Source organism: Hibiscus syriacus, unplaced genomic scaffold (assembly GCF_006381635.1).
Source record: "Hibiscus syriacus cultivar Baekdansim isolate YM2019G1 unplaced genomic scaffold, ASM638163v2 tig00112215_pilon, whole genome shotgun sequence".
In the NCBI taxonomy this organism is placed as follows: Eukaryota; Viridiplantae; Streptophyta; class Magnoliopsida; order Malvales; family Malvaceae; genus Hibiscus; species Hibiscus syriacus.
In genome coordinates, this window is record NW_024063268.1 from 3640793 (window position 1) to 3712881 (window position 72089).

Below are 72089 nucleotides of genomic sequence, written 5' to 3' on the forward strand. Positions count from 1 at the left end.
CTAAATCAACTTAAGAGATAAGTTTTAAGTTTCCTAAGTGATTCCCCACCATTCATTCCCATATAAGCTTCCCATGTGAGGATTATCAAGTTATTTCATTTATTCTGCGTATTTACCATTTTGTATTGCCTTGATATTTTCACTTATTCAGACTATAAACATTTCCTTTGCCACTATAAACATTTCCTTTGCCACGACATTTCCATTTGCTACCCATCGTACCACCATTTTGATTCCACTCTTAAATATTTCATTTGCTAGGCATAATCATTTGTATATATCATCATCTTAACTATACTTAGATAAAGTATTTCTTTGCTTTGACTAAACTTATAAATTCCCACCAATCTCTGTGGATACAATACTCACTCATCACTGTACTACTTATGTGATTGTGTATACTTGCACATCATTTGCGTTCAATATTAAGCACACACAACACACAACAACTCATATTCACCATTGTCGCCATACAATATGCAGTCAAGTTACCCGTCCGAGGCACATGACAAATCTGAACAACCCAGTCTCTTCGTAACACGGTCACAACATGTCACAAAATCAATAATCGGTAATTAGTAGCTTTCCATCCTTGAATGCAATTGACCGTTTCAAGGTTGTTAGTCTCTAGGTTTATTTGCCAACTTTCGATGTCCCAAGCACATGAAAATCCCATGTAAACGCCCTATAGCTTCGTTTCTAGAACAGAGCAGCAACCGATAAACTTAGCAAAACCCATTCTTCACGCGCAAGCACTATCATGAACCACTCGCCACAAGTTGCCAGCCTGATTTCCCTCTGTCAAGCTCCATTAGTGTTCACTTTAAACCAACCAGTCGGAGGTGGTCACCAACTTAAAACTTCAGAGTTTCCCCGACTCATGAAGATAGGGCGAGTCGCCCCTCTATCCATCGCATGACCAATGATCTCCATTCACTGTTTACTTCACTCAAGAACAAATGTTTATCCTCCAAAGGTTTGTCAAAGGCCACTGCATTACACAAAATTTATAGGTTCCAAACAATCGCGCTAAAGAGAATATCCCAACTCTCAACATTCTCGACGAACACACGATGGTCGCTAATAGTCATTCTAATCTAATCTTTCAGATCCATCGTTAAGAAATCTTACAACCTCTTCGTTTTCACAATTGAACGCCAAACAAACAATGTCGTTAAACACTGACGTAACAGATGGCTAGTATCTTCCATAGGGTCAGCACAAGAAGGACAACGACTATCCATAGTTAGGTGACGTCACTTACTCTTCATACTGGTTAAAACCCTATCACACTACACTAGCCATAAGAACATCTTCAACTTCTGGAGACCCTTAAACTTAGCAAGAACGCTCCATACATCACACTGAATGCCACCATTACTCCTCTCCCGAACCTCGTAGGTTGTTTTCATCGAGAAGCTACAATCATCACGAGGACTCCAACCTATAGTTGCCGGACCAAGAGGAAGCTGAGGTCCCTTAATCGTAGCAATGCACAGCAGAACGTTCAAGGGAAGATATTGTTCAAACTGGTGCCACTTCCACTCTCCCATATCATCCGCCATGTCAACAACCGTGACCCATTGCATGTCCGCTCCAGCAACCGTAACATGATTAATTATAGGACCGCAATAGGTGAACCAATTATCGAAATAAAAATAAAAGTCCCAAACATGGCCAAATCACCAAGTGATCTGGCGTTTTACATCCTCCCAAACGCACGCCAAATCCTTTCATAGCTTTGAACAATTCGAGTTACGATGCACCTCCGACACCTCCGTGCATTTTATACTTGGCTCTTAAAAATCTCACCCACTAATAATCCTTCCTTGCTAAAATATTAAACACAATTTTTACTAAAAACGCAACATTCTGGAGTTCCAATCTCCGAAATATTTATTTTAGTTTTAATAATAAAATAATTTATTTACAATAATATTTTAATTAAATAATTTATTTATTATTAAATTTATAATTAAGTGATTGTGTAATTTACCTATACGAGTCCAAGAAGATAAAATAAAATAGGGTAAACTACACATTTAGTATCTAAATTATCTATTTTATTTCATTTTAGTACCTAAATTTTCATTTGTTTCAAAATTATACTTAACATTTATTTTTTTATTTCGTTTTTGGTATCTCGCCGTAAAAAAAATTAACGGAACCGTTGTACATGGCACTTTTTATGGGTAGATTATAAAATTCATCACTCAACTATCTTCTCACTCTTATTTTGTTCATTGAAGTTTAAATGTTTTAAATTTAATTACTTAACTTTCAAATTACTCTTAATTTAATCACTCTAACTTTCAAATTTAATTTTTTTATTTTAAATATATATTAATAAAAATAATAATAATAAACTTCATGTCATAAAATTATTGATAAAATAAATTAGAGTGATTAAAATAAGAGCAATTTGAAAGTTGAGTAGTTAAACTGAAAACTTTTAAACTTTAATGACTAAAATAGGAATAAAAAAAATAGTTGAGTGATGAAGGATGTAATTTACGCATAAAAAATACAGCCGGTACTAAAATAAAACAAAAAGTAAACATTAGGTATGGTTTGAAAATAAATGAAAGTTTAGATACTAAAATAAAATAAAATTAATAGTTTACAACTAAAAGTGTAGTTTACCCAAACATAAATAGGAAAAAAAAAGAGGTTTAATAAAAACCTTAAAATGCCGAAACCCCATCCCAATCGATTACCTTTGGTACGTCCACCTTCTTCTCCACCGAGAGAAGAAATTAAAAAATGGCAGCTTTGACAACGCTAACGCCATGCCACGCCACCTCCTTGCATTTTAGTAATAGAATTTCCCATCATTATTCTCAAAACCAAAATGTTTATATTAATCATACTAAAAGAATTCACAAAGCAAAGTCCTCTTTGCTTAGTTATCATCATCCTAATCCTTCCCTTGCTTTCCCTTCTCTTTCTTCACAAGCCACATCAATTATTCCATCAACCCATTTCTCTACTTCAGGTATCTCTCTCTGTATATGTGTGTCTCATTGATTTTATTACAAGCTTTTATTTTTTATGGTTCATGTTCTATTTATCTACTTGTTCAAATGGTAGCCACTTGAAAAGGTTGGATACGATTAAGAAAATTGGAACTTTTGGTAACTTCTTCTTTTGTTTCTTAATGGGTATTGAAAATAATTTGGGATGCTTCAGTTAGGAATTTAATGATGGTTTACAAGTAATTAGGAAAAAACAAAATGGAGCAAAAACCTAATCTACTGATGTTATATTATAATGAGAACTAGACATGTTTCTTCTGTTTATAGATTTACTCTGTCATGAACTGTTAATTGCTTTCTTTTCTTGTTTTTATGGTTTTTAAAACTTGAAATCTTCAGTATGGAGTAGCAGGGCCGTGGCTAGGTATAAAGGGCCCTGTGCAAATTCTTATAAAGGGCCCTGTTTTTTAGATGTATTCGATTCCCGGATCTCTATTTTTATGCTTCTTAATAGCAACAACTGATAGATATACTCGATTTTGGGCCCCTATTTTTATGCTTATTAATGGCAACAACTGAGATATATTCGATTTCGGGACCCCTATTTTTATAATTATTAATGGAACAATTGATACATATATTCGATTCGGGGCCCCTATTTTTTGGGGCCGTTTTTTTTTCTTATAGTAAACCAATTTTGGAAATTTTAAGTAGACATTCAAATGACTAACGTTGGATGTATAAGGTTCCTAATCTTATGCAGAAAAGAGTTTTTTTAATATGTTGTTCAGCTCTTCATTTTTCTTCGAATCAAACAATACACGGACAAAAATGTGATCCTTTAAGAACCATCAAAATACATAGAAAATCTTAGAAAAATTGAACAGATACATCCCGAAACCCCCAGTGCTGTTGAACGTGGTTTATGTTTAGTAAATCTGCCTTCTCTTCGTTTTTGTATTTTTTCTGCAGGCAGTGGCAGCTCATGGTTGCAAGATACCACCATGAATCACGATGCCAGTAGTTGTAGAGGATTAAGGGAGGGTTCAATATATTCAGCGTTTCCCACACAACCTGCACAAGTTTCCGCTGTACAGGACCTTTATGATTTCATATGCTCTGGTCCCCTTTTGGACAAAGTTGGACTGACTGCTGAAAAGGTGGCGGAATCTATTGACAAGTGGTTGTTTTATGGATCAAAGCTTTGTCGGTTGTTTCAGCTCAATGAACTTTACCTTACCATTCCCGAGAAGGCAAGGTTTTATCACTATTACATACCAGTCTTTTTCTGGTGTGAAGACCAGATATCAGAACACAGGTCCAAGTTCAAAGACGAGGAAGAAATTCCTCCCTTAGTGGTATGGATAATGTCTTCAAATGATTGTTGTGTGTGTTGTGTTCAATTTCCCTTTACAATTTTCAGTACTGTTTTGGATTCCATTTTCATTAGGATTCGGATATAGTAAAAGGTTCTTATTGCTGAAGACTTTGTGCCTATATCAATGTCTGGTGCATATTTGTACATTACTATCGTATCTGATCCGCTAAGGTTCCTTGAAAGACATGAAAAAGAAACCTTAGAAAATTTGAACATACTCATATCTAATACATACCCATCTCTGCCGTCACATTTCAATTCGAGTAATGTCACATATTAACATTTCAATTTCGAGTAATGTACGTTGGCTATTTGGTTGATTGTCTTTGTGATGCAGATTGGTTTCAGTGCACCACAGGGTTGTGGAAAGACAACACTCGTCTTTGCTCTAGATTATCTTTTCAGGATTACTGGCAGGTAGCTAGAAGAGCAAAAGGAATTTAATAAGTAATTCATATCTCGTTTGACTCATATTCGTAGTATAAACTGAGAAAGTAGAAACAATTGAAACTACCGACAATCCAACTTAATCGCAGGAAGTCTGCAACATTATCCATTGACGATTTCTATTTGACAGCAGATGGTCAGGTAATAATGTGGAGCAAAAGGAATTTAATAAGTAATTCATTTGCTGAACTTTTCTTCAGTTTTTCTTATCCGTTTCTAACACAGTTTACGTTGACGATAGGCCAAACTTAGGGAAGAGAACCCGGGAAATGCACTTTTGGAGGTGCCTGTTGACTTTTCTTTTACTTAAATGTGGGATAATTTGTTTCTATGCTACTTCGATGTTTCGTTTTCTTTGAACTATTTGTGTTCAACATCCGTGTATGACTCATGTCTGGACGTGAATAAGGAGATATGACCCTCCATGAACCTTCAAAATACATAAAAGACATAGGAAGAAGTTAAATGTATTGATATTAGACACATAATTATATCTGACACATACTCGTTTTGGTAGTCTCCCTAACATGCGATATTTCTTGTTTCAGTTACGTGGAAATGCTGGGAGCCATGATCTTCCATTCTCCGTTGAAACACTGACAGCTCTAAGCAAGTTGACTAAAGAAGGTATTCTTTCTTCTCTTCACTCATCCTTCCTCGGTATGATTGTCTGTTTATCCATCATCTTATGGTTGATTTTGTTTAAATACAGGTATGAAGATGAAACTTCCTCGATATGATAAAGTAAGCCTGACATTATCGATTTTAATTGTTTTTCACTTGAGTTTTTTTTTTGAATTTTTCTCATTATAATACTGTTGTTCTTTACAGTCTGCATATAGAGGTAAGGGTGACAGAGCCGACCCTTCGATATGGCCGGAGGTTGAAGGACCATTAACGGTAAGAGACTCTTCAGCTAGAGCTGAGCTGGGGGATTATGGGTACATTTTTTTTTTCTTTTCGGATTTATATTTGTCTGAAAAGTAATCAATAAGTCGTGTTATTCGGGTTCAGGTTATCTTATATGAGGGTTGGATGCTGGGATTTAAACCCCTTCCTACTGAAGTTGTTAAAGCTGTTGATCCACAGGTTAGACCTATGTTACTTTAGTTCTTCATTTTGCATGAAATATCCCCGTTCGATATACATTGAGACGTATACATGGGATATGACTCTCAATCGACCCTCCAAATACATGAAAAAAAATGTGTCATATCCGATATTCGCACCTGAGTTTGAACAACAGGGGACCAAACTCCAAAAGTATTCAAGGACCACTTAGAGATGTTTTGTGTTGCTCCAACTCGTTATTTGTCATGAAGCACCCGTGTTCGACATGCAATATTTGAATACGGATAAGAGAATAATATCTTCCCAAGACTTGCCAAATACATGAAAAAACTTTAAAAATACATAAAAATAGCTGCATCTTATACCTGCATTCGATTTTATTTGTTATAGATCAAGCTGATGTTTACATGTACAGCTGGAAACCGTAAATAAAAATCTGGAAGCATATTATGATGCATGGGACAAGTTCATTAAGGCATGGATTGTTATAAAAATTCAGGACCCAAGTTGTGTCTACCGGTGGCGTCTCCAGGTTCGGTTTCTTATTCTAAAAGTCATTCCTATCAACTAATCACCTCATCCTTAAGGGGAAAAACCATCCTTTATTGTCAATCATTGATGAAATTTATCATTTTGTTTTTCTTCTTCAAATGGTTTTGGGCAGGCTGAGATTGCGATGAGGGATGCAGGCAAACCTGGAATGTCCGACGAGGAGGTACGTTTACCTGTTATGTAATGTATTACATTTGTTCGGATTTTTCATCTTTGGTGAAGTATTCGTGTTTGGTATTCATATCCGATAAATGTTAAGATATGTGTATTGAGATTAGATCTTCCAAATACATGAAATTAGAATGTAGGCACTCGTGTCTAAACTCGCACTCGAGTCTCGGGTAACATAACATGTAGCAAATTATCTATATGCCTTGTGCTACTCAGACATGCGAGTGTTGGATACGAATATATTGCTTATTTAATTGACTCGAAGCATGGGGGAATGTTCGACAGGTGAGCGATTTCGTATCACGATATTTGCCGGCTTACAAGGCTTACCTTCCTACACTGTACTCCGAAGGACCAAACGGATCGGATCCGAAGCATCTCCTGGTGATTGAAATCGATGAAGGGAGGAACCCTATCCTATTTGAGTAGATTTTTTCTTTCTCAACAATGATTTTCTTTTTACTATTCTGTCACTAAATTATATCAACTTTCAATTGTATCACTTAATGCCTTAATGGAAACAATGATGTTACTGTTTTAATTGGTATAATAAAACATTTGATCCTCAACGTTTGTCCATTCTATTAATTTGATCTTAATTGTAAATAATTCTACAAATCCATCACATTTATAAATTTTATCAATTTGGTCCTCAAACACATCATCATCATCATCATCAACAACCCAAATATCATCTCGTTACCATATCCACGCATCTTCCATTGAAGAGAAGCCAGGAAAACTAAATAGCTCTTTCAAATAATTATTGTTCCAATATATTCGAGTCAATTTGATAAAAAAAGGTGGTCTCCTCTTCATATGAAATCTAAATTTCTTTCAAACTCGAGTAAACTGATCTCAAACCAGTACATAACTATCATCAGCCAGATCAGAGGAACTAATTTGATACGTGGCTTTATGAATATATATGATCCTAATGTAGATGAGAAAAAAGGTGGTTTCTTCTCGGAGATCCGTTCGGTCCTAAGCAGCTATAACATCCCATGATGCTTAGGTGGAGACTTTAATTCTGTTCTTCATCTGGAGGAAAAAAATCGGCTTATCTTGGAACTCCTCCATGAATTTAGTCAGAGATTTCATATAGGATCATTGATCTTCTTCTCAATGGACCATAGTGCAATTCTACTAGAGGAGGCAAGACAAAATTGGGGCCCTAGACCTTTCAAATGTTTCAATTATTGGTTTGAGGAGGTGGTCAAGCAGGCCATAAGTGAAGGGAAGAAAACATACAAGTCTTGGAATTGGCAGCCTCTTTCCACTTCTAAAATTGCCATTCAAGCGTGGTCGAAAGAAAGGAGCCATGATTTAAAAAATCCATCTCTGAATTGGAAGGCAAGATCAGCATACCGGAAGCGAAGTTATAAAGTTGGGTTCTCAGTCCTAATATCGCGACCGAAATCAACCACCTTCGCGGCCAACTATGACAAAAAATCAGAAATGAGGAACATGTTTGGTTGCAAAAATCTAGAGTCAAGTGGTTCAATGATGATGTGTCCAATATGATTTTTGATCCTGATGGAGTCAAAGCATTTATCTATGGTCATTTCCAAAATGCAATCTGCCCTAGAGGTTGGAGTTGCTGCTGAATTTTTCTAGACGAGTGATCTGAAAACTCGATTTTCAGTGGAAGAGATTTTGGGTGTCGTGAACTCTTCGGATAGTAATAGTGCTCTTGGACCGGATGGATTTAATGATGGTTTCTTCACGAAATTTTGGCCTCTAATCAAGGATGAAATAGTCTAATTTCTCAACAACTTTTATCATCATCGCAATTGGGAGCGATCCATTAATTTCTCATTCATTACCCTGATCCCAAAGAATCATAATCCAACTTTCATAGAGGATGATCGACCGGTCAGCCTTGTCAGTGGGTCTACAAAATCTTGGACAAAGTTTTAGTCAACAAGCTTCGAAGTGTTATTGATTGCTTGATAGGAAAATCACCGTTTGCTTTTATCCTTGGTTGGCAAATTTTAGATTGCCCACTACTTGCTAATGAAACTATCAACTCGTAGTCAAATCTGGCCCTAAAGGAATCATATTCAAATTAGGCTTTCAAAAGACCTACGACATTGTTGACCGAGATTTTCTAATTGGGGTCCTAAAAAATGGGTTTCAGAGATTGATGATGTAAATGGATATTTTAATGTATCTCTGCTGCCCAGATTACAATCATAGTGAACGGTTCGCCTACAAATAAGTTAAAGCTGTCCCGTGGTCTCCTGCAAGGGGTCGTCTCTCCTCGTTGTCGTTCAATCTTGTTGTTGAAGCTTTAAATTTGATGCTAATAAAGACTTGTAATTTTGGTCTGTTTACTGGTGTCTCTATTGGTGGTGGTCTAATACACAAATTGTTTCGCATTTTCAATATACAGATGACTTGATAATATTTTGTGAAGCTGAGGAAAGATAGGTTAGGAATATTAAAAGTATGCTTCGAGTCTTTGAAATTGGTTCTGGTCTGAAAGTCGATCCAAATGGATTTGACGGTGGTTGGGAGTTCTAAATTTGGCGATTTTGAACCGTGTTCTACTTGTAAAATGGATATCGTAATGAAAATGACAGCCTATGAAAAAAGATAGTAATATGCAAAAATAAATACTCTGCCGAATTTTCTCCCCCTTAAGAAGTATCCAGACGAGTTTCTTGGACGTGGAAAGGTGTGTTGAAGTCGTTCCATGAACCGGATGATGTCGGCACTTGCCTCAGAGACGATATGAAGTATCAAATTGGAGACGGAAACAACGTTAAATTCTGGTCTGATCCCGGGATTAGGAACCGACCCCCTCAAAAACCTCTTACTGAGAATCTTTGCTCTAGCCTTTAACAAACCGGGCAATTTCAACAGCTTTGGGTTCAGAAACGGCTTGAACTGGCAGTGAAATATCGTGCTAAGGAGAAGAATTTTCGGCTGAGAATCCTCTCAGTGGAATTAGTTCTATAACTTAATTACTAATTTTAAAGGGTCGGCTGTGGAGAAGGATTAAGTGGGGAAGAGCGTCTGATAACTCCTTTTCAATCAAGTCAGTAAGATCTCTGCTCTCCCCTGCTAGCTTCAATTGGAAAAAGATGGTTTGATGTGGCATGACGCCACCTAGAGTTGAATCTTTCGTGTGGTTAGTGCTTCATTGTCGGGCTCCTGTTAAAATCGAATTGTTGAAAAGGGGGAGTATAGTCGATCGAATCTGTCCTTTGCTTCCTGAATCGATTGAACTCTTATTCTTTTCTTGTTACATATCTTGGCAGGTCTGGTCGCATTTCCTTGCGTTGTGGAATATCTCTGTGATTCTCTCCCAAGATCCTGTATCTTTTGTTGTCGTCTCGGAGGATGCTCTGGGGGTAAGGAGACTCGAAACTGCATTTGGAAAATCCTCTCCTTCGCCGTAATATGATCAATCTGGCTGTTTAGAAATGAAGTCACGTTTAAAGGGATGAAAATGGATTTTCTTCGACTAATCTTCCTTGTAAAGTATAGAATTGCTTGTTGGTGTATGGCTAAGTATCCAGAAGCAAAATTCTCCATAAATGACTTCATAGCCGACCTTCCTAGGGCCGATAACACTCTGTCTATTCCCTGCTCCACATCAGTCCTCATTGCTTGGTGCTCTCCCCCTATCGGCTGGCTGAAAATGAATGTCGACGAGGCTTACAAGGAAACAGATAAATTAGGGGGAGTCGGGGCTTTCTTCGGGATGAAGAAGGTAAAATCCTTCTGTCATTCTCCCGTGGTGTTGGAGCAGGTTCTGCTACGCTGATGGAGGTGCTTGCTATCAAAATTGGGATTAGTATTTTCATGGAATCTGAATGGTTTAATAGGAAGAATCTAATCATTGGATGTGACTCTAAATTGGCTCTCGAATCCTTCTAAGACCACTCCAATGTTTCCGTCTGAGGTTCGAAACATCTTGGAGCTCACTGTTGGTGACTGGCTTTCGTTCAGACATATCCCGAGGGTCATCGATATGGAAGCGGATTTGCTCGTTAAAAGGGGGATTGATTGACATTCAACATATCAGATTGGCTTGTACTGCTGTTTTTTGATTTGATTGCAAATATCATGGTTATGGTGGCTGTAGCGTGGCGAGTGGAGGTGAAAGCAGGTACAGTTTTTGTATGGGATTGGCGCCTCTTAGAAGTTGCTTGGGATTACTTGGTCTGGTTCGAATATTGTTGCTAATTCGTACAAGGGATGTTTCTCCTCTGCAAATTGATAGTGTTGTCTCTGGATTAGTTTGGTTTGGTTTTCATTCCTTGAGAATTGGATGAGTCAGTGTTGGGCTACTCCTGGTGCTGGCCCTCGCTAGCGGTGCCGTTCCAGATTCAGAGTTGCCCTCGTGGGAGCTGCCTTACATGAGCATTAGCTTTGGTGTTTTGTTAAGGTGATTTAGTCATTAGTTCAGGTTTGATTTGTCATATGTTGGTTCTGGGTATGGATGTCTAGTATGTAACTGATGCATTTTAATAAAAGTATGGGCACTCTTTTCCCCTTCCGATGTTTTGATTGAGCTTTGGTTCGATAAAGTTACAAGGGGTTCCTATATCTTGATTGAGCTTTGGTTCGATCAAGTTACGATGGGTTTTTAACGAAGCCTCTCTTATCTTTCAAAAAAAAATATGTTCACAAGATTCTCAAATAATTTACAATGACAATGAACGTTTAAACACCTCTGCAAACGTTATACTCAAACCCGGGACATCTAAAGATATCAACCATACCTTTTAACCACTAAGATTGTTTCATTCGTGCTATTTGTACATTTAATATTCTAATGAAATGGTTCCTTTTCCCTAATGAGGAAGAAAATTACAGCATGTTCCTTGAACAAAACAGATTGCATGGATCAAAACGACAGCTTGAGTTGAAAATTTTGAATAATTATGGGAGTTTGGTTGTCCTATTTATTCAACACTACATCTTCAAATTCCCACAAAACACTTGGATATTCCGAAAATGCTGTAGCCAATTCTCCTGACCTCAGTTACTGCTATCAAGTGCAGGTAAACATTCATGTAAAATCTCAGCTGCATGTTCCAATTCTTTCTCTGAGATGATCAATGGTGGCACCAGTCTCACCACATTTCCTTTCCCTGCTGTTAATACTATAAGACCCGACTCTCTACATGCATCGACGAGTGGTGAAGCCGACACATCCAGCTCTATTCCGATTATAAGACCATAACCTCGCACTTCTTTCACATGCAGATTTCCTATGAGCTTTTGGGTTAACAGTTCTTTGAAGTAATGACCTTTCTTCAAGACGCTAGACAATAAGCTAGGATTTGCGATTTTATCTAGAACAGCAATAGCAGCAGCGCACACCAGAGGTGAACCAGCAAACGTACTTCCATGGTCTCCATGGACAATAGAGGAAGAAACCCTTTCTGTTACTAAAGCAGCACCTATTGGAAGACCTCCTGCAAGAGGCTTGGCAAGCGTCATTATATCAGGGAAAACACCGTATGCTTCATGTGCCCACAGATAACCGGTTCGACCTAATCCACATTGAACCTGAGAATAGGGAGTGATTGCAACAATGATAGCATATGTCAGAATTCTTTCTGGGAGAACATGAATTCGTTTATAAACGAAACGAAATAAAACAAAATTATCATTCCACTTTTCATAAATCAAGATCTTCCTTTGTCTGCAAATATCATGCTAGAAATCATTCTTTACAGTTTAAAGAAAAGTATTTTACCACTTTTACCAATTGAAAAGGCTTTAAAATGGGAACTAGTGGTGATTTCTCTATTACCTAAGAAGAATAAAATATGATTAACTACTACTACTTATCTCCCAAAATATATTGCCACCAGGTTAAAGCTCCAAAGTAATGAGTCAATGTGTCAAAATTGGATCTCGAGTCTTGACCCATTTTAATAGATATATACGACTTCAATGTAATCTGAGAGTATCTTATATTTTTGTTTCAAGCAGACTATTTATACTTTTAGGAAATGTATAAATTTATTTTGCATACTCTAATCCGACCTTTGGGTTGTTTGGGAAGAATAACAAAAAAGGACAAGGAAGCATGAAATCAAGCCACAAAATAGATCTGATCAATGACATTTATACAATATGATCTAAAATCCGAATTAAACTTGTTTCTAAGAGATGAGAAGCAATGTACCTCGTCAAAAACCAAGAGGGATCCAGCATCATCGCATGCCTTACGCAAAGCCTGCAGAAATTCTTTGTTGCACTGTATATTCCACCTTCACCTTGAATCGGTTCGACAAATACAGCAGCAATTTTTCTAGCTTCATAAGATCTTTCACAGCTTGTATGTTGCCATACTCCAGGAAAGTAACTCCAGGCATAACAGGCTCGAATGGTGAACGATAATGCTCTTTACTGGTCAAAGCAAGGGATCCCATCGTCCTACCATGGAAGCTATTAGTAAAGGAGATAAAATTTGTGTCAGGCTGTTCATTATCGGGATGGTTAAATCTTTGAAACTTCCTGGAAAACTTAATAGCAGCTTCATTTGCTTCTGTTCCAGAGTTCGTGAAAAATACGCGATCCGCAAAGGAATTAGCTACCAGACGTTTCGCAAGCTCCACCTACAAAAAGAAAATACACTCCTCTGATAAATATGTTAAAAATCATAAACTATTAGCTATATTTAGTATCTCTTTCATATTCATCAAACCATTAATTTATCAGGATAAAGAAAAGAATTTCCAAGTAACAAAGAAAAGGCAATATAGCATGAAAATAGATATCGTTGTGAAGAAATGAAATGAATTCTATATATTTCAGCAGTGTTTCTGCAATTTTTTTCCTACAATACAGCAAAATGAAAATTAAAGAATGTAATTTTACAATATAATAATATTCATGATAGGATTACTTGCTATTTTAGAGACAATGGCCTATGTGTTCTCATGAAAAAACGCAGGCATGTCTTAAATTCAATAATCCAATAACAAAATGGAAGTTAACATATATACACATCTAAAAATAGAAGAAAACCCCAGAAATTAACCATAATAAAAAGACCTAAAAAGTGTAAAGCCCAATAAAAAAAACATCTCACCTGAGGAATTGAATAATAGGCATTACTAACATGAGTAAGCACATTAGCCTGGTCAGTAATCGCCTTGATCCAATCGGGATCCCCATGACCAAGCGCATTGACAGCAATCCCAGCTGCACAATCGAGAAACTCTCGGCCTTCAGGATCGTACAATTTACAGCCCTTGCCACTGGAAAGTACCAGCGGAGCTCTAGCATAAGTTCCAACTATAACTTTCCCTTCTTCCTCTATCACGTCTTTGATTCCGTTCGACTTTAGTTTCAACCGATTCGGTGATTCCACGTCGACGTTCAGACATGCAGCCACTCTCCCTTTGTTTAACGGACGGCGGAGAATAGTGGGCGTAGAAACTGAAACTGAAAGGCTGTGAAAAAGATGGAGAGAACCCATTGTTTTTTGAGATTTTTTTTACCTCCCTGTTGGGCAATTGGGTCGGGGATTATTTGACAAAAAGAACAACAAGGGTTTCCTCGGGGAATGAACAAAATGGTAACGTTTGGGAGAGAAACTGTTAATAATTCAACAAATGAATTTATTTTCAAAGAATGAGCAGGCTTTGGCGGCTAGGGTGTTCTTTAGCTCCGGGTACTCGGTTTTCTGGTGTTGGAATCTGTATCTCGATTTCTTAATATTAATTATTTTTTATTTTAGACTTTGATTTTTATTTATATTATTGTACCTTTAAATTATTAATAGTCAGATCAAAATGACGTCATTTTAGTGAGTTATTTACGCCATCATCTATCATTCACATAAAAATCTATCAGTCATGTCATTGTGTCTTTAATCATTTAACAGTTCAGTGGTATAATTGAAATAAAAATTAAAATTCGGTGCTATAATTAGTAAAATTCAACGTTTAGTGATATAAATAATACAACGTTTAAATTTTGATTGTATCTGATCTAGTTTACCATATTATTTACGTATTCACAAAAGTTGAACAGTTTCGATGATTAAAGGAAGTGTTATTTTTCTTTGAGGTTTTGAGTTTGAGTAGCTACCTACGTCTTTAAAGTTTGGAATGATTACAAGATAATATTTGTTTATAATATTTATCAACTATTGATATACACTTTATAAACGTAATTGTTCGAATCAAGGATCCCAACGTTTATCGAAATAGTCATTTTGGTCTCTATTTTTTTAACATTTTAACTCCTAACGTTTCATTTTAGGGCAAAAAGACTTTAATATTTATCGAATAATCATTTTAATCTTTATTTATTTTTAGAGTATTTTGACCTTTAACTTTTTATTTTAATGTAAAAAAAATCTCAATTTTAGAGTTTTAATCATTTTATTTTAATTTTTTGTAAACTAATATTAATGATTAAAATACACTAAAAATATATGAATCAAAATATCTATATAACCAAACATTATGAATATTTTTTTAACATTATAACATTTAAAAACAACAATATCTCACGTTTATTTTGGAATTTCTACCTTTTCACATGTATAAGATCTGGTCAATTCTACCAAAAGATTTAGATTTTTTTGAACCATTCAATTCAATTTAATTTGATTTAGTTCTTGGTCTTTTTATGTTATTTTTTATTTATTTTAATAAAATACCTTTATTTTATGATTTTTTATATTATTTAATAAACTTTTAGTGTTCTTTCTCTTAATTTTTTTAGAAAATTAAAAATTTTATCTAAATAAAAACAACTAATAATTCATATATAATATTTTAAAAAAATATTTTCACTAAATCATATATAAAATATTTTTTACATTATAAAAATAAAAGTGTAAACTATATGATTGATCACTTTCGTTTAAGTTTGGTATATTTTTCCTCACTAAAATTAAAAAAAAAACATAATATTTGGTCACTTCTGTTTTTATTCAATTAAGATGCGATAACTTAGAGTTAATTATCGTTAGACTTTTAACATTTTGTTGACATGATGCAATGAATACATAAAATTAAAAAGAATAAATTACACATATAATTACTAATATTTGAGTAAGCTTTCGTTTCTCGTTCAAATTTCAGAAGTAATAAATTTATCGAGACTATTTTATATTATATATCTGAAAATAATCTAAACTGATACAAAACTCCAGTGACAAAAAAACAGTAAAGCATTTCTAACTATGCCATCAAAGACAATTTACAGTGTTTTTTTCTTTCGAAAATACAAATAGATACATCAAGAAAAAGAAAACCAAAAGAGTGGCATAAAAAATAACAGGTGAATGAGTTCATAGAATAATGAAGGTTTAGAATGTCCTGTCAAAGGGAGAACGACATCGTTTGAAATAAAAAATAACGATTTGCATGTTTTATTGGATTAAAATCTATAATAATGTGTACATATTTATAATGTATAATGTCAACATAAAATATGAATAATTAAGTGATTAATTATGTTATAAAGTCATAGGGTATTATAATTATCACGTAAATAAATGTGTAAATACTATTAAAGTAGTATTTATAATTTGACGAGGGATAGAGTTATAATTACAAACAATAACTGATTTTTAAGTCAGCTATATAAATGGGTTATGGTCCCCAAGAAATAGATCATCTTGTATTTTCTCTTATCTCCGTTAGAGAAAATTTCAAAAAATTCTTTCGATACTAGTTGAATACTAACTTCACTTCATAACATAAATATTGACCTTTCAAGTCCTTTGTTATTCATATTCATCACTACTTTCACATGACAATTCCAATTTCACATTTCAACCATTGAAATGAATTCTTTTAGAAGTCATCCCAATTTTCCAATTTATTCAAAATGACCACTTTCTATTTCACCTTAAATTCAAGCTAACCAAAATCATAACTAAACGTTCCAAAATTTAATTCAAACATAGTATATCGAATTTTGCACAATCATCATTTAATTCTTGTAACACCCTCAACCCGTATCCGACCCGGATACGAGTCTGAGGTTTCACATTGACTTTTCAAAACCTTTACTTGTATATTATAATGAAAATTTTCTAACTTATATTCAATAAAACTGCATAATTTATACAAAATTTATCAGAGCGTATACAATTCAAATCTTTAATTACATGCCAATAACATTCCATATAACAAAATACATATTATTCAAACACTTTTCTGATCTGATCTTTGCTAATGAGAAGCTAACCTGACTTGCCTATAATGCCTATCCATGCTCCTCTTTTGCTTCACGGAATCTACGTGTGAAACAGTAACATACTAAGTCGATGACTTAGTGAAGCATATAAAACGTAGAATAAAAACTTAAATACATAACAATACAACAATTTCATATAACAACTCATATCACATTCCATATAACAAATACATACATACACATAGATCCTCATATCACCATCAACATTCCTATCATTATCATACTTTATTATTATTAATCCCTTTTATCATTTAATCTTATACTTTAATATTTATACACATCATATAACACCTTTCATATAACTAATCAATACACATAACATCACATACATTTTATTTATATTATCTCTTTTATTTTCCCATGTATACTCCTGAGAATTAAAGATATGTGAGTACACAGAGGTTGTGCACATATGTTGACACCACAACTCGTATAAGGTCCCACTAGGGGCATATAAAATTGTACCGAAGGACCACATATAACATATATGTCCCAAAGGACCACTTATAAATCTCGACTCTTGGCATGCCAACTATACCTCTAGCCTCATTTAACATAACATGGGCATTATCATTATGTTTTTCATATATTCACTTATTCATATCATATAGGCATATAATCTCATAGCCTCTTATCACATAGCTCATGTCATTTTTCATGAAATCACATAGGTCATATCATATGGCTCATATCTTATTCTTATATCTTCTCATAAACATATAAACACATAGGCCATCATCACATAACTTATACTTCATTTTCATTTATACCACATAGCTTATATCATATTCTCATATTAATACATAGTGTTATTATATAACTCATATCTTTTCATATTGCTTATGTTTTATTCTCTTATATTCACATAAGTCACATACAAGGCATATTCACATAGTACAATCATTATTCTATTCATACAATCATATACTCAAAATTTCTGGAACAGACTTATCGCAAGTCAAATTTCCATCAAGTCCTCTTTCATACTAATATGTATTCACCTGGCCTCACTAGTCAATTCGAGCACTTATAGCTCTTTTCTGATCGATCTTATCTCGTTGACTCATCATGTACTTGCTTTCGATTGATATATACACAATTATACATTTGATATGAATATCAGAATTCTAAGTATGACAATTCGATCCTTAATAACCCAAGCTAAAAGAAATGCTTAATACAATTTTCCACTTTGAGTAGTATTGGTACCCAAGGTATGGTATTGATACTTCCCTAACTATGGTATAGATACCTAGCCTTGGTACCGATACCCTTTCTTGATTCTGGAATCCTTATTTCAAAATGATATCGATACTTGTTCTTATAGTATCGGTGCCCTTGGTATCGATACTACCCTTTAGGCATCGACACTCATTGAATAACTTATCAAATATTTGCTTATGGTATCGATATTGTTCAACTAGTATTGATACCCCTACTCCAATTATCACTCTTTTACCCTTGAAGTATCGGTACTTAATGAATCAGTACTGATACTCATAGCCCAGAAGTCACATTTTTAAACCCGAAATTTGCCAATACTCATTTAAATCCTCTATTTTGAACTCATTTGATGCCACTAAACTTAACTTCACTTAAATCACTTTATATCTCTATAAAACGTCATTATCTTCCATATCACATCCTATGCCTTGACATCAAGAATCTTACCAAATTTATAACATGTTTTAATTTCATTTCTAACACTTCATACTTCTTAATTTAACTGATGACAAGTCAAATTCAACTTAAAAATCCATTTACTCATTATTTATCAATAATTCACTCAAAAACTCATTTTACTTAATCTCTCATAACTCATCCACCTTTGAGTTTTTACTTATTTTTAAGCTTCCTTAAGCTTTCTTAATACCCAAAGAATCAAAACTCATCATAAAAATCAAGGAATAACCAGTTTACCAAGAACTTACCTTTGAAATAAAGTTTACGGGAAGAGAAGAAGAAGAAGCTAGCTGAACTCCTAAGTCTCAAGACTTTTTTTTTCTATTTTCCTCTTCCTTCTCCACGTGTTTTATACCCCACCAAAAGGAAAGATAAAAATCTTTATGGGGAAAATACTCATATACCCTCTCATCTTTCCTTCTTGACTAATCAGTTCTACACAAAGAAATTTCAATTAAACCCCTGAACTTTTCAATTTTTCCAAAATTGATCACTAAGTTTCAAAAACTTTCATTTTGGTCACTAACTCAACTTTTGGAATGTTAAAAATCTCCCTCTCTTTAAGAAAATTCGTCCTCGAATTTTCACTGCACAAATCGATAAGAACACTGCCTACACATATCTTCTAATGTTCTCATGTTGCTTCCTTTACTTATTTTTTCTTGTTTATCGCTAGTAGACTTACCTTTTTCCTTACTCAATTCTTCATCTACATTCGACCTTTATAAATCCATATAATATCACCCATCACATAGACATAAATCTCAATCCTTACTATTCACGATTATGAGTCAGTTGATTTCTTTCATCATTCTCTAAATGCCCTACAATAATAACTCAACTTTTAATCCATTATCATTTCAAAATAACATGCTTGTCCTTCACCACTTGATCAAAAAGAATATAATCATTCGATTGAATCTTAAACTTCCTTACTACCTATGAATAATTTCCTATCTCCCTGACTACACCTACTTAACCATGAAACACAACCTTAAACCTTCATCAGATATAATTAAGATATACATTTTACAAAATCAAACAATCTCTTTATATAACCTTACATACTTTTCTTACTTCTGTATTAAACTTATAATCTACACCTTGATATAACCCTTGTCATACTTAATACTTTAAACTTCATCCTTTTCATTTTCTTATCTATTTATTCTTTCAGAAATCAAGATCTCCTTGTAACATAGGTCATATATTTTCCTTCATACTCCCATACTCTTTCCATATCACTTATACTTATCTCTGATTACCCATTTTTATCACATCTTCATAACTCTGATAGTCAACCCTACTTGCACAAATCTTATTCTTGTAAAATCCTTGTTCAAATCACAATACACATATTCTTTTTATCATCTCAAACTTTTCTACTACATTCTTAACTTCCTTCAGATATACAAATCCTTATATCTTTGACTAAATAACATTTACATTATCAAAATACACAACCATATCTAAATCTACATCATACTTGATTAACTTAACCTTATATATTTTTTCAAATCTTACAACTCTATTACCTTTACCATTACAGTTAATCAGTAGCATCTTTTCAATCTAGGGCATAAGCCCTAATAAAACCAATCATATACATCCTTTTCAGTCGAAATTAACTCAGTGTAATTTACTCAACTTATCAAACCCACACTCTTACTCATACATAATACTATTGCTCTGTTTCAAACTCATAAACTCTGGCATCATTTTTCTTATAAACTTGTCATCGATGCACTTATTCTTGAACTTTTCTACAAATTCTAACTATATCATTTGATATTTTAATGTTCTTATGGTGACATTTGTCCACCATATTCTATCTTATCCACGTAATAATGAAACTAATTCATATAACTTCTCTGATTCAAAATAGTAGAGACCCTCTAACGCTATTCTAATATGTTTTCAACTTTCTGAGAATAACATTTGATCTTACAAGGCACTTCATGAGGTATCAACTTTTCATCCTACCTGGCCAGGGCAGGTGAATTGCTACCATCATCAAGTCTATCACCTTTCACTTACTTCAAAACTTTCATTACTATACTTCTAATATAACATAACAATTTTATTATATTAGCAAGACAACATACTCCTTACACTATTAGATCATATTTTTTTCACTTTGTGTTGGCATATACACATTTTAAAACTCATTTGTATTCGGTTTAAGCCTAGAATCGGCTAAACCTTAGCTCTGTTACCATTAAACGTAACACCCCCAACTCGTATCCGACCGGATACGAGTCCGAGATGTCACATTGACTTTTCAAAACTTTTACTTGTATATTATAATGAAAATTTTCCAACTTATATTCAATAAAACTACATAATTTATACAAAATTTATCATAGCATATACAATTCAAATCTTTAATTACATGCCAACTACATTCCATATAACAAAATACATATTATTCAAACACTTTTCTGATCTGATCTTTGCGAAAGAGAAACTGACCTGACTTGCCTATAATGCCTAAACATGCTCCTCTTTTTGCTTCACGGAACCTACGTGTGAAACACTCACACGCTAAGTCGATGACTTAGTGAGGCATATAAAACGTAGAATAAAAACTTAAATACATAACAATACAACAATTTCATATACCAACTCATATCACATTCCATATAACAAATACATATACACATAGATCCTCATATCACCATCAACATTCCTATCATTATCATACTTTATTATTATTAATCCCTTTTATCATTTAATCTTATACTTTAATATTTATACACATCATATAACACCTTTCATATAACTAATCAATACACATAACATCACATACATTTTTATTTATATTATCTCTTTTATTTTCCCATGTATACTCCTGAGAATTAAAGATATGTGAGTACACAGAGGTTGTGCACATATGTTGACACCATAACTCGTATAAGGTCCCACTAGGGGCATATAAAATTATACCGAAGGACCACATATAACATATATGTCCCAAAAGACCACTTATAAATCTCGACTCTTGGCATGCCAACTATACCTCTAGCCTCATTTAACATAACATGGGCATTATCATTATGTTTGTCACATATTCACTTATTCATATCATATAGGCATATAATCTCATAGCCTCTTATCACATAGCTCATGTCATTTTTCATGAAATCACATAGGTCATATCATATGGCTCATATCTTATTCTTATATCTTCTCATAAACATATAAACACATAGGCCATCATCACATAGCTTATACTTCATGTTCATTTATACCACATAACTTATATCATATTCTCATATTATTATATAGTGTTATTATATAACTCATATCTTTTCATATAGCTTATGTTTTATTCTCTTATATTCACACAAGTCACATACATGTAATACATACAAGGCATATTCACATAGTGCAATCATTATTTTATTCATACAATCATATACTCAAAATTTCAGAAACAGACTTATCACAAGTCAAATTTCCATCAAATCCTATTTCATACTAATATGCACTCACCTGACCTCACTAGTTAATTCGAACACTTATGACTCTTTCCTGATCGATCTTATCTCATTGACTCATCCAATACTTGCTTCCGATTGATATCTATACAATCATACATTTAATATGTATATCAAAATTCTAAGTATGACAATTCGATCCTTAATAACCCAAGCTAAAAGAAATACTTAATACAATTTTTCCACTTTGAGTAGTATCGGTACCCAAGGTATGGTACTGATACTTCCCTAACTATGGTATTGATACCTAACCTTGGTACCGATACCCTTTCTCAATTATAGAATCCTTATTTCAAAACGTTATCGATACTTGTTATTATGGTATCGATACCCTTGGTATCGATACTACCCTTTAGGTATCGATACTCCTTGAATAACTTATCAAATGTTTGCTTATGGTATCGATACTTTTCAACCAGTATCGATACTCCTACTCCAATTATCACTCTTTTACCCTTGAAGTATCGGTACTTAATGAATCAGTACCGATACTCATAGCCTAGAAGTTACATTTTTAAAACCGAAATTTACCAATACTTATCTAAATCCTCTATTTTTGAACTCCCTTGATGCAACTAAACTTAACTTCACTTACTCAAATCACTTTATATCTCTATAAAACGTCATTATCTTTCATATCTCATCATATGCCTTGACATCAAGAATGTTATCAAATTTGCAACATGTTTTAATTTCATTTCTAACACTTCATACTTCTTAATTTAACTGATGACAAGTCAAATTCAACTTAAAAATCCATTTACTCCTTTACCAATAATTCACTCAAAAACTCATTTTACTTAATCTCTCATAACTCATCCACCTTTGAGTTTACTTATTTTTAAGCTTCCTTAAGCTTTCTTAATACCTAAATAATCAAAACCCATCATAAAATCAAGGAATAACCAGTTTACCAAGAACTCACCTTTGAAATAAATCTCACGGGAAGAGAAGAAGAAGAAGCTAGCTTAACTCCTAAGTCTCCAGACTTTTCTTTCTATTTTCCTCTTCCTTCTCCATATGTTTTATACCCCACCAAAAGGAAAGATAAAAATCTTTATGGGGAAAATACCCATATACCCTCTTATCTTTCCTTCTTGACTAATCAATGCTAAACAAAAAAATTCAATTAAACCCCTAAACTTTTTAATTTTTCCAAAATTGATCATTAAGTTTTAAAAACTTTAATTTTAGTCACTAACTCAACTTTTGGGATGTTATAATTCCCTAATTTCTCAACATTTCTAATTTGGTCCTTATACTTGTACAAACTTTCAAATTGGTCTAAAACAACATTCTAAGGCTTTTAGAATCATTCAAATAACAGTTCTAAGATTAGGGAAATTTTTCAATATTTCCCCCAATATTTCCTCTTAGGTCGAATGTTATATAGGGTATTTTATGCTTAATGTCCAACTTGATTCAAGCATGAATTCATTCGAATTTCAATTAAATCCAATTTAATTTCAATTCATCTTCAACTTTCCATAAGAACCCTAATTCACCAAACTTTAATTCAACAATTTCTAATTATTTTCTATCATCACATAAGCTTGGAAAAGATTCTATAACATCAACTACATCAAAATTCATCCTTAAAACATAAAAATCTAACATCCCCTTCATCGATCAATTTCATGAACTTGTGATTTAAGCATGAAAAGCGCAGACAAATTACACCAAATGATAAAAAATTTCATGTAGATAAATTTTCTATTTCATAATTTCTTCCAAAAACCTAATACATTGGCTTGAAAATAAGAAATAAATTTTTCTTACCTTTGTAATGGAGTTAACGGCTTGGAGTTTGAAGAAGAACAAGTTTCAAAAATTTTCACATTAAAAATCTTAGTACACTCAGCTTATAACCATTTAAAATGAATTTGAAATTTATTTTATACTAAAAGACCTTTTTATCCTTTAAAATCATGATAGTTACCAAATTACCATGTTTCCATCATCCTTACATAATCAAAATAAAAAAAATGGACAAAGAATTTCTCATCTTCCAACTTTTTCCTTGCATTTTTCCAAAAATTACAATATGTTGACTTTAATATAACAATCTCAATTTAACATGAGAAATAAATCTTAAATATGATGATCCGTGTTAAATTCTACTAAAATAAAAATATGGAAATGACATTATTTACCTTTTAATGTTATTCTTCAAAATTTCCTAAATTTTCTTTTTGATCTGATTATCCGAATATTTTACCAAACTTTATCACTTTTTATCTTTTAATACAAATTTCGGATAAAAAATTTGATTCCTAGGAAAACTTCATTCATGGGGTGAACTATTCATTTACGGGATAACATTTTTTGGAAAATTACCACTTTGGTCCTTAAACTTTTCCATAATTTGTACTTTGACTACTAAACTTTCAAAAATTACATTTTGGTCACTTGCCAAAATTTTGGGGATATTACAACTCTCCCCGTTAAGAAAATTCGTCCTCAAATTTTCAACAGTACTTGATCCAAAAGGTGAGAAAACATGTTCTCATATTTACTTCTCTTTTTCATATTACTTCTTCGACTTTATAATTTCACGAAAGAACTTTTACCAGTGAGATATGAGAACGTTGAGAAATATTCGAACGATATATCCTGAGAATTGATACATGAAACACATTATGAATCATATTCGTTTCTAGAGGTAAAGTTAGTTGATAAGTCACCGGACCAACTCTATTCACAATCTAATACGGACAGATAAATCTTGGATTCAGTTTTCCTTTTTGTATGAAACTTAATTCTTTCATCCATAGTGATACTTTAAGGAATACTTTTATCATCCACTTGATATTCAATATATTTTTCTTTCAAATCTGAATACGAGTTTGTCAATCAGTAGCAATTTGAAGTTTAGCTTGTAAAAGTTTCACTTTGTCTTCTCATTCCTTGATTAAATCAGGACCCACTACATCTTGATCTTTGAGTTCATAACAGTTCAATGACATTCGTCATTTCCTTATTTATAAAATTTCATAGGGAATCATCTTAATATTCATCTAATAACTATCATTATAAACAAACTTTGCTAAAGGCAAATACTTTTCCCATGATTCTTTGAATCCAATTACACTTGCCCTTAACATATCTTCTGGAACCTGACTAGTTCTCTCAAACTGTTCATCCGTTTAAAGATGAAAACAATATTAAAAATTAAGTCGAATTCCCAAGGTTTAACATAAAGATTTCCAAAATTCTTTAAATAACCCTTGGATCCTTATCGAGATAAACATTTCATATAATAAAATAATTCACTTATTATACCATTCACTGTACTTTTCTATAGAATGATCAATTTGGACTGAGATGATATGCGTTCACTAAGATAATTTACCAACAATATCCTAGATTGAATCCTTCTTGTTGGGTGTTAAATATAGTCTTGTAATAAAGTCTATCAGACTTAATTTTAAAGTCTTTGGTTTTACCTTTTTTTTACTTGTTCAATCCTTGACAGACACTTTTCATCCTTTCTTTGAAGATCTTATATTCGATCCAATAGTATAGATTTTATTCTCAATTCTATGATCACTGCACAATTTTCCTTTTATTGATAATTGAGCCACCAAAGCTCTTAGAACAGAGAATGTCTTCCCACTTAACACATCAGCTACTACGTTAGCCTTCCCTGGACTGTAGTTGATAACCAACTTATAATCTTTAAGAAGTTTAATCTATCTCATTTGTATCAAATTTTAATCATTTTTATTCGATAAATACTTCAAATTTTTGTTCCCTTATGATCGATGTAAATGTATCATCACTCACAAAAATATAGTGACAATATATCTTCAAAGCAAGTACAATAACTGCTAACTCTAGATCATAAGTTAGATAATTTCTTTCATGAATCTTAAGTTTTCTTGAAACATAAACCATGACTTTACTTCTTGCATTAATACGCACATCAAACCATTATGAAATGCATCATTATAAAACACATAATCCTTATAAAATGGTTTGTTTTTCATAATTTCCTTATTCTGACAGTTTGTGCTACTTGTAAATAAGTAATATTATGTATTAAACTACACACTTAAAAATTATTCCATTTATACCATTATAAACTAGACTCGAATAAAAATCTAACCATATAAAGTAATCTTTCTAATCCATCTTACAAAATCTGTTTTGAGCAGGATCTGCTGCCCCGATGTCTGACCTATCATCCGTTAAAAATACATATCTTCTAACATACAATATGAAATCGGTTTTTGTCTATTTTATGTGAAACTAGATTGACATACAATTCCAACGGTATAAGAATAACCTTCTAATACCTTCTATAGAGTTTATAGCTATTTTCCAAAGTTACTTTCAAGATCATAGAATTTGGCAGATTTTACAATTCTGTATCTTTAGCTTATTCATAAAGTCACATAACATTTAGGAGTCACTTCTTAACATAGTAACTCTGATTTTGATTACACTAGTACTGAAACTTCTATCAATATCCTTTTCCTTAATAATTTGGTAAGTGGAGAGACGATCATCAAGAAGTTCTTTACAAATTTTGATAATAATCGGCGAGTTCCACAAAACTCTAAACTTCAAAAACATTCTATGGAGTTCTCTATTCATGAATAACTTGTACTTTCTTGGAATCCATTCTTATTCCTTATACAAAAATGACATGGCTAATAAAAGCAATTTTTGATGACCCAAAATCCACACTTTAACAAATTAACACATAGGTTTTTATCTCAGAGAATTTGGAGTATTATACGATGATGCACGTCATGATCTTTCTTAGTCTTCGAGTAAACTAAATTATCATAAATTGTACCACTACACTTGATCCCAATATGATTAAAACACTCGATTCATCAAATCCATAAGCGTTGCTTGAGTGTTTATTGACCCAAACAACATAACTACTAATTCTCAATGTCCTTATCAATTCCTGAAAATAGTCTTATGAATATGTTCTTCTTTAACCTTTAACTAATAATATCTTAATCAAATATTAATCTTAGAAAACACTGATATGCCTTTTAAATAATCAAAGAGTTCGTCGATTGTAACACCCATTTTTCGTAGACGTCCCTATACATGAGTCATAAATGTCACTTGTCTTTTAAAATGTTTATGTACTTGAAAACTAGTAAATTTGATTTCTTTAAATAAAACGGTTTAATAAATAAATAAAACTCTACTATAACATGTGTTAAAACCCATATTAAAACAGTACGAACTCATTTTCATGTATACATGCCAACTAGAAACTTAAAACAACAACAATATGTCATTACTGATAACAGTAAGTAATCTTCGATGATTGATGTCAAGATCAGCTCCTTACTCCACTGCTCCTTTTACCTACGCGTGAAAATCATCACACGCTAAGTATACACTTAGTGAGCGTAAGAAGAGTAAGTAAAACATTATAAAGCATAAGTAAGCCATAAAATATCAAAATACGAATTAAATCGTATAAAATGTATATAAACATAAAACTGACTTGATAAGCCAAATTTTCGTCACATAACCTGTGAATCATTTTTATTCATAGCATACTTATCAATCATCTATTTAAAAATATCCATTCACGACCCAATGTATGACAGATAAGAATGCAAGGTACATAAAGTGCACATAAGTGTTAAACGAAAGTATATGTACCGTAGTAACAACAACACTATACTAATATCAAATGATAATTCACAAACTCATTATGAACACCATCAATGCACATATAGTGCTGAAAGTACGCAAATGTACTAATACGAAAATTCAACAAATGCATTAAACAAAATCGATCGATAACCACCTTATTCAAGGTATTAACAAGTTCTTATTATGAACACCATCATTGCGCACATAGTGCCATAGTACACAAAGTACTGGTACTAAAATGCAATAATGCATTAAAAAAATTGATCGATAACCATCATACTCAAAGTATGTTGAAATGCACCTATGACTCTCAATGTACATACAATAGGTTGTTATATCCCAAAACACAAATTAAAAATTTATTCTGAAATACCAATATATGTTAAATATAAGGATTCATTAATGGTAAAATTGTCATTTTTTAAATAAATGAGTTTAAAATTCATTTAACCTTAAATACATGATAAATTAACATGAAATTAAGGAGAAATTTCATGAAAGTTGGGTATTTTTCAGCCCTTTATCCGTGAGCTTCATGGAACAAGGTGAAAAAAATTATTTTGCATTTTCAAGAAATTTCCTTTGGATTTTTGATCAAGTTGTGAAATAGAAAACTGTTATCATTTGGTACCATTATTACATCCTAATATTGCTTGTGTTCAAAGATCCTAAATTCTAGGGTTTATGTTCATGTTAGGGTTTTAAGAAATGATGATGGATTTTGATGTTATTTAGGTTGTAGAATCATTTACAAGCTTGATTGATGAATAAAAACACTTATACAAGACTATTCATGCTCATGTTGATTTCGACCTAACCCTAAATTTGGGAACAGATTATAATTTAATGAAATTAAGTTAGGGTTTTAATTTTAGAGGTATTGAAATATTGAATCAAGGTTGATTTCATGCTCGAATCAAGTGAAAACCTTGAAACCCTAACCCCTATAGTGTTCGACCATAAGGAAGAAATTAGAGAAAATTTGTGAAAAAATTCCTAAGCTTAGAAATGATTTGGAATTTCTACAAGCTTTAGAAAAATTTGGGTCAATTTGTAATTTTGTGAATGTTGGGAACCTATTTGAAAAATATAAAAAGTTATGGGGTTCATGTGTAATTTTTAAATAGTTGTTGTACTATACTTGAAATTTATGTTAGAGTGTTGAAATTGTTGTTAGAATGTGAAATTGGGTTATTTTGGGAAGTTAAGAAAGTTTAGTATAAAATCATAAATATGGAAAAGCTGGGAACTTAAATGAAAGTGTTATGTGAAGTTTGGATAAATTTGATAAAAAGGAGTTGGAATGGTCAGCTTGAAGTGATAAAGTCAACATTTATGCTTTGACATGGAAATTATATCAAATGAGCATCGAAATGTTTTTGGAATTTATTTTCCATTGTAGGCCTATGTTAGTGAGATTCTAACATGTGGTTTGAAATATATGTCTTATAATGATGTTCATTTACATATTATTGAAGTCTATATCAAGCAAAATTAGAGTTAAGGATGAATGTGAATTTCTAAGGATAGTTTGTAAGCTATGGACGTCAGGTGAGTGCATATTTAATTCATCATTTGCAACACCAAACTCAAAAATTAGCCAAAATCACAAAAAATAATCGAAACAAAACATTTGAAAGCTTACACACGACGGGGAAAAGGGAAACGATGGCAATATAGTGGCCCACCGGTTGGGTTTTGAGCGCACGGGAACGAGATGGCTAGCTAAGGTGGCGGTGCGGTGAACCGATGTCTAGGCTGGCTGAAATTCGTAATGAACTGAGGCGACAAGGGGTTTCAACGAAGCTTTTAACGTATCTCCCCGACGAACAGCGACGGTTGGATGAGAGTAGCTGGCAAGGGTTGGTTCGTAATGGTCTGGCACGCCTAATGGGGGTAGCGGTGACCTGTACTACTGATTAAAGCAGTGAGCAACGAGGATGGTAGCCAAACGATCTCTCTCTCTCTACGCGATGAACGATGGCCTAAATGGATGATCTAAGGTCAGGGTTGGATCGCTGGTTTGATGAGTCCGATGGTGACGGTGGTGCACTCGATCGTCATCCAGAGGTGGTTGGCCGGAGGGGCGACAGGGATGGCTTGGTTTGGGGTTTCACAAGGGGTTTAGTTATGGGTATTTTCATACCTGAACCAAATTGGCTGGCCAGAGGGGCGATAGGGATGGCTTGGTTTGGGGTTAGGATTTCATAAGGGTTTAGTTATGGGTATTTTCATACTTGAACCCAATATATATATATATATATATATATATATATATATATATATATAATATAAATAAAGCTCAAATGCCCTAGCTAATGGCTAAGGCGTGATTATTCATCACCCTATGCAATAGGGTTCAAAACCCCTTAACCCCAACTCTATTTATTTATTTTCAACAGACCAACAAATTGAAAAAATTCAGGACTAAGTCCCTGAACTTCCTAGATTTTTTAAACTAGTCCAAAAATTTTCAGAAACTTACAGTTTAATCCTTAAAAATTCAATTAATTTATTCAATAAATTTATATTGAAAATTGTGGGTGTGACATATGGATTCCTAAACGGCACCATTTAGGAGCTAGGACAACAATGTTTTGGTGTGTAGGTATAATAGCATTCTTGGCCATCTGAGTTTTGTAAGCTATTTGTTTCAGTCACTAATTAAAATTCTTATTTTTAATATGGACTTTAAATTTTAGGCGCGTTGTATTTGGTCACTGACTTAATTTTATGGATTTTACATGTTTAACACCTGTTAATTTAGTTTCTTTCGATTTAGTCATAAATTAAAGTGTATAATCACATCTTTGGCGACTGTTTTTTTGTTATTTGTTTATTTTAGCTCATGAATTATTAATATTTATATTTTAGTTCTCTTTGTTTCTATACATATAAATATATTATTTATTTCATTAAATATTGCATAAAAATGTGTTATATACTAATGTATGTAATTATACTCTATTAAAGGTGATTTTTGATAAACTTTATTAGATATATTTTATAAAAAAGGCTTTGTATTATTTCTTTTCTTTTCAAGGCCTCTTGTTATTCGACTAATCTCTAGAAGACCTCCAAAAACCTGGAGTGCCCTTTCGAGGGTTATTCGAATAAAATTAATATTCTATGGTTACTCGATATTTATTTATATTCTATTATTTCTAAAAAAATAGTATGTAAAATATGTTTAAGTTTGAATAATGATATATAATTTTTTAAAGTGGAATTATTATAATAAATACATATTTTTTTGTTTTGTTTTTGTTATCTTAGTTTATCTAAATTATTTGTTATATTACGAGGATATTTCATTATGTTTATGTCAATTATTATTGTTGCATTCATAAATCATGTATTGTTTTCTTGTTTTCTAAAAGATTATCAAAGGCAATGCTGTCTTACGTTGTGGGTTAACGAAATTACATTCAACATGACTGAATTTCAATTTATGTTAATTTACGTAGTAAGGGAACATGTTTTTTTAAACAAAACCTAGTGAATTAAATTATTTCTTAGTCAAATATTTTACAAAGAAATTCACTCTTTTCAAAAATTTATTCATCAAAATAAAAGGATATTAATTTAAATTTTGGATTTGAATATATAATTTAACTACTTAGATAACATATAACCGAGAGGTACCGATTACGGGTGTTGTGGAGGTAATTACCCTTCCACACACGTAATAAACTCTTAAATCCTTAAAAACAAATTTCTGGTAATACACAACCCAATTTGTCTTTAAAATGATTTTTCTTAATATTTTTTAAAAAAAAATTTATTATTCGACCTACCTAACTCAAATGTTGTTGATGACTCCAAATTTCAAATTGAACCAAAATAAAGTCACAATTATTTTAAATTTGATTTTTGATAAAAAAAATAGTTATAACACTCATATTTTTTGTTAAAAATTTGATGATAATTTGAGCTGAACGTTAATATATTGATTAGGATATGATAAAATTTGAATCTAGGACCATTTGAGTTGTATTTTGGATCAACTTTCCATTTATATTATGCTGTCAAGTTGGTGCTTTAAGCCTAATACCGCAGAGCGGCCAATAGACATCGTTAAATATATGATTTTATCATATCTCAATCAGCATATTAACGTTTAACTTAGTGGAAAATGACGAGTTTGAAGCATATGAATAGTCGGATGGTCATTTTGTAACTTTAATAATCGAGGGACTAAACAAAACAATCTGATAGGGAAGCGGTGGCAGGTTAATGAATGTTGCTCTTGTTGAAGAATCAAACCTAGAAAGCTCTAGACTCAATGAAGAACAATGATGATGAATAGAGAAGGTGGTGGCAATAGCTAGGGTTCTTTTAGGGTTTCTTTGAGGTGCTGAAAACAAGGTAAGAAACAATATTAGAACAAGATAAACAAAAGATAAAGAAATTGAAAATAAAATAAGATAACCAAGAAATCAAAAGATCTCCCTTATGAAGGTGAACGGTAAAGATGATTGATGACGTGGATGGATATGCGGAAAATCGATGGATAATGTCCTATCGAGCCCTCCTAGTCGCAATGAAAAGGCAAACACGATAATATGGCTCTAACCAACCCTCCTAGTCGCGATGAAAAGGCAAATTGGAGTGTGAAGATTAATCTCCCTCACAAGAACTTGAAAGAACTCAAGGAGAAGACGCTTCGAAGGCACAAGGCAATCAGCACTTGTAAAACAAAACTCTCGTTGATACATTCATCACAAGGCTCACATCAAAGGAAGAAGTAATAACTCTTCCAAATGATCCACTCGTCCAAGCATTGGAAAAGAAGATCAGAACAGAAGCAGACTTACGATGACTTTTTGAATGGGATCCTGATCTTATTTAGTCAAGATGTCTTCTGTATATACAACCTTCTGTCTCTTATCTTTCCAACGGTTCTTGAATCGCATCAATCCGATATCGGGAACTCAAGATATGGCTATTTTACTGAAGACGGTGCATGCAGAAAATCCTATACGGGATTAATATGGGATTTTGTAAATATTACGAATTTTCAATATTTTTATTGATTATTTGTAATATAAATTAATATAGGATGATACATTATCTTTTAGGATTAGATTTATTATTTTATTAGGAATTAAGGTTGGGTTAAAAATATTATCTTTAGTTATTATTATTTTATTAGGAATTAGAGTTAAGATATGTTTAGTTTATTATTATTTTATTCATTAGTTATTTAGGACCTTTAGAACTCAGCCCCTATATAAAGGAGGCTTCATTAAACTTTGTAATTCAAGATTTCTTTGATTAATAATACAACGAGAGTTCGTTTTTGCAAGTGTTGATTGTCTTGTGCCTTCGAAGCTTCTTCTCCTTGAGTTCTTTCAAGTTCTTGTAAGGGATATTAATCTTCACACTCCAATTTTCCTTTTCATCGCGACTAGGAGGGTTGGTTAGAGCCATATTATCTTGTTTTCCTTTTCATTACGACTAGGAGGGCTCGATAGGACATTATCCATCAATTTTCCGCATATCCATCCACGTCATCAATCATCTTTACCGTTTACCTTCATAAGGGAGATCTTTTGATTTCTTGGTTATCTTATTTTATTTTCAATTTCTTTATTTTGTTTATCTTGTTCTAATATTGTTTTTTACCTTGTTTTCAGCACCTCAAAGAAACCCTAAAAGAACCCTAGCTATTGCCACCATCTTTTCTATTCATTCATCATTGTTCTTCATCGAGTCTAGAGCTTTCTAGGTTTGATTCTTCAACAAGAGCAACATTCATTAACCCGCCACCGCTTCCCTATCAATTGATATCAGATTTGGGTCGATTCTTGGAAAGAAGCAAGCAATATTGCTTGTTCTTGCACACAAAACCGTCAAGGTATCCCAACGGAGCTAGTCCAGAAAAGATTCATCGTTTCAGGTTCTTTTTATTTAATTTTAATTTAGATTCAAATCATTCTTGTTAGTTTGCTATTTTTTAAAAAAAACAAAAAAAGCCAAAATTTCAAAAAAAATTGCAAACGAAGGTATTTAGGGCTGATTTTCTCCAGATATAATATTCATCCTAATATAAATATCTAGTCCGAAATTCACCCAAATCGGAGTTCATTAGAGCCTTCAAATACGTTCTTCAAGTTTCATCGGCATATTCGGTCTAGGATCTTGTCGAATTTCTTGAAAATTCTACAGGAGGAATTTCGTGGTGAAAATTTCCATATTGAAACTTCATATATTTAAGATCATTTACACAAAAAAATCAGAATATTTGGAGATCAAGAACACCTTCGAACAAAGCGATCAAGAAAAATAGATTGTTTGAGGACTCACCGTTCAACAGAGTCCACTGGATACTACTGAAGGTATTGGTTCTGAAATTTTACAGGTGGTTTCTTGACGCATCGAAAGACATTAAAGAATTATACCAAAAATTTTGGACACCGGTAACCCCCTGAAAAATGTTGCTCAAGTTGATCCAGCGTTTTCCAGGTTTCTGGGTTGGTTCTTTTTTTTTTCTTTGACTCTTAGTACTTTAAGTTCTTTTGTTTTTTCTTTTTATTGTTCTTGTGCATTATCTAACACATTATCTTTCTTGTGTTAGTAGGACTAAAGAGTTTGCATACTTATTCCTTCTTTGCATTCTCGTTCTCTTGGAGTCAAACCCTTGTTTGGCCTCTTAGAACTTTTAAGTTTTTACTTATCGCATTTGCTAGTAATCAAACTCCGATACGAACTGTGGAAGACTACTTGGTAAAGTGAGTTTTAAAGAGTACAAGATCGGCTTACTTGCCTCTCGTTGTGTTACTTTCTTGGAGTGACTTGTGAGGTTTCTTGCTTTGTTGAATTTTCGTCCTTTTATTTTTATTTTACTTTAAAATTTCTTTTGAGTGTTATGATTTCAAGATAGGCGACAATAACAACAAGACACTTACGGCTATCTTAGCCACACTTACCCGACTCACGACTCAAGTTGAAAGATTTGATGAAATCGTGAGAGAACGAAAAAAACCAAAACTGGATCTACCAAACCAGAATCCAAGATCAAACAATGCTGAACTTTTGGTACCGGGCGAGAACAACCACGTTTTCAAGCACCCAAACTCTTTGCAAAACCAAAGTTCACGATCCCGTCTTTCAAAGGAGACAATGATCCAGACAGGTACATCTAATGGGAAGGAAAAGTTGATCTCATGTTTGCATACCATGACTGCCCCCAAGCTAAACAAGTTCACCTCATTACCACACAATTCGAAGGATATGCTCGAACTTAGTGGATGCAAACAAGGAAAAAGATCCAGAACTTCCAAATTCCAACAATCACTTCTTGGAGCAACCTCAAACAAACCATGAGGAAGTGATTCCTACCGACACATTATACACGAGAAGTTAAACTACGACTAGACCGACTTCGACAAGGTAGAAGTTCAGTTGAAGAGTACTATAAGGAGATGCAGTCCTTACTCAATAGGGCTAACATAACCGAAAAAGAAGAGGTCACAGTGTCAAGATTCATCGTCGGCTTAAACTTAAACATCATTGATCTTCTTGATCTACAAGGGTACGAAAACCTTGAAGACGCACTAAAGAAATCAATGACAATCAAAGCACAAATCCAAAGGAGATCTCGATTAAGTGAACATTACCAAGGTAATCCTTCAAATCCTTCCTCATCTTCTACTCCATCTTCACTAAAAAAGGCAAGAGATGACAAACCTGACAAGGAGAAAGAACGACCAGTAAAGAATGACACACTTCTAGTCCCTAAAGATCAAATGATAATTTGTGAGGAGGTACGGAAAGCAAAAAAAGAAAAAGTTGAGAAAGAGGCAAAAGCAAAAGAGGTCACTAGTTATAAAAGCCAAAAGAATAATGACACATGGGAGGTGAGTGAACCTAAATGTGAGAAGAAAAAGTGACTCAAAATCTATGTGTGAGCACAAAAGAATTAAGAGAGAACCTTCTTTACAAATAGCCTTGCATCCTTGTTCACTTTAGGGAATCAATTGTTTCGATTTCTAACATTAACAAGGATTTGCCTAGTGTGTTTTCATCTCTTTTACAGGATTTTCGAGAAATGTTAGGTGATCTACCTAACGAACTACCACTGAAAAGAGGAAAACAACGCCAAACCAATCTAATTCAAGGTTCCATCATACCTCGTCAAACATATAATCTCGAAGAAACCAAAGAGTTGGATTTGTTACAAAAAAGGCTATATCCAGGAAAGCCTTAGTCGTGACGCCATCTTAATGACGAAACATGATTTGAACAACTCTACAGGCTTTATAGTTCGTGCACAAGAAATCCATGTAAATGATGAAATAGTAAAAGCAACACGAGACTGGCCCACACCATCTTCCATAGCCAAGAGTTGTCGAATAATATTAAATGACCCTCCTGACGGGTTACCACCTGAAAACCCTAATCACTATGCCATATCAATGAAGAGTCATGATTTACAGGAGTCCAAAGGTAAGTATTTTATTACTCATTTTAATGACATTGTAACATACTTATTCTCCTTCTTACAAGGTAAGGCTCGTGAAGTTGTCATCCATACTAAACACAAATCCTTTAAGTGCGTAGCTGACCGAGGTAAGCAAAACACATTAGACGATCCACTACCACGAAGGTATACTCTTAAGCATGCTACTATTCCAAGAATTGAACATATAAAAAATGTATATCATGATAACTCGGATATTTCTGATATTTCTACCCATACTTTTAAAAGTACTTTTAATGAGTTTTATCTTGTATATGAGTTTCCTTGCCAACTAAACAGGTTCTACAATCCACAAATCTCCTGTCGAGAATTATTAATTCATGAACCACACTTAGGAGACTTAAGAGATTACTTTAACAAACCAGTTGACATGTTTTTAAACACTCATTCTCACCACACTAATAAAACCATGGAGAAATTATCTGAAGAAATCATACAGAAAGCAAACAGTGGTCGACACCATGTTGAATTTCAACCTAAACATCATATTACAAGACTTGTATGCAAAAGAGGATTTCAAGACTACAAGAAATCATTTCCTACAAAGAATAAACCTCGACTGAAACGCATAAAGACATATCACATTGATCCTGGTAAATGTTTCACAAGTTTTCCTTTCAACACATCTAAGTCTCTTTCTCTTGGATTTTTAGATTCAAGGTTGAATCCTTTTGAGGAGTGGGGGAATGATACATGCACAAGAGTCCATAATACATGCTTCTTTGGACTAATGTTTCTACTCGAACCTATTAGAAGAACAAAGTCTCGAAGATTCAAAGCATATCTATTCGGTAAGTATAATGTGAATGAATCATTAAACGATTCTAATGTTGCTCCCTTTAATGTTTCAGATTCGAGGTCGAATATTTTTTAAGAAAGGGAGGATGATACATGCATCACAAGGCTCACATCAAAGGAAGAAGTAATAACTCTTCCAAATGATCCACTCGTCCAAGCATTGGAAAAGAATATCAGAATAGAAGCAGATTTACAACGACTTTTTTAATGGGATCCTGATCTTATTTAGTCAAGATTTCTTCTGGGGATACAACCGTATGTCTCTTATCTTTCCAACGGTTCTTGAATCGCATCAATCCGATATCGGGAACTCAAGATATGGCTATTTTACTGAAGACGGTGCATGCAGAAAATCCTATTGGATTAATACGGGATTTTGTAAATATTACGAATTTTCAATATTTTTGATTGATTATTTGTAATATAACTTAATATAGGATGATACATTATCTTTTAGGATTATATTTATTATTTTATTAGGAATTAAGGTTGGGTTAAAAATATTATCTTTAGTTATTATTTTATTAGGAATTAGAGTTAAGATATGTTTAGTTTATTATTATTTATCATTAGTTACTTAGGACCTTTAGAACTCAGCCCCTATATAAAGGAGGCTTCATTAAACTTTGTAATTCAAGATTTCTTTGATTAATAATACAACGAGTGATAGGGAAGCGGTGGCGGATTGAGGAACGTTGCTCTTGTTGAAGAATCAAACCTCGAAAGCTCTAGACCCAATGGAGAATAATAAGGAATGAATAGGGAAGGTGACAACAAAGCTAGGGTTCTTTAGGGTTTTATTTAGGTGCTGGAAACAAGATAAGAAACAAGATTAAAACAAGATAAATAAAATATAAAGGAATTGAAAATAAATAAGATAGCCAAGAAATCAAAAGTTCTCCCTTATAAAGGTGAACGATAAAGATGATTGATGACATGGATGGATATGCGGAAAATTGATGGATAATGTCCTATCGATCCCTCCTAGTCGCAATGAAAAGACAAACACGATAATATGGCTCTAACCAACCCTCCTAGTCGTGATGAAAAGGCAAATTGGAGTGTGAAGATTAATCTCCCTCACAAGAACTTGAAAGAACTCAAGGAGAAGAAGCTTCGAAGGCACAAGACAATCAGCACTTGCAAAAACGAACTCTCGTTGTATTATTAATCAAAGAAATCTTGAATTACAAAGTTTAATGAAGCCTCCTTTATATAGGGCTGAGTTCTAAAGATCCTAAATAACTAATGAATAAAATAATAATAAACTAAACATATCTTAACTCTAATTCCTAATAAATAATAATAACTAAAGATAATATTTTTAACCCAACCTTAGTTCCTAATAAAATAATAAATCTAATCCTAAAAGATAATGTATCATCCTATATTAAGTTATATTACAAATAATCAATAAAAATATTGAAAATTCGTAATATTTACAAAATCCCGTATTAATCCCGTATAGGATTTTCTGCATGCACCGTCTTCAGTAAAATAGCCATATCTTGAGTTCCCGATATCAGATTGATGCGATTCAAGAACCGTTGGAAAGATAAGAGACAAATGGTTGTATCTATAGAAAACATCTTGACTAAATAAGATCAAGATCCCATTCAAAAAGTCGTCATAAGTCTGTTTCTGTTCTGATCTTCTTTTCCAATGCTTGGACGAGTGGATCATTTGGAAGAGTTATTACTTCTTCCTTTGATGTGAGCCTTGTGATGCATGTATCATCCTCCCTTTCTTCAAAAAGATTCGACCTCAAATCTGAAACATTAAAGGGAGCAACATTAGAATCGTTTAATGATTCATTCATATTATACTTACCGAATATATATGCTTTGAATCTTCGAGACTTTGTTCTTCTAATAGGTTCGAGTAGAAACATTAGTCCAAAGAAGCATGTATTATGGACTCTGATGCATGTATCACAATCCATATAGTCGGGGACCAGTTTCTAACTTTTAATAATCGGGAGACACAACAAAACATCTTATAGTTGATGATCATCTATGTACTTTTGGTAACAAAGGGATGAACATTCTCTACTCTCTCTTGAGCAAACATATAAATAGGACTGAGTAGATTCGGGGTTTAACTATAGATTTCAAAACATATAGGCACGAATTAGCCATATCAAATTTTGCATTTAGTTGAATTCAAACGAAATTCATAGCATCTAATACGTATCATTTGAATTGAAGCAAGTATGTGGCAGCACAAGTATCATGAAAACTATTACAGTACATCACAGAGCTTCTCCAGAAGCAAAAAAAGAAAATAACTCTTCCTCCTAATCAAAATGTAAGTATTACTAAATCTGTTCTAGTATTTTTCCTACCGCAAATAGTTATACTCGAATCTTTTGTGCAAGAAGAATTGTGTAAGCAAACATATCCGTAGAATGGTTCAATTTTTGAAGTCGAAATAACTTACAGGTTACAAGAGATGAGGGTCCATTAAGTATACTCCCAAGTCCTCCAATCATATGCTGAGTAACCGGTCGCGGTTTCTCTGAAAAAGCATTAAAAGGCAATACATCAATGCATATAGTCAAACTGTTGCAAACTTCCAGTGCATTGGCACCTTGAAAAAAAATGCATCACCATTATCATCATCTGAAACCATCTGTTTGTCTATTGAGCAAGCAAAGCAACATTGAAACAGGTTAATCATTGTCAAGGCTTCGAGCATAATTATCAAAATCATACCTTGGGAAAAATAGGCCCGAAACTCTTCAAGAGGAATCATTCGGATTTACTTTGAATAGTATAAATATTTCCGATTGTCCCAGAAATGCTAACATTAACCAGGACAAAATGTTTTCCACTCCACTCAAGCACAACCCCTCTTCTTGCTGACTTAGCCTCAATGCAATGAGAGCAGGGAATGTAAAACCTAATGAAACAACTGTTGTTGCTCCTATAAATTTGAAAGCTGTCCATATATTCGGGATCATAGTAGATCCGACATAAATAAGCATTAGCAATATTATTGTGTTGGGATTGAGAAATAAGGAGAAGAAATTATCGAAGAAAAGGGGATTTTAGAAGAAGAAGAAGGGAGATTACAGAAAAAGGATTCTCATTCATTCAATTCATAAAAGAAATGTGTTCCCCATGAGGTATTATTTAGTTACAATTCATACTGGTAAATCTAACACAGCCAGTGGCAATTTTTTATAACTGACTGCTTAACAAACTGATTCCTTTTTCTTTTGTATTTCAGGTACTGGGCCACTCCATCTCGCCCCAAACCTCCTTGGCCTGCCTTTACATCATCAGGTAAGTCAAATTCCCCTCGTGCTTTAATCCTTTTCTGATTTTAATCCCCAATATACTCTCGTGAATCCCTAATCCTCATCCTCCAAAATCCCTAACCCTCTTTTCTCCATTCCCAAATCCTATTCATTCCTCCGTTCTTCATCTTCGTTCCTCCGTTCTTCATCTTCGTTCCTCCGTTCTTCATCTTCTTCTCCAACTATAACAATACCCGCCCCACGAGACGAGCCTTGTCCCCAAGGATCAAACAAAGGAAACTGGCCACGCAGAAACGAATAATCTTCCCATGTTTATTCGATTCATCTAAGTTTTCCCATTGAACCAAAGCTGAGTGATTGGCTTTCCATTCTATTCACGATACGTCTTCCCATAATTTTTAAGGGCTTAATCCGTAACTGACCATCATCGTTTATTGTAGGAGGATCTGTAGCAGTCACCAATGAATCTCCAATGAATCTCTTCAAAAGGCTTACGCGAAATACAGGATGGAGTCTCGAAGAATCAAGTAAGTCCAGCCGATAAGCCACCTCACCTATTTTTTCAAGTATTTTGAATGGTCCATAATATTTGGCTTCTAACTTGAGATTTTTTCGTAGGGCAATTGAAGATTGTCTATACGGCTACAACTTAAGGTACACCAATTCTCCAATTTGAAAAACCCTTTCTGATCTATTTTTATCAGCCTGTTGCTTCATTCTGTTACTGGCTACTTCTAATTGATACTTGACCATTTGCCTTATATGCTCCCTGTTAGACATAATTTCACTCACTGACTGAACTGTAGTAACCATTAGCCAAACTATAATAGGTGGTTTGTACCCATATAAAGCCTAAAAGGGAGTTAATTTTAAAGCATATGGTAAGTGGTGTTATACCACCATTCTGCGTGAGGTAGCCATTTAGCCCAATGTCTAGGCTGAAAAAACAAATGCCCCTTAAATATTGCTCTAAACACTGATTAACTCTCTCTGTTTGTCCATCCGTTTCTAGATGATAAGCAGTGCTGAACAGTGTCCTTGTGCCTAATTGTTTCATCAATTCTTTCCAAAACAAACTAGTAAAGGTCTTATCTCTGTTAGAGATGGCCATTTTAGACTGACCATGTAGTTTATAAACATTGTCTAGGTAGAGTTTAGCAACCTCTGCAGCAAAATAAGGATGAGCTAAGGATAAAAAATGACTGTATTTGGTAAATTTATCCATAATTACCAAAATACAGTTTTTCTTGAAGGATGTAGGCAAACCCTCAATGAAATCCATAGTATATATTTCCCATGCTTGATTAGGAACAAGTAGGGGCTGTAGCAAACCAGGTTTTTTCACATGTTCCACCTTAGTTTGCTGACAAACTTCACAATACCTCACATAGGTAGTAACCATAGCTTTAAGATTTGGCCAATAAAAATTTGACCTAATCCTATAATATGTAGCTTGTGCCCCGGAATGTCCACCCTGAGGAGAATCATGCAAAGTCTGTATAACTTTCACCTAAGGCTTCCATTAGCTCCAATATAAACTCTCCCATCATATTAAGAACAGCCTTAGCATATTTCCATTTATTGTCAGCAGCAGAATTAATAGTTAAAATGGAAATCCAATTTTGAGCTAGAGAATCATCCTTATAGCTTTCCTCAATCTCATGAACCCAAGTAGGTACCAAACCTGTCACCCCCATAGTCAAACAAGAAGATTGATCCTCCCATGTTCTAGATAAAGCATCAACAACTACATTTGATTTCCCCTTTCTATACTGAATAGTGTAGTCTAAACCCAATAGCTTTGTCAACCCTTTCTTCTGGAAAATGGTAGTCAGTTTCTACTCCAAAAGATATTTCAAGGGCTCATGGTCAGTTTTAATAACAAATGGTCTTCTTTCCAAATAATATCTCCATTTAGAAACAACCAAGAGAATAGAAAGATATTCTCTTTCATAAATAGGCAGATCTAAGTGTGTAGGGCTTAACATTTTACTCAAATAGGCAATAGGTCTTCCCTCTTGTGAAAGAACAACCCCTATACCCCCAGAGCTAGCATCTGTTTCCAGATAAAAAGTCTTAGAAAATCTGGTAATGCCAAAACTGGAGCAGAGCACATAGATTTTTTAAGATCCTCAAAAGCAGTACAAGCAGCAGAAGTCCATTGGAACCCATTCTTTTATAACATATGTGTTAATGGTCTGCTAATAATGCCATAATTCTTAATAAATCTCCTGTAGTATCCTGTCAGGCCAAGAAATCCTCTAAGAGATTTAAGGGATTTAGGTTTAGGCCAAGTATGCATTGCTTCCACTTTACTAGGGTCTGTAGACACCCCTGTAGCAGAGATAATATGGCCCAGATACTCTACTTTAGCCTGTCCAAAAAAACATTTGGAGAGTTTTGCAAATAATTGATTCTTTTGCAAAACTTCCAAAACTAACTATAAATGTTCAACATGGTCTGCCATACTGCTACTATACACCAATATATCATCAAAGAAAACCAAAACAAATTTTCTAAGGAAAGAATTAAACAAGTCATTCATAAGTGCCTGAAATGTAGCAGGAGCATTAGTAAGGCCAAAAGGCATCACCTTAAATTCATAATGGCCTTGATGTGTTCTAAATGCAGTCTTGTAAATGTCTTCTAGTTTAATTCTAATCTGCCAATAACCTGACCTCAGATCAATTTTTGAAAAGTAAACTGCCCCATATAGCTCATCCAATAAATCCTCCACTATAGGAATAGGAAATTTGACCTTAATATTCATACTATTAAGTTGTCTGTAATCCACACAAAACCTCCAAGTGCCATCCTTCTTTTTAATAAGAAGGCAGGGAGAGGCAAAGGGGCTTCTACTAGGTTGAATGATAGAAGAAGAAAGCATTGTAGTGATCTGTCTTTCAAAATCAGCCTTCTGATTGTGAGGAAATCTGTAAGGCCTTAAATTAACTGGTGTGGCAGTAGACTTAAGTGGAATGGCATGATCATGAGACATCTGGGGAGGTAGCCCTTCAAGTTCTGCAAAAACTGAGCTGTATTTCTCCAAGATGTGTTGAAGTTCCATAGGAATAGAAAAAGAACTTCATGCCATAGTAAATAGGACAATATGCCCTATAATATTATAATCCCTTGCACTCATTTTAAGTAATATAGCCCCTGTAATTTACTTTAGTTAAGTTGAGGGCTACTGTCCCTGAATACAAATCTATTGCCCTTCATGATTAAAACCTAAAGTCATATGATTGAAGTCCATTAATATTGGACTGAATAACTTCATCCAATCTACTCCTAAAACCATGTCACTCCCACCCAGTTTAAGCAACCTAAAATCATGCAAAAAAGCATGTCCCTGCATTTTCCACTCTACTTTATTGCATTTAGTAGTACTGAATAGTTGTTGGCCATTAGCCACGGTAATAGCTAAAGGATAAGTAGTAGTAATCTGAATCCCAGCATCAGCCCATTTAGGAGTCAAAAAATTGTGTGTGCTGCCACTGTCAATGAGGACACTCAATGGTTTTCCTTGAATAGTGCCATGGATTCTCAATGTAGTATGACCAATAGAGCCAATAATAGCATTCATAGAAATTTCTAAAGTTTCTTCTTCTATTTGTGGAGTCTGGTCTGAATCTGTAGGAAACATTTCCACTGAAGGAGTATCCACTTCTTCCGTAATCATGTTCAACTGTCTATTTTTACATTGATGACCTGGAACATACTTTTCACCACATTTAAAACAAAGATTATTCTGCCTTCTATGCTCTATAAGACTCTGTTTAGGATTTGCTACTGCTGTAGGCTTTGTATTAACTGGCAGTACAAATGGTTTAGAAACAGTACTGGGGTTTGGGTAGGGTGGGACTTTAAAAGAAGGCCTCAACCTTCTGTTTTCAAACTCCACAGACAATTCATAGAGTTTAGCTTGCTTACATACTTTAAATAAATTCTTAGGATCTAGAGCCTTGACCCTATGTTTAATATCATCTCTGAGTCCACTAACAAAGAGTGACACAAAAAATTTCCTCAGTCAAAGTAGGATTCTGCAAAAGCATATGAGGTTGTAACTCCTCAAACTTCTCCTGATAATCCTCTACAGACCCTTTCTGAGTCAATTTAGTAAACTCTTCAACAATATCAGAAAAACATCTATCACTAAATCTATGACAGAGATCAGCTTCAAACTCATGCCATGTAACATGGTGTTTTTGCATAATATACCCATCAAACCATATCTCTGCCTTGCGTGTTAAGTACATAGTAGCTACCTCCACTCTCTGCTCAACAGGAACACCACAAATAAAAAAGTACTTATGGCATTTCTGAATCCACCCCCTCGGATTAACTCCTTCAAAAAAAGGCAGTTCAATTTTAGGTCTATGCCACATATTCCCTGTATTGCTAAATGAACCCCTTGGTTCCTTGCTTTCAGCTACCATTCCCATCATATTAGGTCTAGTGTTACTGTTTTCACCTATCAGATTTTTAGGCCTAGAACTGTTCTTAATGACCAAACAAGCATCAGGTTTATCTTTCAAAATCCCAAGTTCATCCGTTTTATAAGTGAATCTTGATTTATCTTTCACTACGGTCACCAAAACTGGATTTTTCTTCCCATCTTTAGAGTTATTAGGAGTTCTTACCTGTTTCCCAACATGTTGTTCATTTTCATTTGTTCTGCCTGTTAAGATCTTTAACAGTTCTTCAACATAGCCCTGATTAGTAGCCATCATCGACTCCAATGTAGTAATTATGTTTTCTTGCATTTCCCACCATTTAGGTGGACTCTTCTCGTCCTGTCCTTTCTTTACTAACACTGTTAAATCTTCCATTTGCTTTTATAAGCCTGAAAGATCGACTTCAGTCATTGACTGATTCTTCTTTGCCATGCTCAATATTTTTCCAGAATCGAGGCTCTCGATACCAATTTGTTGTGGATTGAGAAATAAGGAGAAGAAATTACAAAAGTATAGGGTATTTTAGAAGAAGAAGAAGAAGGGAGATTACAGAAAAAAGGATTCTCATTCATTCAATTCATAAAAAGAAATGTGTTCCCCATGAGGTATTATTTAGTTACAATTCATACTGGTAAATCTAACACAACCAGCTGGCAATTTTTTATAACTGACTGCTTAACAAACTGATTCCTTTTTCTTTTGTATTTCAGGTACTCGGCCGCTCCATCTCGCCCCAAACCTCCTTGGCCTGCCTCCACATCATCAGGTAAGTCAAATTCCCCTCGTACTTTAATCCCTTTTCTGATTTCAATCCCCCAATCTACTCTCGTGAATCCCTAATCCCTCGTCCTCTAAAATCCCTAACCCTCCTTTCTCCATTCCCAAATCCTGTTCGTTCCTCCATTCTTCATCTTCATTCATCCATTCTTCATCTTCGTTCCTCCGTTCTTCATCTTCTTCTCCAACTATAACATATTGTTAATGTGAATGACCTTTTTCAACTCTCTGTTAAAGGATTTGATCCCTCAAACACCAAGCTATCCACGGTTTGTCGTAGGGAAAAGTGTATAACAGGGAAAACCAGAACCAAATGAAAAATGTAACCGATCCGGACGATATAATTCAAAGCAGTGCTAAAACGAATTCCAAGATGCCTATCGAACTTGGTCAAAACATCACCTTCAGTTTCCTTCCCAAATAGAAAATATCCTGATATAGCTGTTGAGGCATAGACTACAACACAAATAGAAGTTGTGATCCTTCCAACACTATTCATCTTTTGAGGCGATCGCCCTTCGAGCTCGTTATATATCGGTTAGATATTAAAATGGCAAACATATGCATTCGTCATGACAGGTATAACTACTATTAAATCCCAAATCGCCATTTTTGACATGAAATATGGGCTCATTATTGGAGGATCAATTTTCCCTTCAACAAGCTCAATGAATGCAACAGCTAAGCAAACCACAACGAAAACGACGACGAGAGCCACCGAAGCAGCCGATGTGGTGCTCAACGATTCAATCCTATTTAAAAAGCAAAGTGGAGCAAGAAAAACAACCATAACAACCAAAATCAACAACTTCCTATGATCCCAAAAGCCATGTCCCAGCCACTGGTCAAAAATCCCAAGATGACGAACTGAACCGGACATAACATCACCCATTATAATCAAATAAACTATCAAAACACCTGCATTGTTGACAATTATGCAAATCTCAGATAAAACCCTAGTGGTTCTACCCATTGCAATCTGCACAACTTCCCCATACGATCTAGCTTTACAAGAAACCGCAAACCTAATCAACATCTCGACACTCATTTTAGACAAAATCCCGATCAGGATTATCAAAACAATCCCCGAAATTACTCCAAGAACCTTCGTAGTAGCAGGTAAAGCCATGATTCCAACACCAATAATTGTGGTAGTTAAGTTAAATACAACACCAGAAATACCAGACCCAGTATTTGGTTTACTCAAAATAAGGGTATCATCATCAGGATCAACATTGATATCATCGTCGTCGTTCGTCGTCGTCAAGATCATCAAACTCGTGAGCAACCTTGGCATGATTTACTCAGTTTCCATTATCGGAAAGGAGAGATTTCTGTTGGGATCTAAAGTCCTGGGGTTCATTCTGCATTTGTAATTCTACATGGGTGCCATTGGGTATAGCTGAATAATTACTATCCATTCTAAAACAAACAAACAAATAAAAAAATATGGAAACTTTGCAAAGATCTCTCAGAAAAAATTGAATGTAAAGATTAAAGAACTCACAAAGAAATATGTAGAAATGGAATAGAATAGATGGGATTTTAAAAGGTTCAAGAGAAGCAGAGCAATTTGTTTGGAAAAAAAGGAGTTGCCATTTGGGGAGATATTTTTAGACGGAACTTTATTTGGAAATAAAGGAGTTGTCATTGGGGGAGTTTTATTACTTAGCTTATAGTTAACGATTAAACACACAATAATAAAATTATGGGTAAATTAAGTATTTAGTACCTAACCTACAAATTTATACAAATAATCCCTAAAATTTATACAATTAATTATTTTGATCTTTATTTTCATTTTTTTTGGAATATTTTAGTTTTTAACATTTCAATTTTCTTTATCAAAATTATCTATGTTAGATGAAAATCGTTAATTGAGTAATAATCATCATATGTTCCTTATGTATCATTTCTACATGTATTTAGTTATTGATCTGACATGTTTTATATCATCCAAATACCAATACAATATGCGTTATGTCACCAAAGTCATAATGTAGCATGTACCGTGTCATTAAAGTAATGACATGACATATATTACATCACCAATTAAGTACATGATAACATGTATTAATTGTTAGTTAACTAATTGGTTTCATTAAAAAGTTCTGCTGTGAGAAGTTTAAAATAAGACTATTAAACGATGTCATTGGTTAAAACTATAATAGGTTAAAAGCAAAACACAAAGATGTTATAATTAAAATTGAGAAAGCTAATAGTATCTACAACAATAATGATAGTAAATGAAAATGTTACCATTGTATATAAAATGGAACAAAAAAATAAGGACTTTAATAAATTAGGTTCACAACTACAAAAGTTATCAATCGTAATAAGATATCAAGTTGTGTAACACCTTAAATCTCGGGTTAGTAGTTCAAGTTAACTCGAGAGGGTTTTGGGTAAACCCATTAGCCTTGTTAGAAATCTTGGTCTAAGTTTGAAATGATTTAGACTTAGTTTGAGCACAATTAGACTTAAAATGTGCATGTCTGAGTTAGAGGCTAAATTGGAGGGACCAAAGAGGTGATTATATCATAGTTTGTTCCCTTATTTCCCCCCAAGGCTTGTCTTCTTTTTCCTCTCAAAACAACATCTTCTTAATTTAGAATTTTATTCAAAGGTGTTAGCTTTATCTACAAACATTTCCAGTTTGTTTCAGTAAAGGTAAAATCCTTAATCAGCATTCTTAAAGCTTCATTTTAAACTCAAAATAGCAAAGTTTGGTCATGGTGGCTTTAGAATGGGTTTCGGTGGGAGTTTAGGAACCCTTGCCTAATCAGTTCATTTTTGTGTTTTGAGCTCAAGAAAACCTTCTGAACTCCCTTCTAAATCCTAAATGAACTATTAACTTGTTTTCCTTATTCATGATTAGTGAAAGAAATTGGATAAAGTTCAAAGACCAAAGGCAAGGAGAAGTTAGAGAAAGCTCTAAGACACTCGAATTTTAGTTCCAACACTCGTGGATATTCGTACACCTTGGCGTTTTCCTTAAGGAGTTTCCAAGGTTGCCACCCAATCGAGTGTTGGAGTTTGGCATTGAAGTGCTGCTAGGATATGCTCCAGTATCCATTGATCCCTACTCCATGGTACCAACAGAGCTAAAAGAGTTAAAAGCCCAAATCCAAGAGTTATTGGAGAAATGTTTCATCCGACTAAACATTTCACCATGGTGAATGCCAATTCTTTTCGTTAAGAAGATGGATGGGTTGATGAGGTTGTGCGTCGACTATCGATATTTGAATAATTTAACCATTAATAATCGTTATCATCTTCCTAGAATCGACGACCTCTTCGAATAGCTTAAGGGAGCATGTATGTTCTCCAAGATTAACTTGAGGTCGAGGTACTACCAACTAAAGGTTAAGGACGTTGATATAGCAAAGATATCCTTTAAAGTGTGGTATGGTCATTATGATTTCCTTTTAATGTCATTTGGGTTCACCAACTCCCCAGTAGTATTCATAAATTTGATTAATCAAGTTTTCACCCATACCTAGACTGATTCATGGTGGTCTTCATCGATGACATCCTATTTATTGAGTTAATCGATCGATGGAATCGGCCAAGAGGGGGTGAATTGGCAATTAAAATTTTGGTGGAAGCTTTTGCAGAAAATTGAAAGTAATTGCACAGTGATTTAGAGTGGTTCAACTTTCTCAACCAAAGTCTACGTCCACTACCTTACCTATCCACACTAAGGATTTTCCACAAATTCACTAATTCTTTTCTTTCTTTTGAGGCCAAAGAGATATTTTGTAAAATTATTTGAAGTTTAAAACTTAATTTTATACTTAAGTAAGGATTAAAAATGACATTTGAAAGATTTGGAGAAATATTTTGATATTCGAATAATTATATCGAGTATACTTAGAAAATCTTTTGGAAAATCTTAAAATTCATTTAACTTAATTTTTTATATCGAAATATCAAAATGTTTTCAACAATCTCCCCCCTTTTTATATAACAAAACATTTTAGTAATTTTAAGATTTTGAAATCAAGTTTTGAAGTTACTCCCCCTTACTCTAACACTTCTCCCCTTTAAAACACTTTAACATTTCTCCCCCTTTTTGTTAAATCAAAAAGACTTTTATAAGATTTTAAACAAGGTTTTGAAATCATTTAGCCAATTGATGATATATATATATATATATATATATATATATATATATATATATATATATATATATATATAGCTTAAGCTGCTAAGATCACAATCAAGAGAAATGTTAGCCATTAGTTTCATAATCAATATTCATAAATAATGTGACATAGCAAAATGGGTCATATATCTAACATGATATAAATGATGCAATAATGAATAAATTTAACCAAACCAAATATATATAAGTTCAAACATCCATAATCCATCAAACAAATTCAAACATCTATCAATCTAAGTAAAACAATCCAAAGTCATTCAAAACGTTGAAAACAATAAGTTTGAAGTTATGATCTAAATAAAGCTAAGCAAGAATAGGGCCTAATCGTCCATCGGCGCATCAAGAGGAGATAAATGTGTCCAAATATTGCTCACATCACGTGAAAGTGCATCGACCCTTTCATCCAACGAATCAAAGCGATGATTCATCGTTTCAGTGGTAGCGGTCAGATTTGAATCAATGGATGCAAGCCTCAAATCAATGTTCTCCATAAATGATCGGAAGTATGGAGGCACTTGATCTTCTTACTGTACTTCTTCCTCGTGCTGCTCCGGCTCATCGTCGGAGTTGTCTTCTTCCGGAGGTTGTTCACCGGTACGAACCCAAAGACCAGTTTCTTCATTGATCTTCCATCCTGATTTAGTTAAAGAGAATATATTGATTTGGTTTTTGAGGGGAAAGAAAGCATCAAGACCAACTCTAAGCCCAGTCTTCTTAAACAAATTACTAAGAATACAACCGTAAACTAAAGAATAACATAATTTTTTATTGGGAACAAGATTTACAGTTTTGACAAGTTCAGAAAAGATAATATGTGGAAGGTTGATTTTGAGATTATTTTGGACATAATGTAGCCAAAATAAATCTAAGGCTCGAAGAGTAGAGTAACGGCCTCCAGATGGTCGAAACCACCAAGAGATCATAAGGTGAAGAAAACGGTCGTGAAAATCTAAAACACTCGCACTATCCCTTCGTTTATACTGAGATCCTACTGTTAGTTTTTCATTATCTAACTCGTCATTATCTAATCCTAATGTGGTGGAAATGTATTCCGACTCAAGATGAAGGAATCATCCTAGAAGATAGGATCGGATCCCTATGGTTATGGTTTTCTCTCAGTTTTTAATGCAAACGGCATTAGAGTAGAAGATACGAACAAGTTGATGGTAGACAATTGGTTCAAGCTCGAAGAGTTTGTCAAATTTCCACTCTTAAAGAGTAGGAAGATGACGAAAATTTATGTCTAACATGGCTTGAAGAGATGGGATTCGTTCTTCCCGAATTTTTTAGAACTCAAACTATTGACAAAACCTAAAGTAAAGATTTTGTTTTCGATCGGGTTCATTAAAACAAGAATTGTGAATGGTCATGTTTGGATCATCGGGATTAAGATTAGGAATTTGTTGGATGGGTGGAGGATTTGGAGGTGAGTTTGTAGGGTGGCTAGAACGACTAGATGAAGCTCTAGAATGTTTATGAGACATGATTTAAGATAATCGGAATGGAAAGAATAACCTGTAATTTTAAAACACATGTATGCAAAATAACCAATCCCAAAACTCAATTGAGTCCTCAATATTTCAAGGTTCTCTATACCAATCCTAATGGGCAAAGTTTTTAAAAACTAATGAAAAATAAGGTTTTGAGAATCAATATACATATAGTTTTCATAATAACAACATAATTAAATCAAAACACAATAATTTGAAAATATATTTTTTTAAATTTCGAAAATTTTCAAAATCTTTGAAAATTCTTGTGTTTTTTATGAAATTAGTTGTAGAATCTAGTTTCTAATCACTAAAAATTCAATGCTCGATCTAAAGTTCAACCTAAAACTAATTAAAACTAGTTCTATGTTCAAAAATTGATGAAATATAAGTTTTAGAACAATACCTTGAAGAATTTCGGATTTGAGTGAGATTTGATGAAGTTTGCACGTTTTTTATGATTCCAACAGGATTAGGAGATTATATTTGAATAGAATTCTGATTAAAAACGTTGTTTTGAGGTAAAGTGGAGATTTGAGAGATGGAGAGAGTGATATGCGGCAAAGGAAGAAGAAGAAAAGGGTTTGAGCAAGAAAGGGGTTATGCCCGTATTAAAAATAGAACCTCCAGGGGGTATCGATTCCCCTACAAGGGGGAATCGATTCCCCTTCAAATGGGGAATCGGTTCCCCTTCAAGGGGGTATCGATTCCCTCTACACCAAAACTGATAAAATCTTATTTTAAACACTCAAAATGCTAAATTAATTTTCTCTAGTAGTATTGGCAACTCATATATTGAAAATTAATCATGTTCAATCAATCAAATTTATCATTAAAAATATTTGAACATAAAGTTAATTTTCACCAAGAATAATAAACTCCCCCTAACTAAAAGCAATGAATGCAATCAAAAATTACTATTATATGTATTTTTCATTTATTCTTAAAAGTGCTAAAATTATTTTAAGCACTAAGTGAAGATGGGTTAGTTAAATATAATTCTCTCCTAAGTGTCCAAAAACGTTCCTTGTCTAAAGGCTTTGTAAAGATATCCGCTAATTGATGCAAAGTATCAACAAATTATAGAACTACATCTTCCTTAGTGACATGGTCTCTAATGAAGTGATGTCTTATTTCAATGTGCTTAGTTCTAGAGTGTTGGAAGGGATTTTTAGTGAGACAAATAGCACTAGTATTGTCACACTTAATAGGAATGGTACCTACTTTAATTTCATAATGAAAAAGTTGTTATTTCATCCATAAAACTTGTGCACAACAACTACCAGCTGAAATGTATTTGGCTTCAGTGGTAGATAATGCAACACAATTTTGTTTCTTTAAAAACCAAGAAATAAGCATATTTCCAAGGAATTGGCAAGTACTAGAGGTTCTTTTCCAATCTAATTTGCATCCTCCATAATCCGCATCAGAAAAGGCAAGCAAGATAAAGCTAAAGTCTCTAGGATACCAAAGTCCTAAACTAGGAGTGTCCTTAAGGTATCTAAAGATTCTCTTAACAGCTAGTAAAGGTGATTCCTTAGGGCATGATTGAAATCTAGCACATAAGCAAACACTGAACATAATATCCGGTCTACTTGCAGTTAGATAGATCAAAGAACCAATCATTGACCTATATAATTTAACATCCACACATTTACCTCCTTCATCCAAGTCAAGCTTTGTAGAATAGCTCATTGGAGTGTCATGAGGTTTCTCATTTTCCAATCCAAACTTTTTGAGCATATCTTTGACGTATTTAGCTTGATTGATGAAGATGTCATCTTTTCTTTGCTTGATTTGGAGTCCCAAGAAAAATGAGAGCCCCCCCATCATGCTCATCTCGAATTCGCTTTGCATTAGCTTAGAAAATTCTTGGCAAAGAACATCATTAGTAGAACAAAATATTATATCATCAACATAAATTTGAACTACTAATAAATCTTTACCTTTATGCTTTAAAAACAATGTAGTGTCAACCTTCCCTTTTGAAAAACCTTTTTCAATTAAAAAGTTTGACAATCTTTCATACCAAGCTCTAGGAGCTTGTTTTAAACCATAAAGTGATTTTGTCAATTTAAGAACATGATCCAGAAATTTTGAATCTTCAAAACCTGGAGGTTGTTCCACATACACTTCTTCTTTAATAAAATCATTTAAAAATGCACTTTTAACATCCATTTGATATAATTTAAATTCATGAAAACATGAAAATGCTAATAACATTCTAATTGTTTCCATCCTAGCTACAGGAGCGTATGTTTCATCATAGTCTATGCCCTCTTCTTGAGTATACCCTTGAGCAACAAGTCTAGCGTTGTTTCTCACTATATTACCACTCTTATCAAGCTTATTCCTAAATACTCATCTAGTACCTACAATAGATTTATTACTAGGCCTTTCAACTAATGTTCATACTTTACTTCTCTCAAATTGATTTAACTCTTCTTGCATAGCCATAATCCAATGTTCATCATTTAATGCTTCTTTAATATTCTTATGCTTTATGCATGAGATAAATGCAACATAATTACAAATATTTCTAAGAGAAGATCGAGTTATTACCCCTTTGGATGGATCACCTATGATTTCACCATCCTTGACATAGTTGTACTCTCTTGGGTAAGATACTTCCATTTTTTTCAATGGTTGGATTCTCGAGAGGATCATGAGTTTCCTCATCTTTCGTTTCTTCCTTTGATGATGGTTCTCCAACGTCATGTCTAACATCATTTGTATTTATAATACCTATATCATCATTCAAGTAAGAATCCTTCCTTGGAAGGAGATTATCATCGAAAACAACATGTATAGACTCTTCTACAACTAAAGTTCTTTTATTAAATACTCGATAAGCTTTAGAACTTAAGGAATAACCCAAAAAAAATTCCTTCATCACTTTTAGCATCAAATTTGCCAAGATTGTCTTTACCGTTGTTTAAAACAAAAACATTTACATCCAAAAGGATGAAAATAGCTAATGTTAGGCTTTTTATTTTTAAAAAGTTCATATGAAGTTTTCTTCAAAATATGCCTAATCATTACTCGATTAATAACATAACAAGCAGTATTTTGGCTTCCGCCCAAAAATATTTTGGCAAATTGTTTTCACAAAGCATGGTTCTAGCCATTTCTTCTAAAGTTCGATTTTTCCTTTCAACAACTCCATTTTGTTGAGGGGTTCTAGGTGCTGAAAAATTATGACTAATACCATTAGAATTACAAAATTTAGTAAATCCAAGATTTTCAAATTCAGTTCCATGATCACTCCTAACACTAGTTATAGAGTAACCTTTTTTGTTTTGGATTACTTTTGAAAACGTGATGAATTTTTCTAATGTTTCATATTTAGTACTTAAGAATATAACACAAGTATATCTAGAATAGTCATCTACCAAGACAAATGCATATTGTTTTCCACCCAAGTTAGTAGTTCTAGATGGCCCAAAAAGATCTAAATATATCAATTGCAATACTCTACTAGTTGATACATCATTAATGGATTTAAAAGAAACTCGCTTTTGTTTTCCTTTAGCACAAGCATCACAGATTTTATCATTATCAAATTTTAGTTTAGGCAGCCCTCGAACCAAATCTCCTTGAATTAACCGCTGCAAGACACTCATACTAGCATGTCCTAGTCTTCTATGCCATAACCAACTATCATGCTCATCCTTAGCAACTAGGCATAAATTAGTCATATCTATAGAGTCTAAATGCACCATGTATATGTTTCCTATTCTATGACCAACAAGCATAATCTGATTAGATGCAATGTCAATAACTTTACAACCATTAGTTTTAAATATGACATTGAATCCTTTATCACGAAATTGACTAATGCTCAAAAGATTATGCTTTAATCCATTCACATATAAAACATTTCTAATTTGTATGGAAGAAGGATTACCTATTGTACCTATACCTTCGATGTAACATTTTAAATTATCACCAAAAGTCACTTTTCCTCCATTTTTGGCGTTAAGCTCTATGAACCGACTTTTGTCTCCAGCCATGTGTCTTGAGCATCCACTATCAAGGTACCATGAGTTTGAATCTATTTCCCGTGCCTTGTAGAATGCTCATTTTCCTACAAACATAGATTAATTTCTAATGTTTGGTACCCAAATTCTTTTGGGTCCATATTCATTAGTTTTCAAAATCCTAGTCCCCTTAGGTATCCACTTATGTAGGATATCCTTATCTTTAGTAGTAATGAGCTCTTTAGGAACTCATATACTTCTAATGATTTTTCTATTAGAGGTTCTTCGAGGACCTCTATGATTGTAGTTTTTAAAACTTTTTCTAACAAAGTTGGATTTTGAATTTTCTCCATTTTCAAAACATTTTGTTCCAACTTTATCAAAAGAAGTTTTAAGATCATCAATTTTCTTTTGATGATCATCATTGACCTTTGAAAGTAAATTTTGCAAATCCAAAATTTTATTTTCAAACTCTTCTAGTTTGATTTGCAAATCTTTGATTTTACTTTCAAGATCGTTATTAGTTTTGCATATGAGTTTATTTTCATTTTTTAAATTTTGAAACATCATTTTTATATTTTAAAAACAATTTCTCATAATCTGAAGCCAACCCATTATATTCCTCTAATAGCTCATCATAATATAAATCATCAAAATCAGATGAATTAGAGGTTACCTTAGAATCTTCCCCGAATACCATTAAGCACAAGTTTACTACTTCTTGTTCCTCTTCATCGGACCCTTTTTCATCGCTCCATGTAGCCACATGAGCTTTGTGCTTATTCTTTGATTGACCATTTCTCTACAATTGTGGGCAATCATATTTGACATGCCCCAGCTTTTTGCATTCATAGCAAATGATCGGGTCCTTTTCTTTTGGTTCATTTTTGAAACCTTCATTTCGTTTGAATTTTCTTCCTCGGTAAGGTCTCATCATTTTTCTGAACCGTTTGACAAACATTGCCATTTCCTCGTCATCGTCATCTTCATCCGAATCACTCTTATCTTTTGTGGATTTGAGAGCAATTCCAATGTTTTTCTTCTTCTCCTTCTCCTTTGGTGTCTCGTCAATCTTATCGAGGTCCACCTCATCTTCAAGCATCATTTCATGAGTGAGGAGAGAACCGATTAGCTCTTCAAGAGTTAAGGACTTTAGGTTCTTAGCCTCGATGATTGTCGTCTTCTTGGATTGCCATGATTTTGGAAGTGAGTAAACTAACTTCCTCACAAGCTTTTCGTTTGGAATGATCTCTCCATATGATTTGAGACCATTGATAATCGTTGAGAATCTATCCGTCATAGCTTTGATACCTTCATTTGGTTTCATCCTGAAATTTTCATAGCTATGTGTTAGAAGACTAATTTTAGATTACCTCGTCAGTGCCTTCATGAGTGACTTGTAGTTTATCCCATATTTCTTTGGAGGTTGTACAAGATGAAACTATTCCATATTCATCTGGTCCAAGAGCACAAAATATGATATGGATGGCTTTGGAGTTGAGCTGGAACATTCTTGTCTCTCCTTCACTCCACAATCTTGGATGAGTGAGAGGTTTGATATATCTGTCTTCTACAACATTCCATGCTCCCATGTCACTGGCTTGAATGAAATACATCATCCTATTCTTCCAATAGGCATAGTTAGCTCCATTGAAGAAAGGAGGCTTGTTGACGGTCATCGAATCGAGACAGGAGTCGACGTTTGAAGTGGAGGCCATTGATGACTTTGATTACCGATGTAACTCTTCCCGAATTGACTCAAGAGGCGATTAAACCTTCAAATGAGTTAGGCTCTGATGCCAATTATTGAGTTAATCAATCGATGGAATCGGCCAAGAGGGGCTGAATTGGCAATTAAAATTTTGGTGGAAGCTTTTGCAGAAAATTGAAAGTAATTGCACAGCAATTTAGAGTGGTTCGACTTTCTCAACCAAAGTCTACGTCCACTACCTTAGCTATCCACACTAAGGATTTTCCACAAATTCACTAATTTGTCTTTCTTTTGAGGACAAAGAGTAACCTTACAAATCCCTCAAGAATTATACCCCAAATTCTTGAGAACATTCTCTCCCAAAGAGAAAAATACAAATTTTACAAACTTACAAGAAAATCCTCACAAGGCAAGATGTTTGCACAATTCTAGAACAAAAAAATAACACTCAAGAATAATACAATTGAGAACAATAAGTGTTCTTGAAATAAAAAAAGAATATTGAATGAAATAGGCTTGAAAATGCTCAAACTTGAGGTTTGATGCTTTCTCTTTGATTCTCTCTTGATTCTTGTTGATTTTTGTTTCTTGTTGTTGATCAATGGCTTCTAAGCTTGTTTAAATATACCTTCAAATGATTATGAACATTGGGGATGATTAGTGGAGTTAATAGATCCGTTTTAGTGTGAAATCAATTAATAAAATAACTTGGAGCGTGGGGGAATCGGTACTCCCTCATGGGGAATCGGTTCCCTAAGTGTAAAATTCAAATATTTCGACCATTGAACAGGGGGAATTTGTTCCCTCCGAGCATTCTGTTTTTCTCGGAGCCAAACCATTCAGGGGGAATCAGTACCCCCTTGGAGGGGAATCGGTTCCCTATGAGCAATCTGGAATTTTTGGCTTTGAAATTGTTCGAAATATTTTGTAAAATTATTTTGAAATTATTTTAAGTTTAAAACTTAATTTTACACTTGATTAAGGATTAAAAATGACATTTGAAAGATTTAGAGTAATATTTTGATATTCAAATAATTATATCGAATATACTTAGAAAATCTTTTGGAAAATCTTAAAATTCATTTAACTTAATTTGTTATATTGAAATATCAAAATATTTTCAACACTATTGTACTCACGATCTGACGAAGAGCATGAATAGTATCATCGTAGCAGTTTGGGGAATCTGAGTTTTGGTTGTCAGAAGTATCATTTTTGGGATATGTCGTAGTAGTTAACGATACCTGAGTAGACTCTTAAAAGATTCAAGTAGTAGTAGAGTGGGAAACATCGAATAATATGATGAATGTACATAGTTTCTTAAGTCTTATTGGGTACTATCATCGATTAGTTAAGGGTTTGTTGATGATAGCTACCCCGATAACCAAATTACTTTAGAATAAAGTTCCCTTTATATGGGATGAGAAATGACAAAAGAGTTTCAATCAGTTAAAATTGGGTAAAGAGTTCATCGTGTTTAGTGATACGACACTAAATAGGTTAGGTTATGTTATAATACAAGAAGGGAACATGGTGCATATGCGTCCTATCAGCTCAAGCCACATGAGCGTAACTACTCTATCCATGACTTAAAGCTTGCGCGATAGTTTTTGCACTAAAGGTCTTGAGGCAATACTTGTTTGGGAAAAAGTTCCACATCTTTACCAATCACAAAAGCCTTAAGTATCTACTCATTTATAAGGATTTAAACTTGAGATAGTGCAAATGGGTCGAGTTGTTCAAGGATTACGACTACGTAATTGACTATCACCTTAGAAAGCCAAACGTGGTTGTGGATGCCTTGAGTAGAAAACCAATGTTAGAGTTGTGAACTTTACTGGCATGTTTGAGTTTGGCTAGTGATGGTAGTCTATTGGCTGAGTTGCGAGTTGAACCTAAGTTAGTGAGTGAGGACAAGAGGTTGCATGGTTCTGAAGACTATTTAAGGGCTCGAGTTGAGTGAGCTCGCCAATGAGAGGCTCTGAGTTTTGAGTTGAGGGATGGGGATGTGTTTTTTTCAAGGCTCGATTGTGTGTACCCACAGATAAGCAGCTGCGTAGTAAGATCCTTCATAAAGCATATTTTAGTCCGCTCTCAATTCATCCAAGTAGCAAAAAAATGTACCAAAAGTTTCAATAATTTTATTGGTGGTCAGGGATGAAAATGAAAGTATCTGAGTTTGTCTGTAGGTGCTTAGTATTTTAGCAGATGAGTATTAACCTACTCTTTGTGAATACTTGGGGCATGTGCGCCCAGTTAGCAACTGAAGTGCCTTGGCACTAGTTGAGATATATCCTAATATTTCTGGAAATAAGGTGATCTATATACTGGTTAGAACGGTTTGGGTATTCTTAACACTTTTGTGAAATCCTTACTCCAAGACAGAACTTGGAATTGTAAAATCTCTTCGGGGTTGGTCTCATGAGCTCTCAACTGAATACGCGAAAAAGTCCTTATAGTCTCATATCTATCTTGACAACCCACGATGATGCTCCCCTAGAGAACACACAAGGGTGGAGGATTCTATGGCTAAATATTTTCTTAGAGTTCACAAACCTCAAAACCTGATACCTTAAGGTCAATGTGACTCTAGTGCTAACTTCTTCATTTAGGTTAAAAACCAAGTCTGACCCAAACCCTTGAAGAATTTCCAAGGTAACTTTGCTTATCCCATTAAAGCCTACTAACTATGTACTTGGATCCTGACAATAGAATCATTGACACAGATACATTTCCTACTTAGTTCACTTAAAACCAAAAAAGATTGCATGAACTTATGTATACTATACCAACATGAAAAACTGAGATATCTGAAAATATACTTGACATCTCATTCACAACATTTATATCCTGTCTCTGCTTCTCTATGATATGAAAAGTTGGATTGTGTATAGTCAAATCAAGAATAGGTCCATCCTCTCCTCTTACCTGAGCATAGAACCAACACCCCTCTAGGTAGACAATCCGCAATACTGAGCCACTGGGACCATTCCCCTATGTCGAGCTAAGACATCGCCATCTGGAATAGGGTAATCCCTCACTATATGTGCCAATGATCTGCATCTATAGTACTTTTTAGAGATTTTAGAGCAACCACTCGATGATTTTTCCACAATACTCACACTCTGAATACCTTAAAAATATACCAGACTCTCTAGGGCTCACCACAGACAATGAAGCTGGTGGTCTAACCACTGACTCAATTGGAGTGACAAAGATGATGTCACTCTCCTCTGCTCGAGTGGATCTCTGGCCCTCTCTGCCATCGATTGAGATAGATCCATTGGTATACAAACACTCATACTTGGGTTGCCCGATTCGTCCAGTAAACTCTTCCTCATACTCTGCATTTTCTACACGGCCTTAGCCTGTCAACTTTGAAAATACCCTAGATGGTTCGACCGCCAATTGCTCATAGATATCAATATGAAGTCCCTTAAGGAACCTTTGTCACCTTAAGGACTCAATCACAACTAACTATGGAGAGTAACAACTCAACCGAATGAAATCTCTCTCGTACTCAATCACTGAGCGATCTCCCTGAATTAGCTGAGTGAATTGCATCATCAAACCATCTATATATGCCTCACCGATATATTTGCCTCTAAACTCATTTAGGAAACTATCCCATGTAGACACTTCTAGCTGTAGAGCCTTCTCTACAGCCTCCCACCAGTTGATAGTATCACCCTTTAGCAAAGCGGTGGTGCACTCTAAATTACCCTCTAGGTAAGATGAAGTTGTCTCAATGTCCTCGGGGTCTCCCTCAACCAATGAGGCTGAAATTGGATCATAATCACCTGAACCATAGAAGTCAACTATTTTGTACCTCTTCAGTCTCTCTGCTAGGGACTCTATCTGCACTAAAGCACTTTGGGTGATCAGCTAAATCGTTTGTGCCTTATGAATGGCGTCCACAATCTCTCTAAGAGTAAAGGACAAACCTTTGAAGAAGGTTGCCCTTGTGACTCCCACACCTAACAAGACTCCATGATCTTTAGCTCTAGGCAAGAACTCTTCATTGATGCTATCAAGGTGAGAGGCACATCTCTCCATGCTATCCTTAAGACTACGCTCAAAACTATCGACCATCACAATTTCTACAACACAAATAAAGAAATGAAGCATCATCATGATTCTAGACTTATACGAGTACTTTCAGTACCTAGGGGAATGTATTTAATTACACCTTACTATAATTAACCACTGGGTCCTAGGACCGACTCAACCTAATGCTCTGATACAATTACATGTAACACCTAAAACCTGATTAGGACAGAAGTGCCACATTAGACCACTGAGGCAAGCCCTACTTTTTAAAATATGTTTATTCTTTTCAAAAACATAAAATATGCTATCACATAAACATACATGACAGTTATAAAAACATTTAATAACTCGGAGTTCTGTAAAACATATTTTAAATCAAAATAATACAAACTCAGAGTTTGATAAACCAATATATGAGTAATTTCTATGAATATATATGCCCACTAAAGCTAAGTCCATAGTTTGAAGGAGATACTAGAAGTCTTACTGTGATGCTGCTCCACGACGACTCACGTTAATAAGCTACAATGGAAAACATCTGAACGCTGAGCTTACAAAGCCCAACAGTATAATCGCTAATCTAGAGTAGCATTATGAGTCTCATAAACATAAGCATGCTGAAGACATCGTACTAAGCAATAGGTGCATGCATGATCTTAATCAAGTGTTGCTTACTTAAGGTTTAATTTTTTTATCGCTGAAGTTGGAGCCTCTTGCTCCCTTAATCCTTTGCTAAGGGCCTCTTCATGAGTACATCTCTAACGGTTATCTACCCACACTAACTATAATTTTTTGTATTATCTAAATGTGACACTATCTCTGCTATGCATTATGTAAAAGCAACATTACTAGTATATGGTCTCACATAACCATCACACACTAATTAATTGAGGGAGCCCAATATACAGGGCATCAGTAAAATTCCCACTAAGCTACTAAATGATCTTCTGGTCTCATATAGTCATCTAGTAGATCATGGAGGGGACCCAATGCCACATAGCATTGGTATAAATCCCATTTGACTAAAGCACTACCTCGGTCTCACACAGCCATCAAGCCCAGCTTTAAAGATCTTTGTTTTACTAAACTATACGACTATACATGCATATCTGATGACCCTAAAGCTACACAACACTAACAACACCTCACTATGGTAACTAAGGTAACCTAACTACACACTAGTGTAGCTCGACAACTAAAGTGAGGTCAACACCTCACTAGTTGATATCTCACTCGTTTTCTCATCTAGAACGCTATGTGAAGGTTATTAGTTTGTTATTTCTTATAATTTATTAAGATGGTTTATTTTGTTCATTAGCATTTAAGATTATTTTAGTCATTTTTGTCTCTAAAGAGGTCTATATGTGTTTCACGATTTCACGATGGCTACTGTATTTGTTGTTCATTACATGCAATACTAGTTAGCCCGATACCTAACTAGGGTTCATTACTAGGTAGATACACTCTAGTCACACTTATCGTGCTTTTGTTCAATACCCTTTAACTTATAAGGACAATTTACATTCTTAATTCACTAAAGTTTCTGAAGTATAAGCCTTTATTATTACATAATCTAACTTATTTATTGTATCGCTTTTCGGTACATCCTCTACAATGATCATCGTCCTTAATTATTCATTATGTTCTCAAATGAATATACTTTGATGTATTATGCTTAGTATGGTTACTTCGGTTGTAAGTCACTCCTACTAGTGTCATGGGCCCCTTTGGTCATTTATGTCCCTCACGAACTATGGTCTACCATTACAGATTATCCTTGACTCTTACGGGCCTTAATGAGGTCAAATCTAACTATCCAAAATGGGTAGTATCAATACTCTACTTGCAGTATCAATACCCTAGGATCAAGTATCGATACTCCCATGAGTATCGATGCCAAAAATGGCTTCTATTTGCTAAAAAGTGACCTGTATCGATACCAGGTACCCTCAGTATTAAAACTCTTATTTCTAGTAACGATACATTTTTTCTGACATTGGAATTAAGACATTTTTCCAATGTTGGATTTAGAACATTTTTCTAGCGTTGGATTTAGGAAATATCAATATTGTTCTTCCAATATCGACATTGTTTTTTCAGTATCGATATTATTCTTCCAATATCAATAGTCCTACCTAAAAATCTCTCTTTTAGGTTGGGGAAACACCCGAAAAGCATCTTAAGGGTCTTAGTTTGACCCCAAAACATGTGCTAAAGCTTAAGAAAGTTATTTAGGGTCATAAAGTACCATAAAAATACATGTTTTAAATCTAAAACGCCATCTAATCATGAAATCAAGCATAAGCCCTAAAATACTAAAAAATACTCAAATCTTAATAAATCTTCATACTTGTGAAAGCTTGAACACCACAAAAGATTAGAAATGATGTCCACAATCTCTCTAAGAATTTAGGACAAACCTCTGAAGAAGGTCTCCCCTGTAATACCCGCACCTAACAGGACCCCATGATCATTTTCCTTAGGTAGGTACTCCTCACTGATGCTATCAAGGTGAGGGCATGTCTCTCCATCCTACCCTCAAGACTACGCTCAAAATTATCGACCATCGTAATTTGTACAACACAAATAAAGAAAAGAAACACTATCATGATTCAAGACATATATGAGTACTTTCAGTACCTATGAGTATGTATTCACTAACACCTCACTATAATTAACCACTGGGTTATAGGAACAATTCAATATGATACTCTGATACCATTAAATGTAACAACCTAAATCTGATTGGGCTTAAAGTGTCACATTAGGCCATCGAGACAACCCCTGATTTTTAAAACATGTTCATTTTCTTTTCGAAACATACAACATGATATCAAATAGACATACAGGACAGTTATAAAAACATTTTATAACCCAAAGCTCCGTGACACATATTTTTAAATCAAAATAATAAAAACTCAGAGTTTGATAAACCAAATACATGAGTAAAGTTCTATGAATACATATGCACACTAAAGTTACAGTACAATACTCTATAAGCTATATTGTAAGCCTTACTGCAACGATGCTCCACGACGGCTCACACTAATAACCTGCAAACAGAAAACATCCGGACATTGAGCTTACAAAGCCCAACAATATAATCACTAATCTAGAGCAGCATTATGAGTCTCATAAACATATGCATGCTGACATGGTACTAAGCAATAGGTAGATGTATGATCTTAAGCAAGTGTTTCCTATTTAAGGTTTAACTATTCTATCATTAAAATAGGAGCCTCATGCTTCCCTTAGTCCTCTACTAAGGGCCTCGCTATGAGTACACCTCTATTAGGTCTCTACCCACATTGACTATAACTGCTTTGTATTATCTAAATGTGACACTAACTCTACTATGCATTATCTGAATGTAACATTGTTAGTATCTGGTTTTACATAGCCATCAAACATTAATTAACTAAAGGAACCCAGTGTCACAGAGCATTGGTAAAATTCCCACTGTGCTGATAAATGATCTCCTAGTCTTACATAGCCATCAGGTATCATAGAGGCAGAACCTGGTGTCACATAGCATCGGTACAATTCCCGCTCGATTGAAGCATTAGCTCGGTCTTACACAACCGTCAAACCAAGCTTTAAGGATCTCTAATGTGATGATTTTCAAGAGAAATGATTTTTGGGCTCCTCAAATGTCATTAAAAATAAGTTTCAACGATTTTTAGCTAGATAAAGTAAAATAAAAAAATGGTAATTTATGACTTTTATTTGAATGACAGGCATTACAATTACTAATGGAGCCTTTTTATCCAAACTAAATTTTAAAATTTTAGAAGGAGGATGCCCTAGTCTTCTATGCCATGCATTTGAATTTGAATTTAAAGGAAAAAAAGGCTTGGTGTTTTTTAGAAAAATCGTCACTACCGAAATAGTAGAGATCACTTTTGATAGTTCACTTCGCTAGCATTTCCCCGTGACCAAATCTTTCACCAATACGTCATTTGCACAAAATTCAACAGAAACATCGTTAGTTTGACATAATCTGGAAACAAATACCAAATTGTTATGTAAAGTAGGGGCATGAAGAATATTGGAAAGATGTAATTTTTGTAGAGATGAAAGAAATTTGGTGGAACCTATTTTTTGGATGGGAATTCCCTTACCATTTGCCATGATTAGCTCATAATTGCCCCCGTAATCATCGTTGGCATCCAAGGTTGCTATGTCATTCGTCACATGTGTAGTGGCTCCACTATCAATGACCCAAGACTGATGTTTCGGGGCTTTTTGAACCATATTTGTTGTTGCCTGCTCTTGCTGATTTTGATTTACAATGTTGCTCCAACATCTCTTGGCATCATGACCATATTTGCCACAAAGTTGGGAGGTTGAACGTTGCGGACCTTGAGTAGAATTTTCAGCCAAAGTTTGCTTCTTTCGATTTTTGAAATTAGGATCAAATTTTTTACCACGGTAATTTTCCTTGTTTGGTGGTCATGAAACATGACTACCTCTTCCTCGATGTACATAATTCACACTAAGAGGTGTGATGAACCCTTCTTCTTGTCGTTTCAAATCTTTCTCATGATCAATTAATTTATTTAAAACTTCTTCATAGGTGAGTTTTGTTTCCCTTTCTTTCGACGCAGTGAAACACCTTTCAATTTGGGATTATTTCTGTTGAAGATATGAATCACCAATTCATCATCAGGGATCGGGGCTTGGACTAGGGCAAGTTCATCGGCCAAGGTCTGACGCTTTGAAGAAATTTAAGGGCGGGTTTGTTTTATTGTGTCAACATTGTCAAGGATCTTTTGAGCGCTATCACTCTCGATTTTGTTTTGCTAGAAAAGACGACAATCAACTTGCTCATCACTTCCATGGAAGTGGCACATCTAGCTATCACTGGTACAACAGTTTCTGAAAGAGATGAGCCTATCGCGTGGACAATCAGTTTGCCCTATCGTACCCAAAGATGGTACTCAGGATTCATAACTTCTTTAGATTCATGAGCATCATTCTTTTCTGTCGAGACTATGTTTTTGGTGGACAGGGCGTATCACCAGCGATATAGCCGATTATTTCCAAACCAATGATAAGTGCTTCAATTTAGTAAAACCAGGAAGGGAAATTCATATGTGAGTTCAGAGTTTGGGTGATTTGGATGAATGTAGCCATGGATATAGCTAGGATCGAGTTTGTAGTGGTGCTTAATGGCTTACTGATACCATGTAAAAGTTGATTGTATCTTTATTATTCACAATGATAGGTTTATATACACCTTATATGTAAGATGGTAATCAAATTAAAATCAATTACAATTAGAATTAATAGTAATCAAGTAGAATTAGAGAATTACAGTAATTGCTTATAATCAGGAGATTTTGGAGCAACAACTTTCGGTTAACCTCGAGCATTAAGTTTTGGTTGTAGACTCTCTTAACAGTTTCAAACCCTAATATAGTTTGTCATTTTCTCTTATAACCGATTATTCCCAAAATTTTATTTGTTCTAAACTCTAATAACTCAAATCTTTTCTATCTCAATTCCATCTCCGTAAAATTCGAATCGAACGGAAATTTTGAACAAGGTCGACAGATCTGGAGTAAGCTGCCACAAGAACTCTTGGAGAACATACTCTATTTTGTGCCTCTTAAAACCTTGTTGAATTTGAGGTCAACTTATAAGAACTTCAACTCACTTGTATCACTCTTCCTTTCGTTTCCAGGCACTCTTCTGCTTCTCATTTGTCTTCGTTTCTGTTGCTTTCTCATCCACAATTTTACAGTCATTTTCCCTTGTATGATATCACCATAGGGTCATGACATAAATTGGTAGTTCTCGACTATTTGTTCCCTTTTGGGTTCAATCCGGTTTCATGGTCCAACGGAATTTTATGCTTTTCCCTCTCCAACTCATGTTCTTTCCTTGTATGCAACATGTTGGTTTGAAATAAATAAAATTTTAGGAATAATTTGGTATAAGGGACAATGACAAGATATATTATGGTTTGAAACACATGATTAATTTTTTTATTAAATTCAAATATGATTATTTATTAAATAAAATTTGTTTCATTATATAAAAAAGTAAACATCTTGGTCTTGTGATATGAGCTATGTCATTTCACACCGTTTACTCAAGTTTGATTCCTCTTCCACGCAAAAGACATTTTAATTTTTCCTTTAAATCAATATCAATCGGAGAGTGATACGTGTCACTTTTCGAGTGGTTATAAATAATTTAATATAAATATTAATAATAATATTTTTATTTTTTCTTAAAAAATTTATGTGACAGTGCAACGTTATCATCTACTATGACCTGGACATTGAGCATTTTCCTTCACATGTTCTTACTTAGTCAGCTTCAGGCGTTGACCGTCAGTTGACTAACGGTTTTCATCTAACGATGATATTGTTTTACCCAAGATGAAACGTTAGGGATAAAATGATCCCAAAAAAAAAAGAGAATAGGAGGAAAATTGACATTGTTGTCAAACGTTAGGGGTATTTTAGTTGCATTATGCCTAAAAAATCGGTATATCCCACCTCAAACCTTAAGAGTAAGAAAAAACATAATGCCAAGATTCACTTCTAATGTTTTACAAAATATTTATTTTGATCCCTATTTATTTTGTTGCATTATGCTTAAAAAATTGGTATACCCCACCTCAAACCTTAAGAGTAAGAAAAAACATAATGTCAAGGTTCACTTCTAATGTTTGATAAAATAGTTATTTTGATACATATTTTTAAGTATTTTGGTAATCTAACATTTTATTTTGAGGTGTTCCCTGATTGGATGGAAACTGTAAATTAACCAATAATAAACACGTCACTGACGGTTGACTATCATATGTCGAAAGTAATGACTTGACACATATCATGTGTCAAAATGATGATGTGGTATATGCTATGTGCCAAAAGTGATGTTGGTATACATGTCAGTGTGATACATGCTACGTGTTAAAAGTGATGATGTGATAGTCTCATGTTAGTGGCAAAAGTTAATCATTAGTCAATTAACGATTTTCATCCAATTATGATTCACGAGTCATTTATCTCAAAATAAAATAATAGATTTAAAATACTCTAAAAAAGAATGAGGACTAATATAACTATTCAATTTAACATCATTATTTTATATTGTGCCAAAAAAAACTAATCTTAAAGGATTATGATGAATCGAGGGCCAATAGTTTCATAGTTTGTTATCTATGTATCAATGTATTTGATTATATAGTCATATAGATGAAAAACATATGAAATATTAAATAAATACAATATTATAAAGAAAACACAACATGAGCAAGAAATTTGTATTGATTAGTTATAGATGCGAATGAATTTAACTAAAAAATAAGGGTAGCTGAGTAGTGTGGGTCACAACCATGGGGTGTAGCATTTATGTCTTCTTTTTAATGCATTTGTAGTAATTTCCGTGACTTCTACTTCTATATGTTTCTGTCATTGGAATCTATGAAGGCCCAGAACTAAAGTAGCGGAGTAGTGTTGTCTTAGTTTAGGTGGTAATCCATTTGAATTTATTCCTTCTAGTAGCTTGCTATCGCTGACTACTGTGTATTCCTTCCCTGTATGTTTCCTCTTTTTAAATTTAGTCGGGACTTACATTTTTGTATATATGCAGAGATTATTACGCAGGGATTACTTCCCATTACAGACGCGTATATGAAGACTGCATATGAAGACTGTTCAACTATGTATTTATTTATTTATTTATATATGCATTGTATTTTATCTTTATTTTTAATTTCCTTAACTGCTGGAGGTCTTCCACGGAAGCTACTCTCAACCTGGCGTTAGGGGCAACCTACTACACTACCTCCCTCTTATCCCATTACATATGGGAATAGGGTTTTGTTGTTGTTGTTGTCGTCTTTATTAATATATATATATAAATAAGAGTTTGTTTGATAAAAAAATATCTCATTGAAAGTTAATATTTTAAATATATTTGATAATTTAAAATAAAAAGTATTTATTAAATCTTTATCGCTTAACAAAAGATAATATTATTTATTTTAACTGTATTATTATTTAAAAGTTACACTTACTATTAATAAAAAAAATTACACTTACTAAAAACTTTATTCATATATTTTTTTGTGTAAATTTTATCTTTTATTTTATTTTATTTTAAATAAAATAACAACAAATTTATAATTAAAAAAACTTGTTTTCATTTTTTATTTTTATTACTTTCAACATTAAACTTTTAAATTCATAAAAGTTTTGAATTTGAGCCACCGACAGAGCCAGCAGTTGATGAGGGTGTCAATTGACCCCCAAAGTTTTCTAATTTTATATATATATATATATATATATATATATAAATTTAAGAAAATAAAAATCTTTTTAAAAAGGTTTTGACACCGTATATATTAAGGGTGTTCATTTGTTTAATTCAGTCACTGATCAAACTAAATTTTTATTAATCGAATTAATCAATTTTTAAACCATTAATCGAATCAAATTGAATAAAGTTTGATTAATTCGATCGATGACCAAATCAATCAAATATTTAATATATTTTTAATTAGATTATTTTAAATTCCATATTGATATTTTTCTATTGAGTCAAAATTTAATTATATCTTGATAATTTAATGGATCTAGTGTGATTAAAAATAATTGAATCTTAATTCTTAATAGATTTGAGCTTAAAATAGGTATTTAATATATATATAATATATTTAATATTTAATATTTTTGACTAATTTGATTAATTTAGTTAGTAACTAATTTCGAATCGAATTAACCATTAAATATTGAAAAAATTAATTGTTTCCCGACTGAACTAATTTAGTGGTGGGCCGTTTTAACCAAATTAATTCAATTTGGTCGATAAATTAGATTAAAACCGAAAAATGAACACCCCATTTTCTTTTGATTAATGTTTTTGTAATAGTCTTATGTTACTTTACCTATATTTTATATTAATTTATCGAATTCTAATACTATGCATTAATTTATATGATATCATAATTTAAAATTATGACATCGTATTATGAAATTTCTAGCTTCTCCTTTATGAGCTACTGTGTTCACATTATATGTATGTATTCATTATTATTTAAATTGTTTATTTTTAAATAATAATTATTTTATAATAACTTCTTATTAATAAAACAAACCTATATATAATAGGTATAATATAAAAAATAACTCTAATATTTATTAAAATGGTCATTTTGACCCCTTTCTTTTTTTTAGAGTATATTGTGTATAATGTTTTATTTTGGACAAAACATTTTAATATAGATGAAAATCGTTAATTAACGTATTATTAATATTTAAAATAAGGTTTTTTTAAAAAAATAAAATATTAATGATTAAGATACTCTATAAAAATAAATATCGAAGTGACAATTTTATTAAATATTAACGTCTTTTTATCTTAAATTAAAATATAGATATTAAAATATATTAAACTAAAATGATGATTTGTATAAGTTTATGCGTATAAAATATTTGAGCACAAAATTACAAGAGCAAAGGGCTAAGCTAAAAAAAGGAAATATCTAAAGCCCCAAATTAAAACAGAAGATAAGCCTCCATTCTTGCTATTTCCATTTCCTTCCCAAAACCAACAAACACAGAAATGGCGACGCTGTCAATGGACATAGCCACAACTTTCATCAACTTCACCACTCGTTGCGGCGGTGTTCGCCGCCCTCCAACCGCACCTCTCTCCGGGGTCATCCCTCTCTTCTTCAAACCCTCTACCATCCATACTCGGTCCCTTTCTTCCAAAACACTGTCGCCTTTGTCTCGCTCTGTTTTATGCACCTCCAAAGCTAACCGCTTCCGCCAGTTCTCTGTATCCGCCACAGCCACTGCTACTCCGCAAAGCGAGGATTCCGACGTTTGCACTAAAATTCCGCCTGATAATCGTATTCCCGCCACCATAATTACCGGCTTTTTGGGTTCTGGCAAGGTAATAATTGCTTTACCAAAGGTCAACATGGTCGTTAAATTAAAATATTTTGATTACAGGGTTTACCCCGATTCTGTTAATGTTCTGGGTAGTAATTTTTTTATACAAATTTACTGCATTTAGCTTTTAAGTTGGTAGTAATAGCAAAAACGTTACCTTGGCGGAAAATATAGATATGACATGATTGTCAGGTTTGTCATTTGTGGCTCATAGCCTCATTGAATACTTTTTTTTTAACTTTTCCCAATTTTGAAATTCTGAATATTCTTGCAATAGATGCTACATATGAAGACTCACTTTCTTTTTTACGTTTAACATTCCAATTTATTGACTAAAAGTTGTTATATTGTCAGTCAGCAATGATGATAGGAACTCAGCTTTTCTCTTTTAAAGTTATTGATTTAATAAGTTTGTTGGCCGTATTGATCTGTTTTAACTTTTATGTGTTGTGGAACAGACAACATTACTCAATCACATCTTGACTGCAGATCATGGGAAGCGCATAGCAGTGATAGAGAATGAGGTATGGAGTTTGATTCCACTTCAAACTTGTTTGCTTGATGTGATATCGATAAATGGTTCACCATAGTTAGCCTTTTGGAAAATCATTACAATGGGTGAGATATAAATGTGTAATTTATTATTATTAACTCTTTTCTTTTTCAAATTGAAAATTTCAGTTTGGCGAAGTAGATATTGATGGCTCTCTTGTCGCTGCTAAATCTGCCGGGGCTGAGGACATAGTCATGCTTAACAATGGCTGTCTCTGCTGTACTGTAAGGGGCGACCTTGTGAGGATGATTGCAGAGCTAGTCAATAGGAAGAAAGGGAAATTTGACCATATTGTAATAGAGACTACAGGTTGAATTTTTTTTCAAAGAACCTGTGAAAATTTATAAAAAGGGAATTAGATATTCTTTATTTCTATTTGTTTTGGTGTATACATGAGATTTCCCCTTAGTTTGAGCATGAGAAGTTACTAATTATTGCTTATTTTACATTCCATATTCACCTTATCAGGATTGGCAAATCCTGCCCCAATCATTCAGACATTTTATGCCGAGGATCAGGTTTTCAATGATGTCAAGTTAGATGGTGTTGTAACTTTAGTTGATGCCAAACATGCGACCTTTCATCTGGACGAGGTCAAACCAAAGGGAGTGGTCAATGAGGCAGTAGAGCAAATTGCTTATGCTGACCGCATAATTGTAAACAAGGTACTTATGGTGACATGTTAACTAGATCACAACAAAACATGATTGAACTTATTTAATTCTCTTGAGCTTTGACTCAAAACCATTGCCTAATATTCTGGATGCAGCCTGCCACACCTTAATTCCTTTAAACCATGATGAATTTCTACATCATTTTGAAAGACAACGTTCAGT

At 33.7% G+C, this 72089-nt stretch overlaps 2 protein-coding genes, 1 long non-coding RNA gene and 2 pseudogenes across 7 annotated transcripts in view; 2 read left to right on the top strand and 3 right to left on the bottom strand.

Annotated features, from left to right (window-relative positions):
- The first annotated feature begins 2723 nt into the window (after nt 1-2723).
- On the top strand, nt 2724-17045 carry LOC120175794 (D-glycerate 3-kinase, chloroplastic-like). Of its 3 annotated transcripts, XM_039182355.1 has the most exons (13): nt 2724-2995; nt 3948-4333; nt 4691-4770; nt 4890-4941; nt 5042-5083; nt 5349-5427; nt 5513-5544; nt 5632-5700; nt 5815-5889; nt 6287-6403; nt 6536-6586; nt 6880-7029; nt 17030-17045. In XM_039182355.1, exons 1-12 carry the CDS (start codon nt 2764-2766, stop codon nt 7021-7023), a joined length of 1359 nt encoding a protein of 452 aa, XP_039038286.1. In that variant the 5' UTR covers nt 2724-2763; the 3' UTR covers nt 7024-7029; nt 17030-17045. The 3 variants fall into 3 exon arrangements, with proteins under 3 accessions (XP_039038286.1, XP_039038285.1, XP_039038287.1); XM_039182354.1 differs by lacking the exon at nt 17030-17045 and having other exon boundaries at nt 6880-7163; XM_039182356.1 differs by lacking the exons at nt 6880-7029; nt 17030-17045 and having other exon boundaries at nt 6287-6453; nt 6506-6586.
- Nucleotides 5155-22416, bottom strand: LOC120175796. The gene is made up of 3 exons (XR_005521275.1): nt 22406-22416; nt 20372-20377; nt 5155-5304 (listed from the first exon to the last, which is right to left on the bottom strand). It is a non-coding gene; the product is annotated as an uncharacterized LOC120175796 (long non-coding RNA).
- LOC120175795 lies at nt 11577-14127 on the bottom strand (annotated as a pseudogene).
- A 17192-nt stretch (nt 22417-39608) lies between the features above and the next one.
- On the bottom strand, nt 39609-46871 carry LOC120175797 (annotated as a pseudogene).
- A 23428-nt stretch (nt 46872-70299) lies between these two features.
- Nucleotides 70300-72089, top strand: part of LOC120175788 (COBW domain-containing protein 1-like) — a 5042-nt gene continuing 3252 nt past the window's right edge. For 2 of the 3 annotated variants that reach the window (XM_039182348.1, XM_039182349.1), the window contains exons 1-4: nt 70300-70701; nt 71159-71224; nt 71382-71562; nt 71722-71918. In XM_039182348.1, coding sequence (XP_039038279.1) covers nt 70366-70701; nt 71159-71224; nt 71382-71562; nt 71722-71918 — 780 coding nt within the window. In that variant the 5' untranslated portion in view covers nt 70300-70365. The remainder of the gene's footprint in view (nt 70702-71158; nt 71225-71381; nt 71563-71721; nt 71919-72089) is intronic. The other variant, XM_039182347.1, reaches the window with a different exon arrangement.

Bases quoted from the DNA above. Each gene is read 5' to 3' on its own strand.
- LOC120175794 (XM_039182355.1), top strand. From the start codon at position 2,764: ATGGCAGCTTTGACAACGCTAACGCCATGCCACGCCACCTCCTTGCAT. The intron at 5,701-5,814 runs GTAAGAGACTCT...ATTCGGGTTCAG, and splicing joins AGGTTGAAGGACCATTAACG to GTTATCTTATATGAGGGTTG. The intron at 6,404-6,535 runs GTTCGGTTTCTT...GGTTTTGGGCAG, and splicing joins TCTACCGGTGGCGTCTCCAG to GCTGAGATTGCGATGAGGGA.